Here is a 70,660-nt window from a genome sequence, read left to right as displayed (position 1 = left end):
TCCTAGAAAGACAGAAGAGGATCTTCAGCTTGCTTGTTCGAAAGAGTTCTAAAATGAAGGTAAAAAGCACTTCCAAGAGTCAAATAACAATAAACAACTCAAAAACCAGTTCCAAAAAACTGAATGAGCGATAATAGTTTAACAAAAGGCCTGAATAATCAAACTATAGATCAAAATATCCACTGAATCTCAGGGTCTGAAGAAAAAGTTCCATCACTGTAACTCTCCAAATTTTCACCAGAATCCCAGAAACTTGAACTTCTTCAAGACATCACCATCACACCCTTTAAAGTCCACATCAAGGCATCTCTTTGCTGAGCATTCATGGAGCAACTCTTCATCATCATCCTTAGTTAATGGCTATTACAATGACAACCAAAATGAAATTATTGTAACCAAACAAAATACAAACAGGAAGAAAGATTGTACTACTAAAGAAGAAACTGATCTTAAGAAAAGTGACAGTAAAATGGAAGTAACAACAAATTAAAGGTTAGAAATTTGGATGCATTTAGGAAAATGGTATATGCAAGAGATAAAAATGGTAATTTAACTTGAATAAATATGTACATTCAGAAACAGGAAGTAAGAAAGTAGCAAAGAAAGGGAAGAATAATACTATAGAGAGATGGAGAAGGATATATAGAAAACTCATTGCTGGGGAGTGAAAAATTTGGAAAGAAACAGAACTAAATCTTGGTGAGTGATAGTGAAAGGGTTGGGCAGGGTATTTATAAGGGAAAAGAATGGTGAGCATACTATTTTAAAAACCAATGCAAGTTCCAAAAAAAAACACTCTAATTAGAAAGATGTTCAATATAACAATTACTAACAGATCAAATTTAGATCAGATAGATAAATAATATTTACACTAAATAAAAATTTATAATTGCTTTGTAAAATGTAGTACTCCATATCATAAAATTAGAAAGCAATATTAATGAATGATAAAAATTCCAAATGATATTGGTGGATTTGGGGCCCATTTAAACTCATAATTTTATAACCATATAACTTCACCTAAGGCCCATTTAATTTTTTTCTATTATTAGCTTATTAGTGTACTATATATACATATGGGCATGGCTGATGGCTCTATAGGTGAAATAAAAGTAAAGTAAACCCTAGAAAAATCACAGCCACCTTTCTCTATGCGGAAAAAGGAGAGAGAAGAAGCCCTAGAAAGTGGAAAGTAAATTCACACCCGCCTCTCTCTGCAGAAAAAGGAGATATAAGAAGCCCTAGAAATTGGAAATGCCAGGCGTGTGGGAGGCTATGTCCATCTCGATATTCAGCAAGGAGTAGGAGGAAATAAGAAGAACATAGAAAAAAGGTAAATATATAAATGTCTTAATAATCCATGTCAGTCTACTGTTACTTATCTTACCTATAAATAGTCACATAATCCATGTCTGCATTTCTGTAGAAAGTTAAAGTCCAAATCCTGTAATTACTTGTATTTAAATGAGACTCGCATAATATTAGATCTTGAATCTGATTAGTAGAGTCAACTAGATTACATTTAGTAATCTCTAAGTCAAGAATTAATCACTTTGCAATTCCTAATTCAATAATCCTTTCATGAGTCTGATGTAGATTGAGAAAATCAGATTAAGATTAAGAAACATTAAACATTTGTGATTTAATTACTTTGCTGATAAGTACTCCTTAATACTTTGCAGGAATTCAAATCAGATTAACGTTAAATATGGGATTTCAAATCAGATTAACATTTTAGAAGATTTCAAAATTTTCCCTTTTTCTCTCTTTGTTTTCAGTCAGAAATATTGACTCAAATTTATGTTTACGAATACTAACTTGGTGAACTTTCATTTGCACAGGCACACACACTGAATAAATGGATTTATTGTGTGTTTAATAATCATAGATTATTCACAATGTGTCACACACAGCCATATGTAATTTTATTATATATTTACAAAGTGAGATTCATTTTCAGGTATAAGGAAATAGCTTTGGGAACATGGAATATTTCTTGATGGCAGTGTATTCACACATTCACGCAGACACTGCCAATCAGCATTCCATTCGTAGACTGTTGTACTTGTATCTGTTATGTGCACTATTTAAACTCTAAACAGTGTTAGTATTAAAAAATATAAACAAAAATATTAAGAAAATATAATTAAATACACAGCCAGCCATCACTTTTCCACCAAAAAGGGCAAAACTGACATTACATTTTTTTTTTCCCAAAAACTGCCTCTTTATATATTGATAGATTAAAACCATAATTTACAATGAAAACACTTGTTTTGTTTATAAATTGAAAGTCAGCTTTTGATGATATTTTTACCATTGGGTGTGGGTAAAATGTACTCCCTCCGTCCCGTGGTAGTCACTGGCGGTGCCTTTGGGCCCTCACCCATTTGTATTTTACGTATGTATATATGTATACGTCAACTAGGATTTGATGCTACCGCCCAGCTGGCCTAGAAAGTGGACTAGCAACCAAATGATTTCAAGATCAATTCCCAGTCCTTGTTTTTAATGTTTTATTTTTCTATGCCTCCTTGGATATTCTATTAAATTTCATTTATGCTCTATTTGGATTTTCTAATTATTTATTTTCTCTAGTTATAGCTAATAATTTTGTATAAAGAATTATATTTTGTACTTTTTCATAATTTAAAAAAAGAAATGACTATTTCTTTAATCTCATAAACATGTAAATGTGTTAAATAATATTATTTACAAATCTAGAATAGAAAATAATTCTTTATTCATATAAATAAATAAAGATACTAATATTAGCAATAACAGTTTCAATAGTATGCTATTTATTATATAAAATTCAGTCTTAATTATTTTGATGTCAATGTTGTCATTGTATCTCTAGTTTTGACTACTTGACCTCTAATTATTTATCTCATTATCCGCTTTTAGATGCAACTCTATAGTACTTATGTTCGAGTTTTTTTGGTGTCTTTGACACTAAAAACACTCAACAAATTAAACACTACTAGTAATTTGGGCCCCCCCCCCGATTAAAATCCTGGCTCCGCCCTGACGGTAGTTGAGTCATTTTATTTTCTGCCCTCGTTTTGGAAAAATGATAATAATTAGTTAAAGTGAAGAAAAAATAAATGAAGAGAGAGAATAATGTAGATAAGACTCTTCTCTTCATTATTTTCTTTCTTAATTTACTTTTTCTTCACTTTAACAATTTATTATCATTTTTCCAAAATGAGTGCAGAAAATGAAATAATTCAACTACAGCGGAATGGAGAGAGTATAGTAATTTTTTTTATCCTTTTCTCTTTTAAAAATATCTCTTACCCAGTTTATTCTCGGAGTGGATCCCCTACTCCACTAATCCTACTCCACCTACTCACAACAAAATAAAATAATATTATAATTATGAGCAATTTTAATAAGTGATGGTGAATTATTTTGTTGTGAGTGTGGAGTAGGAGTGGAGTAGGATTAGTATATTAGGGGATCTGCTCCGGTTTATTCTACTCCTTCATTCATTCTTATTCTTGTTCTTTCGGTTCACCCATGACAACAAATATTTAGTCTTCCTCTTCATATTCTTTCGGTGTCAACATAATAGTATTGTTCCAAACAATTAGCTAGTCATTTGAAAGCTGGACAGTTCTCAGTCCCTTCCCATTACATGTTCAAATGAACGTCCACTCGGCCTTTCGAGGGATCAATGTTGGCAACTACGACATCGAGGAGGCACAACCAAATTGACCAATCCCTCCAAGGAAAAGGTTAAGAAGATTTCTTACACTCCAAGTGAAGGAAAAGAAAAAATATGTATTCATTGGATGAGATGAAAGTTTTGACATGTATCTATGTCGACGTCTCCAAAGACCCATTGATAGCAACGGGCAAATGATCTAAGTTCTTGGGAAAAAGATTGCAAACAAAACAAATACCAAGGTCAAGTCCACAAAGAACGTTTATAAATTCACCCGCTAGGTGGCTACATATCCTCCTATTTACAGAAGATTTGGCTGAGTGACGCAAACTTTGATAATATTCGAAATGATACTTAAATGGCCTTCTATAACGATACGAAAGAAGAAAATTTTAAGTACAAGTGGATAATTGTTCAAACCACCCAAAGTCACAAAAGAATGACGTTCTCTGCGTACGATCAATACTCAACGAACGGGGACACTAATGCCATCGATTGAATTCCGATGCCACAAAGCATGGATGATGGATCACAAAGCCACAACAGATTAAACTATAGAGTCCAAATTTAATTATGGCCTTTCATTTATTGAGCGAGCGAGCGTCTTTAATTTGAGATGCCCTTCCTAACTGAGGTCCAATTTATCTTATAAGCCCATCACGGCCCAACAAGATCATCTACCTAAAACCTTATCAATGTCACTCAAATGATAAACCCACCTACTAAAATCCCCATTTCCAAAACCCTAATTGAACAATCGCCATGAGACCTCTCGACGAGAATGAGACGACCGCCGTCTTCAACAAGCTCCACAAATTCGTCGGCAACAACCTGAAGAACATCGTCCTCGAATCTCAGGCCCACGAGGGACCCGAGCCGAACCCCGGCCGCTACTGCTTCCGAATGCAGAAGAATCGCGTCTACTACGTCTCCGAATCGCTCGTGAAGCGCGCCACCAACATCAAGCGCGACAAGCTCGTCTCGCTGGGGACGCAGATCGGCAAATTCACCAAGGGCGGGAAGTTCCACCTCACGGTCCAGTGCCTGAACCTGCTGGCCGCTAACGCCAAGCACAAGGTATGGCTCAAGCCGACGGCGGAGATGAGCTTCCTGTACGGGAACAGCGTGTTGAAGGGAGGAGTCGGGAGGATTACGGAGAGCATTCAAGTTAATGACGGGGTGGTCGTTTTCTCAATGTCAGATGTGCCGCTGGGATTTGGGGATGCGGCTAAGAGCACCGTCGATTGCCGGAAGATGGACCCCAATGGGATTGTTGTGCATCGCCACGCCGATATTGGAGAGTATTTGAGGATGGAGGATGACCTTTAGTTCGGATTGAATGGAATATCATGGTGAATTATATGATATAATTTTGGGTAATCTAGTTTTTGTTGGTTGATATTTATCAGAGTGTTACCGATTGAAAATGTGTTGTATTTTCATTTTCTGATACCATTTCCTCTGATTTGTTTGATGCAGATTATGAATGCTAATCGCTTCGTTGTATGCTGCTGTCTGACAGAAGTTGTGGTGGTTATGTTTCCATCTTGATTACCGATTGTTTTGGTTATGAAATTTTGTCCCTTTTATATTTTATTTGTCTCAATTTGTTAGGATTGTGATGATAAATGAGTTTAATCGTTACCTTATTATGATACTACACAGTAGTATGAATTTTGTTTGTTAATTTGAGTTTGGTGTTTGAAAAATAGTAGTGTGAATGCAGCTGGCCGAGGTGATTGGCACAAGTAATGCCTCTCACCAAGTTAACAGCTGCACATATTAGAAATTTTTTGATGGTACAACAACCAGCTCTTGCCTCCCAGAGTTCCTGTGGCAAGATAGAGAGTGCCATACATATCTCCTTTTCTTTATTTTCTTTTTTGGGTTTCTTACTTTACATTTTCATAGGCTGGTAAGTTTGATTCTTATACCATATCCAATTTTTAATGCACTGTTTTATCTCCCTTTTAAGTCATTTCTAAAGGAAACAAAAGGAAAGGAAAGATGTATAGTTTAGATGCTTCATAGTTTAGTGCATCAGTGAATTCATAAGCATAATTTGGATTTGTTTTTTGTTGGTGGCGGTTGTGTTTTAAATTGTTTGATTTTAGTTTAGGTCCTTGAAGAAAAAATTGAGTTGACAATTTAGCTAACCAGCTTATTGGGATGTGTTATCTTCAGTTGGAAATTTTGCCTTTGGCTGGGCTAAATAAATCATAATTGAAGTGAGTAAAAAGACTTGCCTTGGAAATAAATCATCATCGCTGGAAAAATGATCTACTCTACAAAAATGAGGTGTTAAAGAGTGCAAAATATCTATTAATTCTTTTTCTATCAAAGGGGTACACAACCTCATCCTATAAATTTGGTGTTTATGAGGTGTGAAGAGAAAGACGTATTGATGATTGCTTAATTGTTGAAGGCTGCGTGTTATTTCATCGGTGTGTTCTGAAAATGAATTAAGTTTGAGATTGTCTGAATTTAGTCAAATTTTGGCCTTGAATCGTGAAAATCCAACAGAGCAGCAGCTAGATTGTACGTATTAGGTTCATTCGTTTAACGGTTGCAATACAATCACCAATTCATTGTTGACTCAATTTGGTTTGTGCTCGACTTTAACTGAGTCTATATTGTTTACAAAATTTAAAATGGATCACAAATTTGGATTGTCATATTTCTTGGATCGTAAAATAGTTTTATGCATAATATAATAGGACTGCTTTATTTTGGGCCGGTAACTGATTTATATATATATTTATAAAATAAAAATACAATGCGCCATCCAGATGCGCTTCACATGCGGTGTGATTCATTTCATTGCAGCAAGATCTGCCCTTCCGTTGCCAACTGCGCTACGCCCCTGCGGGCCTGTGTGATTCATTTCATTTTATTTAATAACTAACACCATGACACATCAAAATCCTTGTATGCCAGAATTGATTTGTTTTCAACTTGTTCTAGACTTCTGGCTACAATTACTGCTTCACGAGTCAAAACTCGTAGATCATCCAACTAATTAAAGACTTTCCATTGATGGAGTTTGATGCAAGACTAAATCAAAATCTGACCTATACTAGAAGAATTAAAATTACAACGTAGTATTTGTTACTTTTGATACCAAGAAATTAAATTAGTTGGCAGACGTTCCAATAATCACGCATGTCCTCTAATTATTTGAAGATATCATAATCTAAAAATTATTTGTAGGCTTTGAACTTATACCAACTAATAAGATCGCAAATTTTTTTTTTTATTTATGAAAAGGGAGGAGTAATTAATTTTTTATCCCCCTAATTTAATTCGCGTCTTTAAATGACATAAAATATGGAGTACTACATGATAAGCCCTAAGAGGATTTAATAAGATTTTAATTATGAAATTTATTTTGATTCCAGAACTTGTTTTGTTGAATTTAAAAAGTAGTAATTCTTGACATGATCGACTTTGGCGCTAAAGTTAATTAATTCCCCAATAAAAAAGATATAAGATATAGTAACATATTAATGACGTAAAGAATGATGCTAAACTTCACATTAAGACAAGGAATAAAGCTATGATTCTTCAAAATTGCGTATTCAAATTCTTATCGTATACTATTTGATACAAAAAAATAATACATCGATGAAAGTCATTATCTACGGATTAGGAGATAATTTCAAGAAATTACTATAATTATAAATATTATTTGTTGTGAAAAAATGGAATAAATCCGTAATTCCAAAGGTTTACCTTTATTCTCTTGTTCGACGATATTGATCTAAACCCATATTCAAGGTATGGCATAACCCTAATATGTAATGACATCTTTTTGGCTTTGATATTCCGTTAATACCCAAATTATAGATACTTTCTTTAATCGCCTTAATTAAATTAATGCATTTTAGAGGTGCTCACTTTTTGCATCCCAATTAGATTTTGGGAGCAAGTATTGGAGAATCCATTCAATTCAAGTGAGGATTTTTAAAGTAAGAAATGACATGTAATTCTCATCATTTTATAGATCTTTATTTCTACTTTGTGAGAGAATTAGTTCGATTCGATTAGTTAAATGATATTGTCGTGATAATCGACTACTTATAGTTAATCTCTTTAATATCTAGATCAAGAAAGACTAGTATTATTCTCCACTCGTGGTTAATATTAATGTATTTATGTATTGTATTATAATATATACATGCCGTCACCAACGATAGAACGAGAGCCGTGTTTATTTTGTTTGTTCTAAAGGAGACTAACAAAAAAAAAATAAACTTGAATCTTTTTTTATTTAGCAACAAAATCATAATTTTCCTCTTAATATTCTTAATTATCAGACATGTTTAAACGAGTCATTTTTAATGCTCAGAATCTAATCGAAGCGAGCGACACGCACAAACGTAATAGTAACATTACTCACTTTTCAATCACCATCGGTTATTTTTTTCGTGTTACATTTTTTACTAGATATATATTTCTCCACGCTTCATCTATTTTTGCCCACGATTAATACGAAAATACTATAGTTTTGAATCATATACAATGTACGACACGTTATTATATTATTTATACCCGTAATATTCTTCTATAAATTTGATCGAGACATATCAATGATTTTCTCTTGAAAAAAGTTCGAACTCGTACAATTTAAAGAAATGACGATATGTTTCATTGTATGATTTGTCTTTTTCATTGATTAACAAGTTTTGTGTGATCATGTTGATTTGTGCTAAAATGCATAGTATAAATGTATAGGCAATAGCTAGCCCATTGGTTGAATAATTGAAAATGAACAGGCTTGTTCTTATAAAACTAAAGATTTTTATTTTATTATATAGCCTTAATATTTAATACTCACCTCGTTCATATTTTTGGGACTACATATCTCTTAATATGAAATCGGTAAATTAAGAAAGAAAAAGAAAAAAAAATTAATAAAATAATATTAGTAGAAAATAACATCCATATATTAGTGAGTTGTGAAAAAGTTTCTAAAAATAAATGTTGACTATTTTTATTGGACGAACAAAAATGACAAGTTTTGAGAACAAAAATATTTAGTTCAAAAGTTTCTATTCTAAAAAAAAACTGCATTCATTAAGTAAGAGATTCGTACCAACTATAGATTTTCACGAACTCGCCACACACACATACATAATGTGACAAATAAATTAAAATGAATTGAACCCAATATCTCTAATTAAAAATACTCCATTGTAGTGCTCAACTTTGCCACTTAAAAAGTGAAGTCATTAGCCATAAATTGTTGAGTAAATTATTCTTCGTTCTTTCTTTGTAACATCTTCATTGTTGCATAAATTGTTCTTCGTTCTTTCTTAGTAACATCTTCACATTAACCTAAACCAATCTAGAGGGACTCCCTCTGTGGTGTGTGTGAGAGAGAGAAAGAGAGAGTAGTCCATGAGATTCGGATAGATGGGAAAAAAAACAAAATCTTTATGTTGAAAAGGGCAGTGTTTGGTGTTGGTCGGCTAAGTTCTGGTCATTGCAATTGGACCATTTCTCCACGAGATAGACATTTTCCCAATTTGCTTCTACAACTAAATGCCCTTCAAACTTTTCTTTTTCATTTTTTGGCTGAATAAAAGGCCAATGGGGAATATGAAATTCCAAGTTTTGTATCGCACGCCAAACACTATTTAGCTACCAAGTGGGATTTAAATTGTACAATTTGTTGACTTCACACATAATGAGTAGTATACGAAAGGGCTCTTTTATATTTCTTTTATTTTTATTAAAAAATAAAAGATAAAAAAACAATTATTTTCTTTGAATTTAAACAACAGTCTAAGATGAGAGTTATTGATATGGGCCTCATCTACTATAAACTATAGTTTAATTATCTAAGGAATTACAATATCTTTCTCATATATACCCCTCCGTCCCACGAAAGATGTCACACTAGTAGAATAACACGAGATTTTAGGAAGTTTTGTTTAGTGTGTTAAGTGATTTGAGAAAATATAATTTTTATATTAATATGAAAGAGAACTTTTTCCGAACATGGAATTGTGATATTTTTTATGGGACAAACTAAAAGAGAAAGTATGACATCTTTTTTATGGGCCGAAGGGAGTACTATTTACCATATTCTCGTAGGATATTTTATGATAGTGAGTCTTCCATAATCATTATGTTACGCACTCAATTCCCACATCGGTTATGAGAACAACAGATGTGGGGTACATAGACTTAATGAGCTCTCTCTCCTAATAGGCTAATCTTTTGTGATGAGTTCTCCTGTTTGGTTTGTATCAATTGGTGCTTTCATTGAGAGTCCAAATGGCTCAGAGTGGTGGCCGGGCAACAAACTCGCCGTGACCAATGAGTACGTTTGGGGCCGACTCAGAGTGGTGGTCGGGCAAGGAATCCGCCGTGACCAACGAAAACTCAGAGTGGTGGCCTGGCAAAGAACCAGCCGTGACCAACGAGGACGTTGGCCCTTAAAGGAGGGTCGAATGTTACAGACTCAATTCTCACATCGGTTGTGAGAACAACAGATGTGGGGTATATAGACTAAATGAACTCTCTCTCCTAACAGGCTAGTCTTTTAGGATGAGTTCTCATGTTTGGTCTATATCACATTGACTAATCAGATGTACAAATATCTTTTCTTTACTTCCGTTCTTTTTATTTCTCATGCGAAAAAAAACTAATTCACGCTGCCTATTTATGCTCGACGGAAAAATCCCACGACGGAACTCCCTGTTATCATCGATCGTCGAACCCCGATCACCCGATAGGATTAGCTCACTATCATATGGTGCTTTCGTCTCGAGAACAAGTTGATACGAGTCTCTTATTCTAAAACCTCTAGTTTAGTTATATTAAGATTTACCATATCTTCCTCGCATATGCTTAGAATATTTTTATACTATTTGTTTTACCTTATTCTCGAATTTTTTTATCTCATCTACTCTTTTGTCTCATATTTTACTCTCTTTCCACTTAACTCTAAAATATCAATTTCATAAATTTAGTGTCTACAAGAAGTGTCACGTCAATGCACATTTCCATTGATTATAAGTTTCTTAAAATAAATTAAAACTCTTCTATGGAGGTAGAAGAGTCAATATGAAGAGCTTGGGTCCAATCTATTACTAAGTATAAAGGTAAGTTAACGTAGCTTCTCAATCAGCATCAAGAATCTCCCTTTGTTTCTGGTCCAAAAGAGCCAGACCATCCATCCTAAAGTTTTTGAAATTTTTTCATTTTTAGTGGACAAAAGTTACTGCTCCATATTTCAATCTCTTGTGTGAAAAGACCTATTTTCCCCGATAAAACTTTTACATAGCTAACAAGATTCTCGAAAATTTTATGCAATTGCTTGGTTCAATGGTTCTATCAATGTACTATACAAATATAAGAAAAAATATAGTTACAATTACATTTAGGAATAAGTTAACTATGTATAAAAATTCCTAGAATTATGTATATGGATGGACATTAATCGTAAATTGTACTAAATGATAGAACATGTTGACACGCGACAATATAGGGAGTATGATTTTATGTTGGGATTATTTTTTTTTATAATAGCCTTGAGGATATCTATATATGGTGATCATACAATTGTTTCACGAGTACTAAGTCGTCTTATTTATATTTCACTGCCTCAATACTAAGGGGAATATATTGTGTAAATATATTTACTTACTTGAAGTGTGATCTTGGTTATTAGTGTTACATATATACTAACATACATACATATCATATGCTAATATTTTCTAAATATTAATGCAACTCAGATTTTGATTCCTTCAATTAATATTGTTAGATTCCTATAGTCCTCCCTTGAAAGCAATACTATGATCATTTGTTTTGTAGCAAGATTTTGTGATGGCAGCCAGCTAAGACAAAAGTGGATATCGTTTCGTGACAAAATCTCTTTAATTTGTTAAGTTACCTGATACGAGACATATCTTCCATATCTCGCATATATTAGTAATTAATATCTTTACAGGTTGGTTAAGATTAGATTAGATTTATTTGTTTGAGTATTCCACATTATAAATATGTGGGAATATTTCATAATTGGGAATCATTCACGAAATAAACTATTTTTTACTTTTTCTTCTTCAACAACTCAAAACCCTAGTTCTTATCGTTGTTGATCGTCGGGCAAAGATTCCTGCGACTTCAAGGAGGAATTGATCCTAGTTCTTGTCGTGTGCGATCGACGGGCAAACGTTCCCGCAACCTCACGGAGGAATTTGTGCGAGGTTAAGGAGTACATCCTTAACAGTACCACTTTGAAATACAACTACTATATAGTTATTGTCAATTACTACTTTTTTTATACTACATGATATCATAAATTAAAATTTTTTGTGGGGATGAAGATTTCTAGAATTTGCAAAATATTCTCCCATATGGGGTGGGGTTGTGCATGGAGAGAATCGCATAAAGTCAGGATTCTACTCAATCCGAACGCATGCTTCATTTGAACAAATACAATGTTTTAGAAAATTCTCTAATTAAGTACTACTATACGAATGTTTAAATTGATCAATTACATTTGTCTAAAAAAATTTGATAATACACACTAAATATATATGTTACTTTTTAGTCCTAAACAATACGTTTTTGTTCGTATTTAATGGCTCCGTTAAAAAATTAACGGTCAACCGTGCATTGACCTAATTCATAAGTTAAATATAGACCAAAATATATTATCTAAGACCAAAAGCCCACCCATTTAAAATGTGTAAGATCAAATAGGTGTTTTTTTTACAAATGTACAAAATCAAATTTGGAATTTCAATCCTAGCTAGTCGCACCCTAAATCCTGTACTCCAGATTATATAAGAGAGCGGTTGACTACATGCGGATCATATTAAATCGTCATCTTAGATAATAACCAAGAACTAATATAAGATATGACAATCAAATATAAATAATTAGACATGACAATGTTATCAAAATGATTCTATTTAAAGTGACATTTTATTCATTTCACCCCTAACTACTTTTAATCATTTGATAACAAAGATGAGATATAAGAAGATTTGCAAAGTAAAATAAGAAATGCGGGTTTTGTGTCAAGATAAGCTCAGATGAGGATTTTTTTGTTGTTGTTTGGTAGACAAAAATGAGGTAGAAATGTTATCCGACCAAATTTGTGAGATATATATATCTTTGTATTTTGAGGAGAAAAATGCGGGCTTAGATGGGCCATAGAAGATAACACATGATTACATGATAGGTTAACTATGATATCAAACACTTGAAAATAGTCATATAAGTATTTATATCTAGGCATTACCAACTTATCAAACAGGTAGTTTTTTTTATCGTACAGTATAATATCATATCATTGTAAAAATTACTTTCTCTTTTCAGAAAATAACTCAAAATTTTAAATTGCACACCTCTCTTACTTTAAATTATTTTTTGAAAACACAATAATTTTATTTGAATTATAGCAAACTCATACTTACACTTGTTTATGTAAAAAGATATTTGTATGATCATTTAAAAACATTTTTCGCTAAGAATTATGATGGTACTTATTAACTACTATTATAATAATATTATACAACTAGTGTAATACCATTATATACTAGTATGATAATATTGTATAAATAAGTATATATAACTGATGGGATGATATTGTAACAAGTATGATAAATTGTGTGAAGACAATATATAATGAATATGACGGCATTGTGCCAACGATAACTTTGCAAATATATTAATTGACAAAAAAAATTATATATTTTTATTTTGAATATGTATATTGATATTGTGTATGAATGAAAATGATATTGTGTATGATCGTAATTATGTATATTGATATTGTGTATGAATGAAAATGATATTGTAGGAAAGAAATTGATACTATACATGCATAATACTGATATATTGATGCATATCGTTATACTGATATATAAAATTTATGGCGTGTATTTATATTGTGTGCGAAAGAAATTGATATCCACTTTTATGGCATGTCCTAAACATTTGTGTCCAAAACTCCTGTGTCATAGAAATTTGCTATGGCATGTCCTAAAAATGGAAAGTTACTCACTTTTTTTCTTTTCCTCTTATTTTATCAACACTTTTGATTTTTCTTTTCAATTTTACCTACTTTATCAAATTAGTTTGTTTTCATATTTGATCAATTTTGCATTAAAATCAGTATTGTCCATCAATAAGACTATTTTTGGTGACAGAGGGAATGAGTAATTTGGGCCGAGTTGCCCACATGATTTTAGCATTTAAAACATGAAAAAAGAAGAAAACTGGAAATTCCGGTAAAGATATGTGGAATATTTTATCCAAAATTTGCAAATATGACACTCGATAAAAATTCTAGCGGTCTACCGATCGATTTGTCGTTTGTCTTATGCTACACTTGCAACTTTTGAAATATGACAATTCTTTTTTATATTAAAAAAATGTGCTAGTCGGCCTAGAGGTAGCAATTCTAATTCTCACATATACTAATATTTTTCTCAATTTAGATGATAAAATTTTAGCATATATGGGATCTACAAGGTATCTATATCGACTTGACATACACCGTCCCATAATTGTTCTAAAAAACAAATAGTACTCCTATATTAAATAAATAAAAAAAGTGGCTATACACACCCACGTGAACAAGATACATGCATGAAACATTAATTTGATTTATGATATTATGCTTTGCTTTGCTAAATCTTAATCTTATTCTTGCAAATCAAATTATTACTCCACGTGTCTCAAACTAATTAATCAAGTCTTTCAACTATTCACGTATACTATAGTTGTCTAATGACAGCTGTTATTTTTACTCCTCTCTAACTCACTGGATCAAACTAGGAGATAAGATACTAAGGAATTAATTATGGAAATATAATTTTAATATCGAAAGGAAAATATACCCAGGTTTGATTAATTATTGATTGTTATGGCTATTTCCTTGGGTCTGGATTCGCCCTGTGTTGCCAATGTTTAGGCGTTTTCTTGGGCTTGCCTCCATTGACATAGGATGTCTGGCCATACTTAATCAATAAGAAATCAGTAAAATTCCTTTTGGTATATTTCTCCTTCCCTTATTAGGATGATAATTCTATAATTATGGCATCCCCCTCTTACGATCCTCAAGGTTCACAAACCTTGAAAGATGGTATCAGAGCCATGTGATTTCTTGGTATCTTATTAACTAGATTGTCCAATACTTATTTTATCCATGTCCTTTACGGCCGATAATATTGTGAAAAACAGAATTGAGGAAGAATATGAGGTTCCTCAAGACATTGAATTATTAAATAAGTGGACTATTCCTAGGATTAATCCTAGAACTGTTTATAGATACGGGTTTTTTGATAATATCAAATTAACCCAGGTTGTCCAAACCACAGAGGAAACCATATCTCTAAATAAAGAGGATATGGAAATAAAACTTTTAAATAGTAAGAGTCTTGAAATTTATAAGAAAACTCATAAATTTTTACATATAGGTTTAGTTCAAATTGCCTTTAAACCTTTAACTTTAGAAGGTTTACCAGAAAGTTTTATAGCAGCCCTGAGAGATGCTAGAAATCTTGATTATAATTCTTCATTAATGGGTATTATACAGTCAAGTTTAGCTCATGGTCCTGTATACTTTAATGTTTATCCTAATCTACAACTTTCATTATCAGATATTAATATATATGAGGCTTTAACATTAAATGTTAAAACTCATGGCTATAATTATACTTCAGGATCTGAGGTTATATGTGTCTGTAGCAGGATATATTATAAACCTCTACATACTTTAAACCCAAGATGTAGAATCAAGGATAAATCCATAAATGAAACTGTTTTAATAGAAACTAATTTTAAAAAATCTGAGATCACTACTAGAAGATCTATTAAATGGGAAGAAATTGAATTTCCTAAAAGCTGGATCATAGAGAACGCTGTCCCACGAGTTCCTCGGACTCAAAACAGGCCTTTAAGTATTACGCAAACGCCTGATGGGCAAGTTCAAATCGAATTTGAAAATCACAGAAGATCTAGTGACAGCTTATGCTCTAGATCTGATAAAGAAAATTATTTTTATATAGCCCCTAATTATAAGGTTGAATATCCCGAGTCCTCTAGAGCCTCCACCTCCAGAATAAGAGAGACAGGAGTTAGGGAAGATAAAGTTGAAGGAATTAAAATAAAAGAAGATAATATTGCTAGAGGAATATATACTGTTGATCCAAACGCGACAGTATCAGAATTTAATTTCTCTGATTAAAATGGATAAAAGAAAAATTGATTTTAGTCAAGGATCCCCTGCTAGACTTAAAATACAGGAGGATTATAAAAAACCCATTTGGAAAGATTTTAGAGATTGGTTTGATACCAGCTTCTCTTTTCAAGAAAAGAAAGATTTTGCTGAAAAATTTTATAAGGAACTGGCTGAAATTAATCTAGAAATTTCGTTTGTTCCTTGGTTTATAAATACTTATGTAAAAAATTACATCTCTACTATTGAAAGAAATTATACTCTTTCCCAAACAGGAGAAATTATTAAATCTAGTTTTCCTCCTCATAAATCTTTTCAAATAGAAGAAGACAATGAAATTAGATATTTTAAAGCTTTTCATAAATTGATTGATAACGAATCCTTTATTAATACCATGGGTTATATTAACGAGATTATTAAACAAAGAAATTTTACAAATCTTTATCTTATAAGATTGGGAGAAAATATTAATTGTATAACAGGTAAGATTGAAAAAATAACTTCTGAATTAAAGAGTATTAAAGAACACTTTTATATTGAAAAAGAAGTTAAACAGGTTGTTTGTACTCCTAGTATACAACCTCCTCCTATCATAAAAGATTTTAAAATAAAAGCTAAGGATAACATTGAAGAAGTTATAATTAAACAATTCAATAAGTTTAAGATCAATACTCTCAATAAAGGAATAGAGGAAACTGATAGTGATAGCCAAAATATAGAAGAAATTTATAAACTGGAAAAATTTAAATTTGCTGATAGACCAACCCAAAGGATGTATTATTATAATAGACCAACTCCCCAGGATGTCCTTATTGAGGAACAGGAGTATACTATAAATAATTCTTATAATGGGAAAAATATTTATGAATGGAATATTGATGGTTATAACGATAGACACATTCAAAATATTATCCATAGAATGCTCATGTATAGTACTGTAGCAAAAAACCTTGGTAATACTGATAGCCAAATTGCAAAAATGATAACAGCAGGCTTTACAGGTCAGTTAAAAGGTTGGTGGGATAATTACCTCACCACAGAAAATAGAAATGTTATTCTTACATCAATAAAAACTGAAGACAATAATGTTATAGAAAATTCGGTTTATACTCTTGTCATAAATATTATGGAACACTTTACAGGAAGATGGTCTGATAATAGTGAGACTATTAGAACTCTACTTCAAAATTTAAGATGCAAAACTCTTACTAATTTTAGATGGTACAAAGATACTTTTTTAAGTAGGGTTATGGAACTCCCAGAGAGTAATAGTGCTCATTGGAAGTCTAAATTCATAGATGGGTTACCTTATCTCTTTGCTGAAAGAGTAAGAACCCAATTAAGACAAGGAAATATTAATATCAATTATGATAATTTTACTTATGGAAAATTAATAGGATTCTGTATCCAAGAAGGATTATCTCTTTGCAATGAGATAAAACTTGATAGACAAATTAAGAAAAATAATCTTAATGAGAAAAAACAATTAGGGCAATTTTGTAACCAATTTGGTGTTGAAAATATCCCTGTTACAAAAGAAAAAACTAAAAAATATGATAAAAGAAAAGATTATAATGTCCCCACTAGAAAAACTCATAAAAGAAGGGAAAAAAGAGAAAAAAGGGAAACTTATAGAAGGAAGAAAAATATCCCTGTTATATGTGATTTTTGTAAAAAACCAGGTCACTATGCTAGTAATTGTTGGGTAAAAAATAAGAAAAATATAAGAAGAAAAATTAACAATCTTGAGATAGATAAAGATCTCAAAGATTCTATTATAGAAATTTTAGAACAAAAAGAAGAATTTAGTGATCATAATTCCGATGAGGATATGGCTTGTGAAGAAACAGAAAATAGTTCTGTTTCAGATTCCAGTAATGATTCCTGTAATGATTCTTGTAAATGTGATAATCTTTACGAAATCATAGCCCAGTTTCAGGATGAAGCTGAAAGTAGTAGTATAAATGTTATAACTAATAATGATATAACAGAACTTTTAAAAACAATAAAAGATGAGAAATTAAGACTTGAGATCTTTGATCAATTAAAAAATAAAGGTTTAATTGAGAAAGATAACGATGATTATGAACCTTATAAAAGTAAAAATAAATAGACTCGCCAATACTATAGTAGATACAAAAATAAAATAGAAAATTGAAATAGACATATATGCCTTGTAGTATTACATCACGAAGCATCTAATACAGCTGCCCCTATATAAACTCATGCAAATTAACCATTTTCCCACATCGAAACAAAATCCTCACTTTCACTTACATATTAATTTTATTCCAATGTCCGGCGTTTGGGTGTTCAAGAATGGGGTGGTCCGGCTGGTGGAGAACGGCGGCGACTGCCCTCGTCGGAAAGTGATGGTCCACGTGGCATCGGGAGAGGCCATCACATCGTACTCGGTTCTTGAGAGAATCTTGTTTTCGCTAGGGTGGGAGAGGTACTATGATGATCCGGAGCTGCTGCAGTTCCACAAGAGATCTACGGTGCACCTCATCTCCCTCCCCCGAGACTTCAACAAGTTCAAATCCATTCACATGTACGACATCGTTGTCAAGAATCGGAACGAGTTCGAAGTTAGAGACACGTGATGTTGATCCTTCTTAATTACTTATATATTGTCTAGTATACATATTATGATTTGTGTGTGTATTAGTATATCGTTAATTGCGTTGTTGAAGTTTGTTATGAATTGGTTTGGTTGTGTGAGATGATCATTTATGTATGGTATTCAATTTTAACAAAATGGCTTTGACCATTTGATGTCACATTTATTCCAACAATAATATAATTTATATGGGAACTAGTTTAAGTTTATCATTTATTGCACACCCCATTAACTTAGAGGTTGGATTAGCAAGTTAGAATAATCCGATCCAAGTATGATATATATAGATAAAGCGAGTATGATAATCAAGAAGTTGATCAATGCTCCAAGTCTTTTCGAAGACACAAATGAGATTTTTTTGTGTGTGTAAAAAAAGAGGTCTTGACTTAATCTCTTCGAGGAAAACATATAGAATGGGAGTAACTGATCATTGAAGATTGAGTTACAAAGCAATCTTGAATTAATTATTTTTATTTCCAATAAGTATTTCTCGTTGGAGCTAGCTAGCTAGGGATAAATGCCAAAAATAGAAACTTGTCCTTAATTAGAAGTAAATATTCCAACTAATTACGCGTACATTTTGGGTACGAGCAATCTTAGCCTCTAAAATCTCAGCATCTGTCTTTTGTTGTTCAAGCTACTCTTGTTGCATAAGATTAGTGGAGAGAGAGAGAGACAGAGAGATAGAGAACAACCAATAAGCAAAAGACCAAAATTTCTGCTTATGTTTTTGGTTTCAAGAAGATTCTGTTGATTCTTGATAATTCCAATTCATAATGCAAATCCATATCCATCATGGGTAGAAGATTCAAATGAAAAAAATTAGTCTTGTTAAGATTTCTTCTATAGCTATATTTGAGAAGTACAAATTTGAAACAGGGTAAAGTTGAGGGTCCAAATGAAGCTGCTTCCATATCTATAGCCAACCCTAGAAAAGTCCTATGAATTCAACCAAAAAAAAGTGCTTCAAAGGCTGCATAAAACATATCTCCATAACTTCAACTAGATTCCCAGATTCTGCCCAAAATTATATTCCAAATTCTAGTGCAAAAATGTCATATTAATTCAAACAATGTATACTATGGATTAAGCCATAGTACCACTAATATAGATTTACTTAGACAGTAAGCCCTTTTCAAAAAAGCCCACTCCTTTCCTGAATGGGCTTCTATGACATTTCACTCTCCTTCTAGCAATCATTTGTAGAGATAAAAAAGTGGAGTACTTGACTTTAATAGAGCAATAAATACTAGTATATGTTGTACTGCACTATTTTTAAGATATCTGTATATATATATATTGTTTTGTGGATATTTGTGTCTTATCCTATCCATGAGGTATGGGGCAAGAGAGTTCTGTATTTACCCCCTCCTCTCTTGAGCTTGATTTTGACTGCTAACAGCTTTTGTCACACTCATGCCATGCATACATATTTCCATTTGCATGAAACTTATTTCAATTATTTATTTCCTAGCTACTGCAATATTTATTGTCTTTTCATGCATGACTGGAAGCATTGATAATTCACCCACTAGTTCTGGTACTCAGATTCCATCTCTACCCCCATCATCCAATTTATCTTTCTATAAAGACAGAGTGAGTACCCACAAACAAGAATCCCTAATTAAAGTGTTTATGTGAGAGAGAGAGAGAGAGAGAGATGCATTAGAATAAGATGGGCTCTCATGTCCTTTGCTCAAAATTCAATCTTGTTGCAAATGCTTAGTAAGGATATAGTAATATTTAATCCATAAGTTGGTGTTCTCATTCAGAATTTGTCATATGTAGATCCTTCTCCTATACATGTATTATATGTGAGCACTTTCTTGGGAGAATATGATGAGGGAAGGTTCTTGAGAACCCAATAAGACAAAGATCAAATATATTATAATTTGTGTAGGATTTATTTATTCACTATGGCAATGCCCAAACCCCAAAGAAAATATCATGCTTGCAACTTTTAGTTATTCAATAAAAGAAAGAACCTAGTTCTAATTAACACATACACAAAAGAAAAAAGCAACAATTAAATTCCATATATAGCTTATTCCCTAGCTTAAATACACAGAGTTTCTCCACCTATTTACACTCATCTTTTCCCAAAACAAAAAAAAATTCCACAATACATACATAATTAAACCTAAAAGCCCTATATATATATATATATCCCCACATTCAACAAATTCACCATCTTCTTCAATTGATTATCATATTATTTAGTACTACAAGAATGTCTGGCGTTTGGGTTTTCAAGAACGGAGTGGTTCGACTGGTGGAGAATGCCGGAGAGTGCCACAGCAAGAAGATGCTAATACATGTGGCCTCAAATGAGGTGATGGCATCATATGCGGTGTTGGAGAGGAAATTGTTGCAGCTTGGATGGGAAAGGTACTATGATGATCCTGATCTGCTCCAATATCACAAGAGATCAACAGTCCACCTCATCTCCCTCCCCAAAGATTTCAACAAGTTCAAATCCATGCACATGTACGACATCGTTGTCAAGAATCGAAATGAGTTTGAAGTTAGAGATCTTTAGTTGATCAACTAAGTTTAATTTCTAGTGTTTGTTTTTGTGCCGTGTGTTTGATCGTCTTTTTATTTTGGTGTGAAAAAATGGATGCAAATTTGGTATTGTATTATATGATCTTCTTGATTTGGGGTTATGTGTTGTAAGAGAAATGGAATAAAGGGTTTGGAGATTGTAGGAATTTAAAGTAGTGTACTTACAAGATTATCTAGTTTGGAATTTTCATGGGGTCTTTTTTTAATTATCCTTGAACTTCATATTGTATTTTTTTTCTTTGTTTTTGAATTTTATTGACATTATATGTTTATACGTCTGTTTTCAATGTGGTCTATAGTAACAAAATTACTGTCAACCACGTTCTAAAGTCCTAAATTGATGTGTATATTTGCAAAAAACATATTTGGTCCTACGCATTTATGTTAGGTTGTGATCTATACAATATGTATTTAACTTATGAATAAGGTCAAAATATGGCCAATCATTAATAAAAGAACCATACTACTATTATATATGACCAAAACATATTGTTTAGGATCATAACTAACATACTTGTGTAAAATAAATAAAAAAAATTAGATAAATGTATTGAAACCAATTTTAAGAATTAATCTTTCATTTAATACACAAAAATACTTATTACAAAAAATGTTATTGGAAATCGATTAACTTTTTTAATAAAACAAAAAATCTCAACCACATGAGTGGTGAGGAAGAGTATAACATAGTAACGATCCAATAACAATAAAAAAGAAACACAAACACAAACGACATCATAACAACCATAGAGCTGACAAGAAAAGAAGACAACGAGAGTCAAAGCCAGAGGAAAACAAGTCAAACACTAACCAGTAACACCAACGCAACTAGCACCCAAAAACTACTCGATACCAAAGCAAACACCAAACTAAGAGAAGAAACAAGCACTCCCCAAATAAAATAGTATCAATTGACTTTTTCACTTGTAATTTTTTTGGTATTTGTTGTAATCAGTGTAGTTATGTGATTGACTCAGATTGACCATCTCACATGGTAGTTGGCAAAAAATGTTGTAAACCTTGCAGATCTGATACTTAAAATCCTAACAACCAAAACTATATCCCACTATTATACAAATACTACAATATTTTTCGATGATCATGTGACATTGTCACTTAAGAGCATCCACAATAGTGGACGAGCTGGTGGACGAGCGACCGGCGAGCCGCTCGTCCACTATTGAGACCGGCGTCCCGCTCACGAACGAGCCAGATGGACGACCCCTCGTCCGTCGGTTTTGCGCTCATCCGTCGCGGTGTCCATCGTCTCGTCCGCTATTGTGGGCGCCCGACGGACGACTGCACGGAAGAGAGCAATTATTTTTATTTTTTAAAAACTCTATATATACGGCTCGTTTCGGTTCATTTTCATTTGCACCACTTGTATTAACGAGTTTCTATCTCTCTACTCTCATTTCTATTCAAGATAAATGAAGCATCACGACAGCGACTCCCCAGCCACTAGCGAAACACAAACACCCTCGTTCCCGGTTGGAAGTGGAACGGGCGTCCAGATGCCGGGGATGATGCCCCATATGTCGGGGGTGATGCCGCCACAGTACTATAACATGTATGCTTGGCCCTAGATGGCAGGGATGATGCCCCAAATGGCGGGCATGAGTGTCGGCACGGCCCAAATGAGCGGGATGATGCCCCAGATGAGCGGGGTGATGCAGGGGCAGCCGGCCAATGCTGGGTCGCCCGGGGACAATGTCTATAGCCCCACTATTGATTTCTTTACAGGGGCATCCCAGACACGTACTCCACTAGAATCTCAGTACACTTCTGCTGAGACTTTCTCACTAGAGGAGTTGGGTCTATCTCCAGTTAGGGTGCCTCCCACTGAGAGTCTGCAGGCCGTCGGGGTGGTTCGAAGAAAGGCAAGGGTAGAGGCAGGGGTCGCGACAAGGGCAAGGGGGTGGCGGGTGAGTCCTCGCAGTCGAGGGCTGGGGCGGAGGAGGTGGGGGGCTGAGGCGGATGACGACTACGAGGAGACACGGCGAACCGTGTGGAGTGAAGAGGAGTGTGTGGCTTTGTCAAAAGCCTGGATCAATGTCTGCGATGATCCCATTCGCTCGAGCAACCAGAGGATCGACAACATGTGGAAATGCATCTCCCAAGCCTACTGTTCGTTTAAACCGGCAGATGGAAGGTATCACACGGCTAAAGAATGCCAGAAGACATGGGACCGACAGAAGACTGTTGTCTCTCGATTTGCCGGCCTATACGAGAACAACGGCCGCATGCTTACCAGTGGCCAGACCATGGAGGATGCGAAGCGGATGGCGATGGCGGAGTTCCTCGAGCGCTGCAAGCACGACACATTTAACCACTGGGACTCCTATGTGGTGCTGATGGAGTCGGCAAAGTTTCGAGCTGGTGTCGCTGCTAGCTGGCCGAAGCGGCAGAAGATCAACTCCAGCGGCGACTACAGCAGTAGCGCCGGCCCCACCGACCTCCCTGACGATGCCAAAGATATCCCGAGTCCTCCCTCGTTTAACCGCCGCCGTCGCCGCCCGATTGGGCAAAAGACGGCGATGCGGGTCCCAGGAGGTCCAATCGGTAGCCCCTGCAGCATTCCAGCCGACCCCTGAGTTCTCCCGTATTTCCCATATCCAACATCATACGAACATGATAAAAACCATCAAGGAGTGGAGAGCGACCGATGACCCCATACACAAGGAGATGCTGCAGGGGGTCATCGACTTGATGAGGCGTGATGCTGGGCTCCCACCCATCAGCGGTGGGAGAGCATCTGGGGACTCCGGCGCGGCCACGACTGGCCTAGGGGACGACGAGGAGTGAGAGGGGGGCCGCATGTGTCAAAGCTTGGGGATGGTTTTTTTATTTTCTCTTTGAACTATGTATTTTTTTTATTTATATAAAACGTTCGCATTTTCTCCGTATTCGTGTCGAAATTTTAATTCCGTATTTAAATTTTGTATATAAAATGTGAAATTGTGTTGTTGGGATGTCTTAGTGCTTGTCCCAGTGCTAGTCCACTATTGTGCAGTGGGAAGTCCTAGTAATGTGGCAGTGGGGTGGAAAGTCTTTATAACGTAGCAGAAGGTATTTTTGGGAAGTCCTAATGCTAGTCCGTGGGTAAGTCCTTGCTATTGTGGATATTCTAATAAAATGGTAGTACTACTTAACTTGTTTTGGCAGATTCCTACTTTAAAACCTCCCTTTTTGACAAAGATGCTTCCGAGAGGGTTGTTGGTTTCCCATCCCCGAAAGACAATTTAAACATCCAAGCAAATTCTAAAACTAAAGAAAGGCAAAAGAAATACATATTCCCCCTAACCTAATGATTCAGAATATAATGTGGAAGACAGCCCTATTTTTCTAAGCGACAATATTTTTATAGACAGGTAAGAACAACTTTTGTTCTGTCTCGAAGAATTCCATAAAAAAAGAATGGTCTATGATATTTCGTTATGTTTGAAGAGAATTTGAAGCCCACCATATTTTCTGTAATTAGGACTAATTATTTGCCCCATCTAGTATTCCTAGTTCCTACTCCTACATATTATAGGAAATTTTACAAGTTCCATAAGTTAAGCAAATTATGTCTCCTTTTGTCACTCCAAAACAAAAGAAAAGAACTGCAACCTCAGACAGAATTAATTTTTGGTATGATAGAATGGATCAGAACGTAAATCCTACTTTCATTCTATTCATTTGCTTAGTATAATGAAATGCCTAATCTGGACTCGTTTGGTAGCTATGTCATGTTTCGACTAGATATGATACTATTATGATAGTTATCATAGTTTTGATTAGTTAATTTATATATATATTGCGTGTTTGGTAGATTAAGATAATTGTGAGTTATCTTATTGTAGTTGTGAAATATTGTGGACTTCAATTTGGGCTTGTTATTAATCAGTTGGGCTGATTTAATTGGTTGGCCCTTCTATATTGGTGACCCAATTTGGGTTGGCCCAATACTTAAATGGGACGCTCCGATGGCTGCCACGTGGCCATCTCACGCGGATCGTGGGCGTGGACCGTTGGATCTAGGGTGTGTTTGTTGGGAGAGTTAAACACTCCATATCCCTTCTCGATGCCTTAGTCTGTTCATTTTATGCTCTCTCTCTCTCTGTGCATGCTTCGTCTCCGGCTTCTTTCTAGAACTTTCTCTCTCTCTCTCTCTCTTAGAAATGTCCTCCGATCTTCTTCTCCGGTGACTCTCTTCTCTGTTTTAGTGAGAACTGAGTGTTCATCTCTCAACTCCTGTGTTGATTCGGAGATTTCTTTTGGTTTCGAACAGTTGAGTTCGAATCTGTTTGTTTGGCTGAAGATCTTCGGTTGATTTCTTAAATCCGTGAGATTCTGGTGTTCTTGAAGCCTTGTGGCTGTGGTTGTGAGACATTTGACGTTTGAGGTAGCTACTGTGTTGTAGTAATCGGAGTGTCCCTAGGGTTTGAGGTCCGATTGTTTCATTGTGCTCCCTTGAGATTTGTTGGTTAAGATTGATGAGGTCCTTGGCCCTGTGCAGTCGTGTGTGCGACCTGAGTCATATCCTAAATCTTTTGTCTCTTTTGTTCTTGTATTCTTTTCGATTAGATCCGAAAGGATCTTTTGTCTTGTGTTACTAATTTGTGTACTTAAGTGTGCAGGAGGTTTTCACGGAGTGTAGCTTGCCATATCTGATTGGTTCCAGATCTAATATAGGCTAGGGTTTCTATGTAATCTTGTACTCAGTCACAAATTGTTCTAAGCTATAACACATCTCTTGTAATTGGCTTGTTCCTTGCTGAGATTAGTCATCTCAGTGTTGATCCCATAACAAAGAGGTCCCGGTAATTAGTGAATCCCGAGTGATCTGATCCCTACAGTAGTGTTTGGTACAATAAGTCACAAGCAAGGATTAAAATTATGATTGCCCAAATTATCCTCATTAATTTAAGTTAATTACTAAACTAACCTCCTTACAAAAATTAGCATCTTTTCAAGCTAAACTCCTTACAAAAGGTAGCATATTTTCAGGCTAAACTCCTTACTTATCAAAAAATATATATTTATTCTAAAAAAAACGTATTTTATTTTGGTATTCTATTTTTGTAAGCATTGATTATTTTGGACAAATTCTATATGAAAATATTTTATCTAAGTGCCAAATTTAGTACGTTCAAATTTTTTGAAGTTTAAAGTGTTTGTGGATTGAACAAAATCATATATTTTTGTTTTAAAAAAAGCAATTGCCTTCAAGTATTACGTAATTATAATTAGAATATAATATAATGAAAATAAAGTGAGAACAACAAATTGACATCAACAAAAAATCATAACATGATTTAATAGGAAAATGATGTCTTTCAATACAACAACAAAGTAAAATCAACACATATTTTGGTTTAGGGTTAGAAATTTTGATGGGTAAAATTGTATTTTGCTAAAATTAACTAGGCTTCCATGATAAATAACATAGGATTTTGGGTAGTTACAAATATGAGTGAAACATAGAATTTTCAGTAGGCTTTGTGCGGGTCGGATATAAAACACGGGCTATTAAGTTTGGTAACATAACTACCAAACACACAAATAAACCCAGATTAATCTCTTATCTAGGCGTAACATAGCAACCAAACGGCCCTAAGTGTACAAGTACAACCCTCACTTCATATAAGTCGAACAAATCAATTGAATTGGCATCTTACAAAGTTTGAATAAATTAACTAAAGGCTCAAACCACCCAAAGCCCTTGATGATTTATAGTATGATTTGAACTAACTTGTTTTTATACTTATTTTATTTCGAAATAAAATTAAAATCACTCTAGCATTAAAAATAATAAATCATATACACATGATCATATCAACTGTAGTTCACCAATGTAGGATTGAACAAGTATAACTTTAACTTCTTAACCCATCATATCAAACGTAGAATTGTTATCGTTTATTTGGGTCGATTAAATATTCACAATTCGAATAATTGAAAGAATAAAAATCGAAAATTGAAAGAATAAAAATCGAAACATTGAATTCATGCAGTTTATGTTTATTTAATTTTTGTATTTATTTTTTGGTTCGAGATTAACGAAATCAAAATTCAAAGTATCCAGTTTGCTTTGGCATTTCCCAGTTTCAAAATCCAACAATGTTTAAGCATATCAGTTTGGAAAAAAGATAAAAAAAAAAACATATTGGCTTTTCGGGCTTTTCAAGTTTTCCTGATTTTTGGCAACTCTGTTTAGATTTTCAAAGTTCAGATAATTGGATTTGATTTTTTTAGACAAAAATCGAAAGCTTAGATAAAAACAAAATGTACAAATTCAGTTCAGTTTTACGGTTATTTTTACCGGCAGATTGAGGGTATCTTTAGTTCAGTCGAAGAAAGTCCTTGAGATCTAAATTTTTCATCAATAAAATTATCTATATCATTGATTCATTTCTTTTGTAAAACTGGAAAAAAAAATGTTGTCTATTTTACATGGAAAAAACAGTTGAAGCAATAATATGGGAATCAAACAACATGGGCTCAAGAGGGAAGAGTTGTTAGCTGTTGAGGCATGGAGAAACCTCTTTAACCACTAATCGAGACGAGACGAGTGAAGACGGAGGCCGAGAATACTAACAGTTGAAACCCCCGCAGATAGAGAGGATGATAATGAGGACTAGGAAGAGGATAATTCCGAGCACAACCAACTTTATTTTCATGTTTTGGTACCACAACTTTCGCCGGAGTTGTGTCCCTCCTGTCTTGAACACTTGAGCCTGCAGTGACAACAAAATGGGCTCAGTTCTGTTTCAATCCATACAAACCCTTTTTCATGCGCTAGGATTGAAAAAAGTTATTTGGAAGAATAATAGCTCTCAACTCACCGACTCGCGCAAGTCTTGAGCCTTGTCATTGAGATCCGTTAGGTTTTGGCCTCTTTCTATAGTCTGCAAGAAGCACGGAGGAGAGTATGAACAAGAACAATATAACAGATGAAAAATCAGTCCAAATGCACATGTTGAGATCACATAGATATGACACGTGTAATGGATTGTTACTTGAAACGAAGAACGAGTTCAAAGCACTTGAAATGCAGAATTATATAAGATGGAAAGATACACACACTGTTAAAAAGAACTCTTACTGTTATCGTTAAAGTTAAACCTCAATCAATATTCAAGAAAAAGTTAATGTTAGAAATTCAGTATAGTAATTGAACTATAAGAGCAACCAAAAATCATACAGAAATTATGATCAAAAGCAAGATATTTAGCCTACGTAGTACACACTAAAAAGAGCAAGGTAGAAGAATTAAGGCTGCATTTAGTGAAAGCAGGAACGTAACCAGCAGCAAATAAGAGCATAGTATATTTTTCGAGTGCAGTCCATTTAGCCTACCTTGTCTATATTCTCCAGCATAATACTTTTGACTTCGGAAACTTGGGCTTTAACTTTCAATAGTTTCTCGATCTCATCAGCGTGATCAATGATATATTGCATGTGTTCTTTCATTTGAGGCCTGCATGATTCTTCGAATTATACATATTTATCCAACGTTCATGTCAAAATACTAACATAAATCACATTTTGTCATTTGGAAATGAGAAATTTACCCAAATTCTTTGTTGAGACTTTTTGCAACTGCTGTATCGGCTTTACCACCACCATATCTTTTCCTGAAATCAGCTTTAATGCGTTCCAAAAGTGCGATTGAGATCTGTTTTCCAACAGATTCTTTGGCAACGACACAGTAAGCTGCATGGGAGGTAAGCATCGCATCAAGCACTCATTAAAAGGATAAAGCAAGCAAGAGACACTCGAGATAATTTCAGAAAACACACTTCAAGAGAAGTTTCAATTTTCAAAGCTCAGTACAAAATTCTTTAACATCTATCTCTTGAATTTTAATACTATGTGCATATTTTTCCTCATTTATATCATTCGAAGAAGAGGGAAATGAAACCAGCAAATAGCTTTTGAACACACAGCACCATGTAGGGAGATTGTGATATCACGTTAGTTGGCCTATATATTATAGAATCTGATCAGCAGATGATATTTCCTCACAAAAGTTCAATACTCTTGAACTCCACTGACATCTTTAGATGCTGGAGAAAACAAGCCGATGTTTAAGGCCAAAAATCAGGCATTGATTAGGGAACCAACAAAACTCACAAAAACTTTCAAATTTCACTTGCATATAAATTACACCACCACATTATTGTGCATATGCCCAAATTAATAAAACGTCAAGAACTTAATGATAACAGACACCAGACACATCAGTGTTCTGCAAATTATCGTATATGAACTCACTCCAACTGTTTATGAACTTTTCTTATTCAACATTTACAGCTTCATATAGTAGTTTCCCAAATAAAGTTTAAGAGCTTTGATGTGATTGAGTAATGAGCAGAAAGCAAGTAGTAATACAAGAACCAACAACGCAGAACCTGACTATGTTAGAAGTCTGTAAGATTCAGTCAAAACGAGTTTCGGTTGAGCCATCACGACACTACTACTAACAGTTCAGATCATCCAAAATCCTATAAAGCGACTCGAATTAGCTTTATTATCAGTCATTAATGGCTGAAACACATGTCTAGATTGAAGTATATTAGAGTGGGAGGCAAATCAAGAATCAAGATATATGCTATTCATTCAACAATCAATGCATTCCCAAAAGATCATTTTATTTATACAAACAACTGCAGCCACGGCATACATACCAATCACTTCCTCCTTATCTATACAAATTTAACTCCAATATGATCAAGCACAAATGATCTTTTGGTATTGCTCGAACTTGTCTCATCACCAATTTAAATTTTGATATGAATCGAAACTGAAACGATTCTACATCTATAAAATCACAACTTAAGCAGTTCAAGCAATTAAAAAGAAAAAAGAAAAGCAAATGAAAAAAATCAAGAAAGCACACCTGTCCAAAATCAAAACCTAAAACAGATCCAATACCCAATTCTCAAAAACCTGAAAAGGGTAGAAAAAAATTCCAAAAATGGCAAACTACCGAAATTTCATGAAACTGTAACTTCTAGCTAAAAAACAAGAAGCGAAAACTAAAGATTCCAGCTTCCCACCACAGATCCAAGAAAAATCAGGTCAAATTCAACTCTCATTCCTCTAAATTATATCCCAAATCAACAAAAACAATTACAGCATAACAGAATCAGACAACCCAAATCATGCTAAAGCAAAACAAGTTTTTTACCGTATCCATCCTCAACTAAAAAGTTAAAAATGTGGTGATCACAGTTGTAGGTGAACTTGTTGTTGGTCGAAGACAGACGCTGCAAGCACTGAGCTGCGATCGCCGGAAAATTGCCGGTGAACTCGGTGTACTCCGCCAGCACCATCGTGCCACGTGCCACGAAGCTGTATATGAACGATTCTTGGCCCATGGATGAGACGATTCACCGATTTCCGCAGCGGAATTGAATTGAGCAGCGATTTCGCGAGCCCCCACCGCCGCGGCAGTCGAAAGTTTCTTTCTTTAACGTTAAACCGCCGCTTTTTGGTGGTGGGCTGTTTCCGATTGGCAGCTTCTATTTTTGATCACTTTCTTGCTTTCTTTTAATCTACTGTATTGCTTGTATTTATTTAACTTTCTATTTAATATAATCAATTGAACCACGAATTTGGTATTATAAGTATGATTTGAAATAACTAATTTTACTAACTTTTTTTGAATCACCGAGTTAACACATTTGAAAGTTTATGAAATAAGGATAACCAAGTCTTATTTCTAGAATGTTCTTGAAAACATTTTTCTATTGCATTTCCATTTGTTTTGATACGTTTGCTTCGAGATTGAGGAAAACGTGTGGCATTTATCAAGTTGCATTTTTTCATTTTATTTTGTATATTTATTTATTAAAATGAGAGTCCATGCAAGTAATTGTTTATTAATAAATTTTAGTCTCGCGAATCAACTTTAATCAAAATTTAAGCTCAAACAAATTCGGACAGATTATTGATGCAAAAATGTTTGTAGTCGTCAACTTCATATTAAATTTAGAATAATTTGGTTGGAATATATGCTATTTATGAAAAATAGGACTTCTTTTGCTTTGCAATTAAGGTAGCTTATTGAAATTTATTCTTTAATTGGATGGGGAGTAGTGGAGAAATAATCAATACTCGGCCAATTAAGATTTTCGTCAATTAAAATTGCAGCAGGATTTTTGTTGACTAGGAATTTGAGACATAGATTTTCTCATGACCATGAATCCTAAGTCTGACCGTTGTTTTATAGATGGGGACAGCGATATGCGTCTAAATAGTCAACTCTTCAGTCATACACTCTACTTATTTGTTTTAGTCAGATCCATAATTTTTTGTTTAAATTTGTTCAACGTATTTTGATACTAGTATAAATGTGTTGCCACTATATATGTACCATGATACTAACTAGGAGTACTAAGAATAACAATGAATATTGTGATCTGATGAATCCGCGAATTTCTGATGTTTGTAAATGCTGGTAGAAGATAAAGACTACGACACAAAGAATTTACGTGGTTCGATTTACTGAAGTAAATCTACGTCCACGGGAAGAAGGGAGGGCAAGATTGTATTGCTTGATCTGGGATTACAGCTTACAACACAGACTTGCTATATGATCTTTTATCTCTAGACTTAGTAAATCCTGGTCTATCAGATCTAAGTTCTATTTATATATTGAACTGAGATCGTGGCTTGCATCACCACCCTAAGTCGTGGAGGTCATGGAGGTCATGAGATCCTGCATGGCCACTAACTAGGCAGTGGCTTACATCATCAGTAATTATGTCGTGGATGTCGTGGAGGTCGTGAGAGCCTGCATGGGTCCACCACTAGATAGATCGTGTAGTGGAGGTCGTGGCTCCCAGTTCGGTATTGCCGAGCAGCTTTTGCCGATGCTGAGACCGAACTGCTGAACTATTGCCGAGCAGCTTTGTAGAGCTTGATTGGTCGGCTTTTACCGAGCTATAGGCTGGGGCCGAACTCTTTGGTAACGCCGAACTGATACTCTTTCTTGGGCTTTAGGCTGATGGGCTTTACTGCTGTTGGGCTTGTTTAGTACATACTCCATCACTACCCCCCCCCCGAAAAGCGAAGTGAACCACTTCGGCGAAGCGAGTCACTTCAGCATTCTGGATAAAGGTACGGGGTAAGTTGATGTTTGTCCTCGGTCTTATGAAGTAAACTCTTCTTTGACCGGACTTGGTTTGTGTCCTAATTTGGCGAGTTTTATCGCGTGGATCGGACTTTCCCTTGTCCTAATTCAGGCAAGTTTTATCGCGTGAATCGGACTTTTGTTGCAGTTCGTTTCAGACGAAGTGCTTGATTCTTAAGCTGAATTGTGGTCTTGTATCCTCTTTAGAAGCTTGGACTTCACAATCGTTGGCTTATTGCAGTTCATTTCAGACGAACTGCTTGTTTAAGCTGAATTGTGGTCTTGTATCCTCTTTAGAAGCTTTGACTCACAATCGTTAGCTTATATATGTTCTAAAAAGGGGATCAGCCTTCGAAGAACAAGATACCTCAGCAACATTTGTAAGAGACGACACGCACATAGACAAAACGCACATAGACAAAAAGACCAAGCAAACCAAAGAAAGCACATTGACCGAACAGGACTCAAGACTGACTGACTGACCGGACTGTCTCTTACAAATGGAACTTCTTGAGGTTGGAAATGTGCCATGTTCGGGGTACCTGTTCTCCTGACATGTGAGCCAATTTGTAAGACCCTTTGCCGAGGACTTCTGACACCCGATACGGACCTTCCCATGTGGGTTCGAGTTTGCCCAGCTTTTCTGCTCGGCTTACTTCGTTGTTTCTCAAGACGAGATCTCCCACTTGAAATTGCAGCTTTTTCACCCTTTGGTTATAATACCGGGCTACTTGCTCCTTGTACTTGGCTGCTTTTATGCATGCCAATTCTCTTCTTTCTTCGGCAAGATCTAGCTCGGCTCTCAGTCCGTCGTCATTCATTTCTGCTGAGAAATTTAGAGTTCGGGGACTGGGTATGCCGATCTCCACCGGAATCACGGCTTCAGTGCCGTACACAAGACTGTACGGAGTTTCACCGTTGGAGGTTGTGGGTGTAGTTCGGTAGGACCATAGGACTTGAGGGAGATTTTCTACCCATTGTCCTTTGGCTTGTTCTAACCGAGCTTTTAACCCTTTCACCAGGATACGATTTGTTACCTCCGTTTGTCCGTTTGCTTGTGGATGAGAGACCGAAGTGAACCGCTGTTGAATATTCAGCTCTTGGCACCAATTCTTGAACGTCTTGTCGGTGAATTGAGTCCCGTTATCCGAGATGAGGATGTGGGGTATGCCAAATCGGCACACTATGTTCTTCCAGACGAAATCCAATGCCTTCGAGCTCGTTATCGTAGCTAATGGTTCAGCTTCCACCCACTTCGTAAAGTAGTCCACGGCAACGATTAGGAATTTTATTTGCCGAGGAGCTTGTGGTAGTGGTCCTACTATGTCTATACCCCATTGCATAAAAGGCCAAGGGCTTTGCATAGTGGATAAATCGGTCTGCGGCATCCTTGGGATATTTGCATGGACTTGGCACTTCGGGCATGTCTTGACGAGCTGCACTGCTTCTTGTACCAAGGTTGGCCAATAATATCCCCATCTTAGAACTTTTTTAGCTAAAGCTCTAGCTCCGATGTGGCTGCCGCACGATCCTTCATGAACTTCTCTGAGGATGTAGTCCGTCTCTTCTGGCCCTATACATCGTAATAACGGCTGAAGGTAGGACTTTCTGTATAAGACTCCTCCATGAAGTTCGTACCGAAGTGCTCGGCATGTGATTTTCCGAGCTTCTCTCTTATCCTCGGGCAGTTGTCCTTGATCTAGATACTGTAAGATCGGCGTCATCCAGTTCGGCGAGCTGGTTACTGAATGTACCTCAGCTTCATCAATGCTTCGATGCATCAATTCCTCCACCTTTGAGCTTGGACATGCGGCTAACTTACTTAAAGTATCTGCTCGGCTGTTTTCTGCTCTGGGAATGCGGATTATCCGAAAATAAGAGAAACTTCGGCTAATGCTTTGCGCTTTGTCTAAATATTTCCTCATCCTCTCATCACGGGCTTCACTTGTACCCAACATGTGATTCACTATGACTTGTGAATCACAATGGATTTTGAGAGACTTGATACATAGACTTTGCGCTAGCTGGAGTCCGGCAAGGAGGGCTTCGTATTCGGCTTCGTTATTAGTGGTTGGGAATGAGAACCGAAGTGAATAGGTTACCTCGTGTCCATCGGGAGCGATAAGCAGAATACCAGCTCCACTTCCCGTTTTATTCGAAGCTCCATCTACGAACCCGCTCCAGCAGTCCGGCGGCTCTTCTTCGGATTCCAAGGGCTGTGCTAGTTCGGCATTGGCAGAATTTTTCTGTTCGGCAATGACAGGGATTGCTTGATCGAACTTGGCCTCTGCAAGAAAATCTGCCAAGGCTTGTCCCTTGATGGCTTTCCGAGGTAGGTACTCGATTGAGTGTTCTCCCAGCTCTATGGCCCATTTGGCGATTCTGCCTGATGCTTCTGGCTTGGTCAAAACTTGCCGAAGAGGCAGATCGGTTAAGACGCATACCTTGTGAGCATAGAAGTATGGCCGCAGTCTCCTTGCTGCATTTACTAACGCCAGAGCAATTTTTTCCAGAGGTTGATACCTTGTTTCTGGACCTCTTAATGCTCGGCTTGTAAAGTAGATGGGAAACTGCTTTAGGCCTTCTTCTCGTACAAGCACCGCGCTAATGGTTTGATCGGATGCCGCTAAGTATAAGAAAATCACTTCGGCATCTGTTGGAGCAGAGAGAATTGGAAGCTCGGCTAAATAACTTTTGAGCTCGTCAAAAGCCTTTTTCTGCTCGGCTCCCCACTCAAACTTTGGTGCCTTTTTTAACACTTTGAAGAACGGCAGTTGCTTTTCGGCTGCTTGGGAAAGGAATCTATTCAATGCGGCTAGACATCCAGTTAGTCTTTGCACATCGTGTATGGACTTCGGCATCGCCATGTTCTGAATAACCTGAACTTTTGAGGGATTTGCCTTGAGTCCGTCCTTTGAAACCCAACAACCCAGAAATTTTCCCGAATCTACCAAAAAGGTACATTTTTGGGGGTTGAGTTTGAGGTTGGCTTTTCGGAGCACGTCGAGAGTGGATTTGAGGTTGTCTTCGTACTCCGAAGTGCTTTTGCTTTTGACAACTATGTCGTCGACATACACTTCAACCTGTTTTCCGATTAGGTGCCGAAAAAGCTTGTCTACCATCCTTTGATAAGTGGCTCCGGCATTCTTTAAACCGAATGGCATCTTTTTATAAGCGAAAATGCCGAAATCGGTAATGAAAGCTGTTTTCGGAGCGTCACTCTCATCCATCAACACTTGGTGATATCCTTTGCATAAATCAAGAAAACAGAAAATTTCGAAGCCGATCAAAGCTTCTACTTTTTTATCTATATTCGGAAGGGGATAGCAATCTTTAGGACAGTGCTTGTTTAGATCGGTAAAATCTATGCACATCCGCCATCCTCCTCCTTTTTTCTTGATCATCACAGGATTGGCCACCCAAGAAGGATATTTCACCTCGAATAGTACATCCGCTTTTAGTAATTGGCGGACTTCGTCATGGATGACTTGGCTTCTTTCTGCCGCAAAGAGTCTTTGCTTCTGTTTTACTGGCCGGATTGAAGGATCAATATTTAACCGATGAGTGATTACCTCGGGGGGCACTCCGGTCATGTCCAACGAAGACCATGCAAAGACATCTTTGTACTCCTTGAGGAGCTGAATGGTCTTTTCCCGGAGTAGAGGCGTTCCTGTGAAGCCGATCTTGACCGTTCTGGATGGATCATCTTCGTATAACTGAACGGTCATTGAGTTCGGCTCTGAAGTGACTTCGGTCATCTCGCTTGCCTCTGACTCCGGTTGCTGTGATTGCTATGCTTGATGGTGCCGAACTGATTGCTCGGCACTTTTAAGCGCAATCTGCAGACATTCTTTTGCTCTCTTTTGATCACCTCGGATGACCGCTATCCCACCTTTAGTGGGGATCTTGATGGTGAGGTGATAAGTAGAGCAAACGGCCCGAACTGTGTTGAGCCAGTCTCTCCCCAGGATGATGTTGTACGGGGACCGAGCTTTCACCACAAAGAACTCGATCATCGTATTGGAGCTTGTAGGCGCTTTTCCCACCGTGATCGGAAGGCTGATAATACCTTCAGGGCGGGTGTCCTCCTGGGCGAAACTTTTCAGAGGAAGTGGAGCCGGACTGAGCCGAGCTGGATCCACTTCCATTTTATCGAAACATTCTTTAAAAAGAACGCTGACTGACGCTCCTGTATCCACAAATACTCTGTGGATCAGTTTGTTTGCCACTCCGGCTTGAATGACAATAGCGTCTTGGTGAGGAGAGATGGCTGGGACGGGATCGGCATCTGAAAATGTAATCACTTCGTCTTTCTTCAGCCTTTTATGTGTCGGCTCCTCTTGATTGGAACCTCTGCGTTCTGCTTTTAGGGACGACTTAGTCTTCCCGGCAGAGAGAGCATCAATAGTCTGGATTACTCCATCATATTGCGGCTCGTCGTCGTCTTCGGGATCTTCATGCCTTTTCGGATCCTGAGGATTGCAGTTCGCACCTCTCTGCTTTTTGTTCTTTTTCGGCTGCTTGCTTTGGTATTTTTTTTAACGTTCCTGTTTTCACAAGAACATCAATACCTGCAGCCAAGTTTCGGCACTCCTCGGTATCGTGACCGTGGGCTTGATGGAAGGAGCAATATTGATCCTGAGGTCGCCGCGCGGCTGATTTCGTCATCCGCTTTGGTTTTTCGAACATATCGGAATGTAGTTCGAAAATTTCCGTTCTTGACTTGTTTAATGGTACGAACTGAGCGGGCGGCTTCTCAGGATTGAGACGTGGCCCCAATCTGCCTTGTACCGGTGCCCTTTGAATTCTTTCAAAAGGAGTTCGGCGAGGAAGCACCTGGCCGCTTTGATCGGGCTTCTTTTTCTCTTCTCGGGATGAGCTGTCTAAAGACCGTTTTCGACGGTCTGCCTCATCCGCACGGGAAAACTGGTCCGCAATGTCCCACATTTCTTGAGCTGTTTGCGGACCGCACTCCACGAGCTTTCTGTAGAGAGCTCCGGGCAAGATTCCATTTTGGAATGCCGAAATGACAAGTAGATCATTGAGATTATCTACTTGTAGGCATTCCTTATGGAATCTCGTCAGGAAGTCGCTGATCTTTTCGTCGCGACCTTGACGTATAGAAAGCAGCTGAGCCGAAGTAATTCGGGCTTCCGCTTTCTGAAAGAACCTCCTATGGAAAGCATCCATTAGATCTCGGTAGGATCTAATGCTGCCTTGAGGAAGGCTGTCGAACCACCTTCTGGCGTTCCCGATGAGCAGCTCGGGGAACAGCTTGCACATATGGACCTCATTGAGACCCTGGTTCGCCATATTATATTGATAGCATCCCAAGAAGTCATGAGGATCCACTAGCCCGTCATAAGTCATTGACGGTGTCCGGTAGTTCCGCGGCAAAGGAGTTCGGGTGATATCGTCCGAGAACGGAGTCTTTAATGCTCCGTACATGGCGAACCCGACATCTCTTCGGTACGGAGGAGATGGAGTTCTCCTGTGGTTCCGGTACCGAGGAGGAACAGGAACATGTCGGGGTTGAGGATTCTTTCTCCTGGAAGACACGTCACTACTGCGGTAGTGACTTTCATGTCTGGATGAGGAGGGAGAATCCGCCGTTGTCTTCTCCGGCTGTTGGCTCTTCTGCAGGAAGGTTAAGAACTCCTCCTGCTTCTCGGCCAAGAACAGCTTGACAGCTTCATTTAAATCGGGCTGCTGGGAAGACTCGGTGCGATCTCTCTTGGAGTGGCTTGTTCCTTCTTCGTGAGAACTGGAGACAGATTTCTCACGAGGCTGCTTTCCAGGCCTATGGGCTGCTGGATTAGCTTCCTCATGGTTATCACGGACGGAGGCACGGGTGTTATGTGATCTGGTATGCATTTTTTTTTTTTTTTTTTTTTTTTAGTGGTGGAAAAAGGATCAAAAATTCGCTTTATCACAGATTTGGTTCTCTGGTTTCCCACAGACGGCGCCAGTGATGAATCCGCGAATTTCTGATGTTTGTAAATGCTGGTAGAAGATAAAGACTACGACACAAAGAATTTACGTGGTTCGATTTACTGAAGTAAATCTACGTCCACGGGAAGAAGGGAGGGCAAGATTGTATTGCTTGATCTGGGATTACAGCTTACAACACAGACTTGCTATATGATCTTTTATCTCTAGAGTTAGTAAATCCTGGTCTATCAGATCTAAGTTCTATTTATATATTGAACTGAGATCGTGGCTTGCATCACCACCCTAAGTCGTGGAGGTCATGGAGGTCATGAGATCCTGCATGACCACTAACTAGGCAGTGGCTTACATCATCAGTAATTATGTCGTGGATGTCGTGGAGGTCGTGAGAGCCTGCATGGGTCCACCACTAGATAGATCGTGTAGTGGAGGTCGTGGCTCCCAGTTCGGTATTGCCGAGCAGCTTTTGCCGATGCTGAGACCGAACTGCTGAACTATTGCCGAGCAGCTTTGTAGAGCTTGATTGGTCGGCTTTTACCGAGCTATAGGCTGGGGCCGAACTCTTTGGTAACGCCGAACTGATACTCTTTCTTGGGCTTTAGGCTGATGGGCTTTACTGCTGTTGGGCTTGTTTAGTACATACTCCATCATGATCGATACAGATTTGTGGATCTACATCCATTTCATAGAATCATAGTCCTCTTAAAATAGGATCGATCAAATCTGAACGGGATCTGGATTATTTTTTATGACCCAATTCTGAATCGGATTTGGACCAAAGCAAAAAACTTTGAAAATGAAAATCTATGGATCTTGCAAATAACACTATTTTGAATTGTCGTGAGACTTTGATTGTGTAATCTACATAAATAATCGACACCAAGACAAGCTATAGCCCTCACTCATCAAAACGGATAAATCATTTCAAGTATAGTATGTTATACTCAAGTAGAAGAAGTGTGCAGATTACAAGCACGGGTATTATGAACTTTATAATACTTCTTCCCTCCCATAAAAACACGGCAATTTGTATTTATAGAAAGTTGTCAAAAATATAATACTCGTATGTATCAATTTATTTACTCTTTATTCCATTATTATTCACCCTTACAACTTACTAAATAAATTAATAATGTTAGTCTTGCTATCCATAAACACTATATTAACTACCCTTTAGCCTCCTCTCTCATACTTTATCAATTATGTAGTATTAATTCCCGTGTCATTTTAATTCTCAATATGTATTAATATATTGTTGAAAGCTTATAGCAAACACGCAAGTCATATGAATCCACAGTGGTGGATAGACGAAATTGTTTTAATAAATTCTATTTTAATTAATTACGTATTTAGTTTAATAAGAATATATTATAAATATCTTAAATAAGAAATGAATTAAAGAATAGAAGATGGGATTCATATATAATGTAAAACAATAGATGGATAATGAAAATAGTAGTAAGTGTCAATGAATGAACCGGTTAAAATATTATCTATGAGAAGATAACCTTGTCCTACAATTTGATTAAATATACTACTTTACTGATACGATCATCCTCTACATATTATTAGGGAATATTTATGGGATATTATTCTATTTAGTTAATTGTGCTTAACCATATTTTTCTCATTGTTTAGATATTATTAGATTTGATTTACTCTATTTCCGTAGGATATGATTGTATCTCCACATATTATAAATATGTGGAGTATTTGCATCAGTGGCGGATCCAGGTGGGGTCGAGCGGGGTCGGCCCCAACCGAACTCCATTTAGTTCCGCCCTTTGAAGTCACCGTCAACCCCACGGTGCGCCGGAGCGGGAAAGAGAGTTGTCACTGTTCTTATATAGTAGGAAGTTTGAATAAATGAGAGGAAGAATTTGAAAAAACTTAAATGCAGAGAATGAAAATAGAGTTTCAGGCGAGAAGAGGGAAAGAAGAAGATGAAACCGAAAAGGAAAAAATGACTCCTTGTGGGACCCACACATTTGGTTATTTGAATCACTTTTATATCTTTTGATTGCGTATTTTAATTTTCAATTTTGATAACTCATTTAATTAACTTTTAAGATCACTAATAAATGAATACTTCTACTAATTAAAGTAATTAATTAACTGTAATGGCTACTAATACTAAATTAATACCTATGAAATTTAATACTGTAAGTATTTTTTTCAAAAATAATGGATTGGTAACTATATATACATATCTATCTTATTTTAATAAAAAGTAATTAAAATAGATAATTTCAAAATATAAAAAGTTGTGCTAAATAATTTCATAACTTTTTAATTAATTATTAGACCATCAGGAGTAGTATTTTTTTTTATCTAATTTTAATTAATTGTCAAATATCTATTTTCAATAACGAAATATTTATCCATTTTATTGTTTTTTGTCTAAAAGGATGAATATTGTTTAAGGCGAATTGTGATTTCTAAGCTACTTATTTAGACAACATATTCAAGCATGAAAATGTATTTACGACGACAATGATATTTACAACACGTTGTTTGATTACTTTAGTAGGGTTTATGAGGACGACGGCGAAGGCGAAGGAGGAAGCAACGAAAAGACGCCATAAAATTGGAAATAATAAAATATTATTTACTATGTTCGACCCCCCGAATTCCAGTTTCTGGATCCGCCATTGTTTGCATATGATCCAATCAATTAATGAAATCATTAACTTTTGCCCATTTGTGGAGTATCAAGACTCCATAACTATCTATAGCAGCCGACGAGATTCATTCTCGCGCCCAACTCTATCTCCGGAGATCACCGCCGACCCAGACTTGGGCACCGGACTAATCAACAGATCTAAACTGTCAACGCTGCTGACGGAGACTCCTCTGCGCCAGCCCTATCGTTTGTCCGCCGACCCTTAATGAGGGCGCCGGAAATTGTGGTGTTACAGTTGTGAATTTGGACGGAGTTTTCACGTTAGAAGTAGGAGCTCTTACCAACTGGTGCTTTCATTGAGAAGATAAGCTTGTTCTATAATTTGATTAAATATAATGCGAATAATTGCATGGATATCATGTTATACCGACATGTCAATGATGCCATGTCTTTTATTTTTCTAATGTAGCTTATTATGAGATTTTGCAAATGCTCAACAATTTTCCTTAACTGCAGGATGATGTAGGAGAAGCGAAGCAGGTCGGAGACAGAGAAAATTAATAGCAAGATTTTAGATCAAGATCCACATAATTGAATAGATTGAAGTTTCTTCATTGTGTGTGCACTTATGCTAAAATATGTCCTCCATCTATCTACATTTTTAATTTCATTTGCCATTTTCTCTAATCAATTGAAATTAGGTGGGGGTACCTTTCAAGTTAGTATGTTCTTCTTGGCCTTTTTCTGATGTTTATTTATCACAGTTGCCAATACATGAAAATGGAATGGCTCTGTATGGCAATATCCTCATTATTGCTATTCGGAATTCCCTTTAATTTTGCGTTGTGAATTGTAAACATATCATTTCATTTCATTTCATTTATTAGCTCTAGACCCCCTTTTTTCACACATTTCCAAGACTATCAATTTTCAATTTTTGGTAGAGGGGGAGGGGCCGTGTCTTTACCTGCCTTGTCTCCCGCTAATCTTGCATTAATACAAATTTGATGATTTAGTAGGTGGCCTTGGAATAAGAGGCACAAGTTATTTCTAAAGCTACATAATTTGATTTGTTGAATAGAAATACTAGAATTTATTTTATAAACCAAGCTTACTATAGAAATTATACTCATCATCAAAGGTGTATGTTAAAGTAATAACTAATAACTAAATATCAATTTTGTATGTTAAAAAACATAAATTTATCAATCTTTCTTGTATTGATAAATTATATCTTTGTATTGATATTTAAATTTACATATTTTATTGATATAATTATGTCTTTGTGTTGATAATTTTAATACACAAATTGAAAGTTATTAGTTATTACTGTAAATTAGTTAGCACACTAACACAACCTCACATCAAATATCGAATATCGGCACAAAGCTTGTGTACAGTGGGCTTTGTTGGTGGAACTGATTTTTCATATGACCGTGGTGATTGTAAGTTGTAACCTCAACTATTATAGTTGAAATGAAAGTGTTACGGAGTACTATTAACTAAGCTGCTTTATATTGTCAGCAATGTAAATTTATCAAAGAATGATCGAGAAGAAATCTAAGTTCTTCTCTCTTATATTTTCAGTGTGCAATAGTAATAGCGTTTTAAGTTAGTAGGTGGCGTCGTTTGCCACAACCGTGACACTATTGGATTTGAATGCGTACGGGCAACTAAAATTGGATAATTGAGTGTATGCGATCATTTATTTATTATGGTCATAAAGTGCGAATGGAAAGGTTGAAATTGCGTAGTAGTACTACGCTAGTATCATTAATGAATTTGAAAGAGCACCTACAAACTTAAATACTGTTTTTTAGAACCCAAAAGAGAGAGAAAAAAAAATCAATATTCACATAGTCCACTTTGATTTTCCAAATGGTATAGGTTAATGTTGAAAAAAAAAACAAATCATACAAGTAATTAACTTTTTAATGTGCTTCGGCATCTCTATGATATGTTTCATACTCCACTTCACCAATTAATACACATTATAATATGTAAACGATTTGTAATAAAGAAATTAAGAGTAGTATATTTGAACTATAAAGCGAACAACTTCCTTCCCATAAGAATGATATCCCATCTAGTAATTAAATATTATTAATAATATTAAGTTGATGAGTATGGATTAATAAGAGAAAATGTGGTGTGGGGGCAGTCTCGTCATTTAAAAAAATACTCCGTGCAGTAACTCTCTCTAGTCTACTATCTTCTCTTGTATTCCCATTTCCCACACTCTCCATCTTTCAGTTCATGGCGTCTGGACAAGCAGATCAAGAACCCCCACAACCTCCCTCTCTTCAGTACCAGGTACCAAACAATTTATAACAACACTTGATTACTATATTATAGCATGAGTTCTAAGACATATCTCTCTCTCTCTCTCTCTTGATTTTCAGACATGGGTTCTAAAAGTTTCCATCCACTGTCAAGGCTGCAAAAGGAAAGTAAAAAAAGTGCTCCAAAGCATCGAAGGTAACACTAATGTTTTTGCATGTTTCAAACAGAGGTTTAATTAAGGGATATGCCAGCTTAATCTCCGTTTAATCACTGTTTAGGTGTTTACACAATAAATATCGAAGCGCAGCAGCAAAAAGTCACCGTTACCGGCAACGTGGACGCGCAGACCCTCATCAAGAAGCTGGTCAAGACAGGCAAACATGCAGAGCTCTGGCCAGAGAATCCCAAGCCCAAGGACAAGAAAGGAAACGACAAAGAAACCGACCCTAAAAGCTCCGAAAACACCGAAGATGAAGACGACGACCCGCCGCCTGATAACGGCAACGTCAAGATCAGCTCCCCGCGCCTCGCCGGCGGAAACGGCGGACCTACCGTCAAGTTCATGCTCGACCAGCCGCCGGAAAATGCCTCCGCCGGGGACAAGCCACCGCCGCCTGAGAATAAAAGCGGCGGCGGCGGTGGAGGTAAAAAGAAGAAAAGGCGGGGGCGAAAAGGGAATAACAGTAGTGGAGGAAATAAAAATAGTGGTGGGAATAGTGCGGGAGCACCGGGTAATGGTGCGGCGTCTAGCACAGGATTGGAGATTCCGAGGGTGGGAATCACGCAAGCCGTTGATCAGATCAATGTGAGCCCTCCACCGCTGAGTGCGGCGTATCCTAGCGTGCCAGGTGCGCCGCAGCAAGCGTATGTCATGAGCTACAATGCGGCGTATCCTAGCGTGCCAGGTGCGCCGGGGTACTACGTGGCGCCGTCGCCGTATGCTTACGCGTATGGGCTGCCGGAGGAGTACGTGGCACAAGCGCAGCCGTTGGATTCGTTCGAGGTGTTGAGCGATGAGAATCCTAATGCATGTTGCCTCATATGATAATTATGTTTTGGTTTTTTTTTGCGAATGTATATATCGAATTTTGAATATGGTAGTGACTAATGTCTAATGTTGCATTAAAACGTTTTAATGCTCATTTTGCTCTGGAATTTCAGATTTAGTATTTGATTTATTGCCAAACTAAGGTTTATTAAACTCTAACCTAGGTCACATAAGAAAGGTATTTTCCGTGAATTTTGAAAATGATGAACAATACTCTGAAATGAGTTGATTTGGGAAATATGATTATAATTGTAGCTAGAGTTAGTGCTGATGATGTGGCTGGGTTACGCGTAATACGTCCGGTGAGCCATGTCACTTAAACTTAGCTTGAAATCTTGGCTAGAAAATTTATTTCATGAGAAATCCATATATCAATTGAAGTTCATGTATTTTTTACTATTTTTAAAATTTGTGGAAAATACTAGATTTTAGGAAAAGTTGGTGATTTTTTTCCCACATTGGTGGCGGGAATAATTAGAAGGTTGAACATTTTGGTATATATAATTCATTATGATAATAGTATTTATTCTAGCTTTGATTGTTAGTATATGATACGCGAGTTAAATCATCTATGACCAGTGCTTTTCTCATGTTTTCTGGCTCTCAAAATTTTCACATGTTTCATTTGATTGAAATTTACTAGGAGTATTTTTGCACAATTATAATTTCAATTTAAATACAAACTACATAAGACATAAATTATCTTTTTAATTTAAGACATCACTCATGTAAGCTCATTCACATAAATTGAATAACTTATTTTATTAATTAACAAACATGGCAAATCTCAACTAAATGGAGTACTAAAGAACCTTACTGTTCTTTTTTATGAACATAATCTATTGGCAAATATTCGTGTATACTTATGATAAAATGACATCCCAATTTATTATATTCGTGCTGTTCCTCCCAACATGCCTTCTTCCTCTTCTTCTGGTCGTATTCTTTTATATATCCAACTCCACAAATAGGTTGGCTCACTTATCACATGTAGTGCAGCAAATAAATTGGAGATAGAAAATTATTCATATATGTATAGAAAGTGAGGGAAACTTTTGTAGACACATGATGATGATGGGTGAGGAACAATTCAGCCTCACCAATCAATACCGAATATTCACAAACACCTCTACCCAATATTTCACCTAACATATTATACACCACTTGTTTTTGAACAACCTTAAAATAAAATCACTAACATGACAATTGGTTGGCAAATGCTCATTCAACAAAGCCTTCTTTTTTTCTTTACCCATATATGGTTTTCATTGCACAAAATATATACCAATTTTCATTTTATAAAAAAAAATCAAATTTGTCATTTTTGAGCTTCCCAATATACTTTTACCAATTTTGATAAATGATTTTCACTCTGGTATACTTATTCTACTACACACTATTTAAAACCAATGTTGAAGTCAAAGTGGGACTTTTTTAAGGAGGATGTTTAAGAGTAACCACTATGGGTAGGACGCGGCTAAGCCGCGTCTGGGGGCGGTGGGCGGGCGGCTATAGTGGGGAAGGTGGGCGGACAACTTTTGGGGGCTATTGGGGCGGCGGACGTGGGATAGCCGCGTTCAGGGCGAGGACGCGGCTATGAAAATGTAGAATTTTGTATTTGGAATTTGGGGGCTATTGGAGGTGTCCACTATAGTGACGGAAATAGAATTTTGGGACTGTGGACAACAAAATTGGGGCTATAGACAAAAATTGAGGCGGGGCTATTGGGCGTGTCCGCCTTATAGTGGATACCCTAAAGCCAAGTAGCATGAGATCATGAACTATTATGCCGTACAAAAAAGTGTTGAGATATCTCTCATTGAATGATCCAATGAAACCCAAAGGGTATACAAAGCATATAATAAAAGAGTGGTCTCTAATCTCTATTCCGCTCTCACCAATGCCTCATAGGTCGAGAAGTCGCACCAAAGAGAATCTTAGCATTGCTTTAACACAACCACCATTCTGCAAACGTCCTTTTTATCCATAATAAATATTCCACAAATTCAATATTCTTCATCATCAAGCTTCTTGACTCATAAGAAGATATATTCCTTCCACATACATAAAATCAATGTGCAAGCAAATACACGGTTTTTGCAATGAACAACACATTTTAAAGAAGATATATGTACGAACCGAGTTTATTTCAAACCTTTCATCTAAGGACGGAATCTAAAGCTAGGAAGCTGCAAAAAGTTTGACCTGATCGGTCTGTTTCACAGACACAGCGTTGATGCCTTCGAAGTCCGTTTGTTCGTCCCCAAGACGATCACCATGACTGTGACGTCGTCGTGATATTTCCGCCTTCTGCCAGCAGGGATGCTCATCAGCTCTTCCATGCTAAAACCTGTAGCGTAATAATATAATACTCCATATTTAACGCGATATTTTCAGAAAAGTCATGCAACTCATAAGAGACTTATTCAAGATTTTTTTTCTAGTTCAATTATTGTTTGAAGTAGATGATTAAATATTAAACTATACAATAAATCATAGGAGAGTATGCAAGTTTCAAAGATGATTATTTAATCTGGCCTACCATATAATATTGGTGTTGTAGATCATTACAATATAATTTAGAAGCAGGAAGTCAATACTCGAAAAAGGAAGTGACGATGTCGTTATACAGGAGGCAACAACCTAGGTGACATAACTGAATCAAGTAGATCGACTTAAAAAATATTAGCAGAAGATTATATTTTTATGATGATTGCAAGCACCGAATTATTAAATACAGCATCATCGTCTGCAATCACATCAAAACAAAATATAGAAAATAGAAGTGGTGATCACATACCTGCTGAGTCTGCTGCTCTTGCAGCGAGCTGCTCGACTAGGAACTTTGCTGGATCGCCTGTAGGGTTCCTTAGCATGTACAAATGCACGAGGTTCACTACTTCATCATTGGTGAAAAAGTCAAACAAGCCATCGCTCCCAAGCACAACAAAGTGATCAGAGTCCGATACTTCATGTGCAATAAGAGATGGTTCCATAGATACATAAGGAGGACTTATGAGATTACGGACACTAAGAATACCCATCAAAGCATCATTCATGTCTTTCTGCGGAAAACAAGAGTTAAATGATAAGATATATCAAGGAGCACGAGTTGACTCTACATAGAATAAACCATTAAACGAACAAACTAGGTTGTCCAAGGATGTACCCTTTTCAAGTAACCAACTCCAAAAGCCCTCGTAACCTTAAGCTTTCCTTTCACTTTTCCAGCCACGAGTGTAGAAGGGTCGTCGGGATGTTCATTCAGAACTCTGATTCTCTCGTCTTCATTGTCGACAGTATGACTATCAGTAAGCTGGACGGCTCGCAGCCCTTTGCTGCCCCCCGTGCTATTCCCTTTATCATAGGTAGCCAAGACTGCTCGGCTATCACCAAGATTGAGCAAGTACAAGTTTTTTCCATGGAGTAGAGTGAGCAACACGCAAGATCCAATAGATACTAGATCAGGACGGTCATCCATTTCCTGTTCGACCATGTGAAGAAACTCACTTTCCACTTGATTGAGCGCGTGTTGAAGGCTGCTAAGCACGCTCTGCTGGAAAAATCTATTCCTATTTTGCATGTACAAACAGTCAGTGCCTTTTGACAAATCCTGATCCATATCCCAGTCTAGCAAGTTGAGGTGAGAGGTGATTGTCTCGTACAATGTTCCGGCCAGAAAATCAGCTGCGTCTCTTCCATTAAAGCCGTCGTAGATGCCACAGAAAAGCCAACCGTTCTCTTCAGAGCAAACAGCTTGAACTCTGTCTTCACCAGCTGCCCCTCCGGCAATTTGCAGCTCCATTGCGTTGAGAAAGCTTTCGCTTCTCGAAGGAGCGCTCATGGACTTCAGTGAAAACGAATCATTATCAAGTGTCTCACTTGGTGAGGACGGGCTGAGGCTCAAGATCGTCATGTTGCTCTGGAAAGAAGATGACAGCAGGTCCATTTTCGTTAGAGATGGAATCCTCCGGAATGAATTAGGAGAGTCCAGAGTCGGGAGTATCTCAGAGGCAATCAGCCCATTGCAAATATTTGTGTTAGCTAACGTAGCATTAGCACTCAATGCAGCACCAGAGAGGCAAGAGAAAGAACTATTGGCTCTTCGGAGTCCACCAGAAGACGGGATGTCAATATAATTAGGCCTATCCCAAGAACTATCATTCTTACCGTTGCAATGATAACCAAAACTGACTTTAATCTCTCCTTCAGAATTGCTTATGGTTTCACCATGTATCATCATGGCTGATATGAAAAAAACACAACGATCTATCAATAGATTACGTGTACATATATTACAACTATACGATAGGTCACAGAAGAAGAGGAAATTGTTACAGAAAATACATGGCAAATAACACACTTCTAGAAGACTTCAGCTGAATATGCAGATCCAGGAACTTAACGAGCAATGAGTTCATTATTGCTACAATCGAAAGAAATTGATCTTTACGACCAGTACTGAACAGTCAATGGAGAATACATCAAGAACTATTGGGATATCAAATCTTGCTATTTCTCCAAATAGTCTAATCCTATAAAAGGATTATGTTACATGAATGCAAAACTGTCAAACTAAAAACTTCATCAATATATTTGGGGATTTGCAGAGCATTGATCATCAGTATCTTACTGCTAGATTGCAACATACAATCAAGAAACAGGAATTTTCAGGTATGTGCTAATATTTTTGTCAAAATTTATTGAAAATTCTCCAGAGGACACAAGATCTAATTTTTGAGGTTATAGCAACTGAAACCACACTATGTTCATATTTATATATATTAATCAAATGAAAATTCAAACAATTTAAATTACTCCCTAAATAAGAACACCAAAAGGGCAAAACACAAAACACGAAAAACAGCAAATCAATCACTATATAAACACCACATCATCACTCCAGGCAACAAAAAGAACTCAAACTTTACACATACTGTAATACAAAACTCACCTTCTTGATTGTACCCAAAACCTTGAAACCTCGGAATGCCAACTCTCTCTCCCAATTAACAAAAGGGATGCGGTTGGTGAAGATGCAAAACTGTGAGTAGCACCAACAGACACTGTGTAGGAAAAGTGTAATAAAAGCACAAAGGCAAATATTATTTGGAAGTATTAGGCTATACACGAGAAGAGCAATGGGAGGGAGAGAGGGGAAACGGAGAGGAGGGAGTGTGCTAAATATAAAGGAATTTTGAAGGGCGGTGCTTCTGGCTATAGAGAGGTCTAAATGTGCTATGATTCATCAACAGAGGTATCAAGAATCAGTCTTTTGTGGGTATTAGGGAAATTTGCTGAATCCCTTGTGAAAAAATTTCCCCCCTTCTTTCTTTGCAAATAAACTTCTTTTTCCAGATGCTGATCAATTCTCTGCAATCCACTCTTTTTCCTCCCTATCTCCACTTTCTCTCGCCTCTCTCCTTTTGTCGAGGGTGATTTATTTTGATCGGCAGTCATTCATTAAATAAATAGTTATATAATCGCCATAAAAATTCATTCTTGATTATGCAAGTAAAAAATATTAAAAATAAAAAAAGTCATCTTTAATTTCTTATTGGGCATTAAGTAACAATTAAAATCTAAACAATCATTAGCGTTAATTAGATTTACGAAGATCTGGATATGCATTAAAATATTGCGTTTGTATGTGTGCAAGTGGAGTTTATTGGTACGTCACTAGAAGACAAATCTTTCTTGTTTAATTTCATTTAAGCACTAACATAATAATTCAGTTTTTGTTTTACCCTATTGTTTCAATGAAAACATTTGGCTTGTAGAAACTGCAAGTTTTGTTTTCGACAATTCATTCAAGGAGTGATTTTCCACTGTGTAATTAGTCTATAAACAAGATAACATCTAGTCTAATTTCATCAAATGAGAAAAGGAAAAGAATAGACATGATAATCATATTTTGTGTCTCAATTTTCTAAAATATGACTACTTTTTTCAGCTTCTTAAATCAGAGTCACAAATAACAGTAGGAAATAATACTAGTAGGGACAGAATATGATGGTATTCTGTGAAATTGAAGACCCAAATTAAATGTAGAATGCATGTCCATTTGTGGCCCATGTTTAATCATTTTCAAAGTAACCATCACAAGTATGGACTAGGATAACAAAATCAAGTCCACAAACTATTATTCTTTTTATCGACAAAGAAATCACATCAAAAATTCAAAATTGACCGACTACTCGGGGACGTGCATTGAATGTAACAACATTCAGCCTAAAATTATAGAAATGTGTGTATAGATAGCCATGAATTTTGTGTGGTTTGAGTTCTCCATCTCAAAAAACAATGTATTTAGATCTATTATGAGTAAAAAGTATCCGACTTTTCAAAGGCCCATCAGCTTGATTCTACACTACGTCTCCACTAATACATGATAATTATGCAATCTGTCCATATTTGTAAAATGTCATCACGCATTACGTCACACAAAAACAGAAATGGCTGGCCTACTAATTTCAAACTTTGGCAAGAAAATCAGTTAGGTTTAACATGGTTAAAAATTGTCCCACATACCTAATTTGGATAAAAGTCGTTATTTATGTAGCTGATGGAAAATCAAATATGGACAAATCCCGCTTATACCCTAAACCTTATCTCTCTCGTTTAGCAATAGGCGGGGGCGGGGACGGGGACGGGGACGGAGCTAGTGTATGCTGAGAAGGGGCAAATGCCCCCCACCTCAATTTTTTATAGCTATTACTATCTCCGTCTGCGAATAGGAGTCTCATTTTTCCATTTTAGTCCGTCCGTGAATAGGAGTTTTGGTTTACTTTTATCATAAATGGTAATAGGGTCACACATTCCACTAACTCATTCTACTCACATTTCATTTAAATCTAATATATACAAGTGAGACTGCTATTCCACTAACTTTTTCCATCAACTTTTTTTAACATTTCTTAAAACTCGTGTCATCAACAAATGAGACTCATAATGTAAGACTGTCAAAGAAAAAATATCGACGCACAAAGAAAAATATATATAAAAAACCATATTAAAGCACTCCATGAATTATTGCCGTTGAATTCACCACTCATTAAATATGAGAAATATTAAGTTGTCGTCATCACAAGAGCATCCACTACGCGTCCCGTGACGGGCGCGCGTTTCGTTCCGGAGGGACGGAACCGCCGTGGGACGCGTTGCAGCGACGCGTTCCGTCCCTAGCCCGTCTCCATGCCGTCCCGTAGCCCGCGACAACGCGACGCGGGACGCGACGTCGCGCCACGCACCGAGGCGACGTGGCGAGCTCCCGATGCATGCGTGACGCCCACTCGCTGACCCGCGAGTGGGCGTCGTCACGATGACGCAATAATTCAATTTTTTTTTTAAAATTCGAATTTTAAAAAAATTCAAACGGTAATGTTACCGTTTTTTTGCCATTTTTCAATTTTGTTTAATTTTTTTTATTTCTTTACTCTATAAATACTCATATTTCATACTCATTTCACACACAAACACACATCTATTCCTCTCAAATCCTCTCTATATCCACTCCAATTTCCATCTCAAATCAACTCAAACTAATGAATCATTTTGAGCAAATGCGTCAAATAATGGAACAATCACTTGAAGATGATCGACGCCGGGAGGCGGAGGAAGCGACGCCGGGAGGCGGTGGAACCCGCGCCGCCCCCACGACGCTCCCGGACGTACATCCACCGTAACCGGGAGGAAGCCGCCGCAAGGTTAGTACGCGACTACTTTGGCGATAACCCGATTTGGGGAGATACCTACTTCCGTCGCCGTTTCTGCATGAGGAAACCGCTATTTCTCCACATCGCGAATACTTTGGCGGCCCGGGAAGAGTTCTTCCGAGAAGGGTTCGACGCGGTCGGCCGTCCCAACCACACGACGCTGCAGAAATGTACTGCACCAATCCGTCAGCTTGCAGCTGGACAAACGACCGACATGTTCGACGAATACCTCCCCATCGGAGACACCACTGGGCGCACGTGATTGCTCAAATTCTGCAAAGGCGTCCGGGCAGCCTTCACCGACGAATTTCTCCGGAGGCCAAGCACGACCGATTGTCAGTTCCTCCTCAACCTGGACGAACAAGTGCACGGATTCCCCAGGATGCTTGGTAGTGTCGATTGCATGCACTGGCAATGGAAGAATTGCCCGGTGGCGTGGAGGGGGTCCTACACGAGCGGCCACAAAGGCACCCACCCAACCGTTGTACTCGAGGCCATTGCCGATTGCCGACTACCGACTTTGGATCTGGCATGCGTACTTCGGGGTCCCTGGCTCGAACAACGACGTAAACGTGCTCCACCAGTCTGACCTCTTTACCGAAGTTTTGGATGGTAAAGCGCCGGCCATCAACTTCATCGCCAACAACCGGCTGTATAAAATGGGGTACTATCTCGCCGACGGCATCTACCCGAAGTGGCCGACCTTCGTGAAGACGTGCAGCAGGCCTGGGAACCCAAAGCAGACTCTTTTTGCGCAGAAGCAGGAGGCTGTTCGCAAGGATGTGGAGAGGGCGTTCGGGGTTCTCCAAGCGCGCTTTAACATCATCAAAGCCCCGGCTCGTTTGTGGTTCATGGAGAGCATGGTCGACATCATGTATACGCGCATAATCTTGAACAACATGATTGTCCAAGATGAAGGACACGAGGCGGGAAATTGGTTCGACCCCGAATCCCCCGGAAGCTCAACCGCAAGTAGTCCTCCGCGAAGTGGAGCGCATCCGTCTATACAAGAACGGTTGTCTATTCGGGCAATGACACGCGACTCTAGCTCCCACGCCCAACTCCAAGAGGATCTAATTGAGCATATTTGGGAAAACTTTGGCGGAGAAAATTAAATTATGTCATTTTTATTTTTTTAGGATTTTAATTATGTCTTTTTTCTATTTTTTTGAATTTTAAGTTGTAATGTTGTTTTAATTTTAATGAAGTGTGTTTTTTTAATTGAATTTGTGGGGGAAAAAAAAAAAAAAATGAAATTGAATGAATAGTAATTTAAGGGACTGTTAAGAGATGGTTAAGGGACGGAGCGTTGCAGGTTCCGTCCATTAGTTAAGGGATGGAGTAAAAAAGTACAGTGGCGTCCTTAAATAGTAGTTTAAGGGACGGTTAAAGGATGGTATAGAGACAGCACAGTGGATGACCTAAGGAGATGAAATCAGGTTCCATATTTGAGGGAAGAAAACTAACTACAAAACGTGATGTTTGTGCTTTGCAGTTGCCAACCCACTAAAGAGAAGAGCCCTATAAATATAATATAAAAATGGAGTACAAAATTATGTTAATGTAATTGTGGGTGGACATCTTCCAATATGAATAGTTACGATGCAAATTTTCACCCAATTAGTTACCTTTGCGACTTTGCTTCTTAATTTATTTAACTATCATTTAATTTTTGCAACGTCATTACCTAAAATAAGTTCATGAAAATTTTAGGAAAACATCCCTCTAAATTTCAAACTACCTCTGTAATAGTACTATAAAAAATTTCAATTACAAACATCACAAACTAGAAAAATTGGCAAAAACCGCCCAAAAAAAAAAGAAACAGCATAACGGTATCAGAAGAAATACGAAATTATACACAATAAATAGGCAAGTAATGTTTCTTAAAATAAGGTTGCGCAGCTAATACAAAACCAGCAAGAAAGCTTTGACACAGGAAGACTGCTTTAAATTTTCACATTTACTTGAGAGAGAACCCAACCTCAACAAAATAAGTTATCCAGATAAATAAACATACATGATCTGCTACAAAAGGAATCCAGAAAATGCCATTCTTGTCTCGATGCCTCCTGCTGCAGTTAAGCTTTTCAGTGCAGAACCAATCCATCAGGACAGTCCTTTCCCAACCCAGGCTAGGGCGAAATGTACAAGAATTCCCTTCACAGAAAACATGCAGAAGACTGTACAGTAGTCGGAGCTCGATTGGTGTGTTTGTGTGACTCCATATTCGTGCTCATAGTACCAGCTTGATCATCAGCAGGTACATACAGATTTATGCCAAGTATTTGAACAAGTTGGGGTTGTCCTTGTCCCGTTCAAGGTAGTCACGAGTGATGAGATCTTCAATCCTTTTCTTGATTGCTTTGACATCAGGCTTCACATTGCAAATTTAAATTTGGGTTAAGGGCAGAACATTAAGGAAAACCGAAAAGTAAAGTCAACTACATCAAGAAAATGTACCTTGAACATTCGGCCCAATTGCTCAACACATTCCATAACCAGCTGCTGGTATCCCAAGACCTTCCTACTCTTCATGATACGCACAATTGAGGCATCAATGGCATATCGTCTGTCCTTATCAACATCCTCAATCACCTTCTTCTTCTCATCCACAGGGGGGAGAGGGATCTGCATTCACACGTTAATTAGCTTCATAATTGTAGTGGATCTCTCTCTCTCACACACACGCATGTGTACCTTGATCCTTCTCATTTTGTCAGTGAACTTCGAATTGAATTCAAAGACATCAGTCGGAGAAATTGTTTTGGTGCTAGGCTCCTTAGTCAAAATCTTATACTTAGCACATGAAAGTGAATGAAGCAGTCTGACAACATCATCATCCGATAGATTTAACTGGGTCATGATTTCTTGATAGCTTAATCTATCCGATGCATTGAACAGTAGCAACGCAGCAGCCTGAAGAATGAAAATTAGATTGGTATTACTAAGATCACTTACAGAAAAAAGGAAATATAAGACGACATCTTTCCGGCCAAAGTTACCTGATAAGTAGTCACAATCAGCTCTATTGTTTTTTGTTCAAATTTTCCATTAATGTTGCACGTGCCCAAAGAATATATCCATGTAAGTTTCCTATGCTTCGTTTTTGTTTGATAAAACTCTCTGAACACTTCAACACATTTAACCTAGAACAAAAATCAAAGCACAAAAGGGAAAGAAGGTTAGTGGCAAGAGTGGATTCCACAAAAGAGAAGAGAATTGACACTGCACTTTCTTGGGGGTTTGGGTGGTTGTGTGGGTTGGGAGGGATTCAGTTCTGCAACCATACCATCTCGGCAGGAAGGTTAAGATCGAAGGACTTGTAGCTAGGCCAGAAACCCGTTGTCAGAACAGTCACCGTCAAGTCTATCCCTGGATTTGCATTTGGACTATTGCTGAGATACTCCTCAAAGCTGGCTTGATTTTCTCTAGCTAGGGTCAAATCAGTTACCTGGAATATTAAGAAATGAAAAAATGCTTCTTACAACAGGACTGCCGACTCATACACCATCATAATTCATAAGCAATACTATGAAACTAACCATTCCCTCCATTTTTGAGGTAAATTGGCCACCACATTGCTGCTTCAACTTTGTTAGGATGCTTCTTTCATGCTCGTCATTAGCACTTTTATCAAATAACAGACGCCGGGCGAGCTTTTTCCTGTCAAAAGAGAGCAGGAGACAGAGTACAGAATCTAAGAAACATTATTACCATAACCGAGGGAAACTTACCTATAAAACTCAGCAAATAAATCCTTATCGCTTATGTAAGCGAGCAGTTTTACAACCTGAAAAACACTCAGGACCTCAACACAGTTTTAAATATGCCAATAAATGCAAACAGTAACATCACGAGACACACCTTCTCCAGAGTTTCTTCTATAGCTTCATCACTCAATTTTTCACTTCCACCCTTTTTGAGAATGTTATCACAAAATGTGGCAAGAAGTTCCGCACTAGAACTTCCAGCAACTCCCTTGTTGCAGAAAACTTCAAAGGCCTCCTTGAGAGCCTATGCATTATACAGAAAAATTAACTTCCACATTTATAACCAGAGTAGAGAGAGGATACAATGACGAATGACTTTTACAATTCTAACCTTGTGGAAAAGCGTGTGATTTAGAAAACAATCGTTCACATATGCCATGAATTTGTCATGCAGCTCGATTACTTTTCGCACAAATACCTGCATTACAAGAATGATTTCATTTCAGAATAAGAAACCACAGACGGAAGTAATAATAACGAAATTCAATATAGTTGTACCTGCTCCTGCAATCCAATAACATCTCTCTTTTCTGCCTGTTAAAATAAGAAATTTCTTAGTTTCAGGAACAAAAGTATTCATCATGCATAATGCTAACAAACTTAACATGAAGGGCTAAAATATTATCTTACAGTTCACAGACACAGATTGTGCTTGTTACATCTATCTATTAAATGTAGTGCAGTCACGCAGCAAATAAGATATCTCTTTTCCTTCTTACAGAGAACCTCGAGGATACTTACTCCATACGACATTTTAGTCCACTTTCGTCACTTGCTTGGTTAAGAATGATTTATGACAACAGGTTATTCAACAAAATTTCTTGTGTTCCGTGTTCCCTTATCTAATGAAGTTTAGGGCTTGCAATAATGTAGCATAGCACTAAAATTGTCAACTTGTTCTGAGAGTCAATAGCAGGGTAGGAAAGAATTATAGTATCAATTCATCATATACAAAATCTTTAACAAACAGAGCATCATTAATATTCACTTTTTATGTCACAAGAAAGAGACAAATTGAAACTATAACCACTGGTATAGGAGTGAAATTTTTTTCATATCCAACTTGATTCATTACTAGATCACCGCATCATACAGTATGTGCATGAGACTGACTCTGCAGGTGATTTTCCTACACATTGAAGAGACCTTCAAAACCAAAATAAGAGACATTGAACATTGACTTTTTAGCTTTTACCAGATTAACGTAGCAATACCTACAACAAGTGTTCATAGGCAAAGTAACAAAAAGATTCATTGGAAAAATACTGGTGATTAACCTTTTTGGTACTCGCAGCATCTTCGGCTTGTTTAACCAAAGCTGTGCCTTCAGCAGTAACATGCTGTGAATTTGGGGAACCATCAAGTGTTAGTCCTCAATAATTCAAATACAACTACGATATAATTGAATGCCAATTGACAATAAACAAAAATAACACAAACCTGCTTAAAAATGTGTGCGACGGGCTCTAAACCACGAGGTATTTTTGAAAATAGCCTATACATCCTTGACAAATCATCAACCTAATGGACGGAAATGTAATGATTAGCATCAATAACAGCAAGTCACAAAAACATAAATACGGCAATTGACAGCATAGCCTCAGTAGCAAGTACCTTGTCATCCCTCAATAAAGCATGGCAACCTGAGTGCTCCTTCTCTAGTAGTTGAGTGGCATACACAGATAAGAGCTCATGTTGTACTTTCTGTTGGAATAGAAAAGACATCAAAGATAGCTATAAAGTGAATCTGACAATTAAAAGGACTTCAAATGTGGACCACGCACAGCATACATTCCAAAAGTTGGATGCTAATCTACGAGAAATTTCTACAACAGTCATTAAGGAGAAATACAAACCTCAAGCAACTTTGACTCACTACTTGAATGGAGATAATGAGCAACCCTGTCCTTTTCTCGTTTCAAGCACTCCTCAGCCTGGAATTTTTAGACAGATAGTAAGAAACTAAACAGAAAATAGCTGCAAGCACTACAGAAGCAATATTGACTAATATTTCCATGTTAATGAGCATGTGTGAGACAAGTCTACTTTCAGAGGCCAAAATTGTTTTAGCTAAAAAAAGGAACAATGTTTTTTTTAAAAAAGAACCTTTAACATATAGTCAGGACATGAATCATCTAAGATCCAATTTGAAGCCTTCCGGGAATAATAAGCTGCTGTGTCCTTCAGCATTGCAGCTTCAAAGTCATTCTCATAATAATCCATCTGCCCCATTCCAATCTCAACAAAGATATCCAACACATTCTTTAACAAAGCTCGATCTATTTGCTCTCCTTCTCGCTCTTGATCAATCTATTGAAAATAAATATATTAATACACCAAAAAAAGGGGGCAATTATATGCAAAATGAAGCTGAATAACAATATTACATACCAGAGAAATAACAGCATCCCTAACTTTCCCAGATAACTCCATATATACCTAAACAGAAAGTAGAGAATTGAGTAGAGGGATTGAAAGAAAAACTGCTGGGGAACAAGGACCAAATTTCATCTGAACTTCAGTGGATTAGTTTTTTTCCGAAGCATAAAAAAAAGGGCAACTGATAGTTCGAATTTCAAAAGAATGATTTAGAGGATAAAATGAATTACCAGGTCTCGGAAGCATGTCAGACCAACTTCCTTCAGTGCTGGAAGTGACCTTCTGGCTACGAAGTACCTGTCTAGATAATGGAAGAACCTTGAAAGCCACCGCACCATGATTTTATGATTTGACCATCTTTTTACGAGCTCCCTTAGCATGAACTCATCATGCTTTTCCCTTAAAGAAGGCAAAACCTTTCATGGAAAAATTAAAACAAACTTAATTCATGGAAACTAAACTGATGAATGAGCAAAAATTTGCTTAAATGACCATTTCAGAATACTGGATTACAGCATACGAAATTTTGGTGTAGGAACTTTTGATCCTAGCTCAGACATCAGAAACAAAAATTTCGAAATCATTAATTGAAATACAATAAGCACTTCCAGGTACGTGCAGATGATGAAACTTTTAAGAAATCATCTTAAGTGCTTACTGTTGTTGTAATGTACTCTTCGAAAGACTCTCGATACTTGTCATATAATTGTTGAGAATAATCATGTGGGGGCTTTTGAGTGCACATGTTGTAGATTGTCCTGTAAATTAGAATCAAGTGAGCTCCTAAACACTTGACAACAGCATAAAAATTTATGCAAATTTCAACAATACGTATAAGAATATAGAGTGCTGAATAATACGTGTAGAGCATCATGTAGTCCTCTGAACTGAACTGGGGCTCTGGCAGCCCTTCAAGAATATTTTTCAATTTTGTAATGCCTTTTTGCATAAAATCCCATCCCTGTTCTAAATCAATCGTGTTGCGCTGATTCATAGTCATCTTCTGTGCTAGACAAGATGAATACTGATCACCACTTAAACCAGTTCACAACCTGCCATGATACAGAATTACAGATGAGTAGACGCTCAATTCAGAGCAACTGAAAACTGACAATTCTTAAAGCACAACCAAAGTGGAGCCAGAAACAAATTATTGAGACATTAGGTCCTAAGAATTCAAGTAGTAATTTAGTTGAAGCTACTTGAACCACGCTAACGTTTGTGTATCAGACTACTACAGAAGCTAATCAATCAAAGAATGAATTTTGAAGTTAAAAAAAACAAAGAAAAATAATGGACAGAACACAAGAATATACAGATGGCAGCTCATGTATAAGATACTTCAATAAAAACTATACATTTAACCCACAACAATGCACAACCATCACTTAATCACGATCAATCATAATACTCAATGATAAGGGAAACTTAGTATAGATATCAAATTATCAAAACTTAGTAAATAATCACACCATTTAATTTCAACAGGAGGCCAACAGTATATCCTAGTATATTTTATATTCTGAAAAGTTTCAATAACAGTACAATCATAAAACAGAGGCTCCACAACTAAGGTATTCCAATCAAAAGCCATACGGAGTACTATATATTAAGCAAACAAATAAAAAAAGCTCAGCTCAAAAGAACGGAAATTGGCAAAAAAAACCATGCGTAATCTCCATAAAGATACCACTAACAATACCCCAAGAATTAGAAAACAAAACCCTAAAATAGAAGTATAACCGAGCCAAATAAAAAAAATCTAACCCCCAGAACGTGGAATTCGAATTTGAATCAGCTTGAATCCGAAAAAAAGAGAGTCGTATCAATCCAATATCCACAATCAAGCAGAACAAAAACAAATGAAGACCGATCGCACAAAATAATACGCATACATACAATTTCACCTATCACCGACATAAACTCCAAGCCCTGTTGACGTATATACACTATATATTGGTGTATATATGCAAATATAGAGATTTGGAAGGAAGGCGGGAGGGAGGAAGATCCAAGAGGAGGGGAGAGAGAGTGACTTGGGTAGGATACGAATCCCTCTGGATCTTTTCGTTTTCCCTTCTGCTTTATTTTTTTTATTTTGTGTGTATTACATAATTTTCAAATCGTATACTAAGGTTTCCGATATTGCATATGTGCCCCCTGTACTTTTCCAAATTGATTTCTCTATTAGGGCATTTATAAATGGGGAGTTCCTTCTTCCCTTTGTTTGTCTCAAGCCACAACCCCCACAATAGATGCCCTCTACAGGCAAAAATATTTAACTTATACTATTATTCAATATTTTACTTTTAATATTAGACACGATATGAAAGTATTTAATTAAAAAATTACAAATACTTAAAATTAAATAATATATATATGCATGAATTAATCATTAACTGAAGAAACTATTAATTAAGGAAACTAGTTTTCATTAATCAAATAATTAATTAAATAAACTACTATTAATTAAGGAAACTAATTTTCATTAATTAAGGAAATAATTAAAGTAACTATATTACTTAAAAGAATACATTTTTTAAAAAAATGGGTTGTATGCTTGTAGCACCGTTGACGGCGTGGAGCTGTGATAATATTGAGGTTGCGGGATTGAGTAGGATAAGTAGATTCCACCAAATCTAGATTCGGAACAGCCATGGCCAAATCAAAAAAGAATACAATTTTTGAAATTTAAAAATTAAATCAAGGAAATTCTAAAAAACCCGAATCCAATTCCACACCAATTTTTTCTTTTTTTCTTCTCCCACTTCTTCTTCCCCCAGCTTCTTCTTCTTCCCCTTTTCGGCACAACCTCGCTAGCCACAAAGGGTGTCGCCACCCCTCCCCACACACCTCAATGGAGCGGGACGTGCACCACACCTCCTCGGAGCCGCGTGGCTTTCTAAATGCTCTAAGGTTTTAGATTAGTCCTACTAAAATTATAGATTTGATTTGAATTTATCGAGTTATAAATTTCATAACACAATTTTAAATGATTGAATATTTAAGCTAGTCCAACAACTAATCAGATTAAAAGCTAAAGCTGAAATTAACTTGTGCATTGTTCTACTTTTTTAAGGATCATATATTTATAAAATATAAACATATACAAACATAAAATTGAAGGTTGAAAATATTATTGTAAAAAAATATCCAAAGTTAAGTCACAAAATTAATCAACAAAAGTTTAGCTTCGTAGAATCAAGTGTCTCAAAATTAAATCTAATGTTTAAACCATTGAAAACATCGTTTTTCTACACAGATAATATTTGGAGCTTCAATTTGATTCGACCTCAGAGTCTTCAAACTCTTCACCATCTATTAAATATAGCTTTGATATTAAAATATAAACATTTTGAGTTCGCAGGCATCAGTCTTTTTATCTGTTGAATAATTTAACATATATGAATAAGTTATGATTAGGGATTTCAATCGGATCAAATCATCTTATTATAGATATTTTACTTGGATTGCAGGCTTTCTGGATTAAAAAAATTCAACTTTAATCATAAACATTAAGATTTTGGGCTAACTTTTGAATCAAAGTTAAAAGCTAAAAAAGTATCATTTATACTATTTTTCATTCTTAAAATCCATAAGTAAGATATAGTAAGTCATATGACATTGATATCATAAATGCAAAGTCTAAAATATTTCTAAAAAGGCTTAAAGGGGAAAAAAGTTTAACCATATTTATATATTGTTGAATATTTAAATAAAAGAATTTCACAACTATACTTAAATTTACGTATAATTAAATAGTAATAGTGTAAAATTTTTAAAGCTATGACAGTATTTGATAAATCTTAAGTTGCTGAATGATTTAAAATATTTGAATAGTTTGTGATGAAACATAATTTAAGATTCTTTTCTCACGATCGACATTAAATTCCTGATGGATTTCTTCTTGTAATTCTTCTCATAATTCTTCCCGCAATTCCTCTCGTATTTCCGCTCGCACAGAAGGATCTAAACCGGCTGAGGTACGAGCATTCAATCCTGTAGTTCGTTCTGGCACGAGGCTTTCTGCCAGATTCCCAGTTCCAAACAACCTTTTCTTCTTATCGAGTTTACCTCCTAAAACATCATTGATAAGGATCTGGCTCAAATTGGCTTTATCACCCCGTGTTGCAGCAATCTCTCGCACTCTTGCCTAGTTAATGAGAAAAAATTTATATTAACAAACAAGTAGTACATATTTGTTTAAGGTGATGTTAAATAACTAACTGTACTTACATCAATGTCTGCAGCCATCTTTGATGTATAACTGCCATCCTTGAAAATGGGTGTGTCACGGAACGCCTCATACACACAATCCATCACCGAGACTCCCCTCTCAGCAGCCTATTTATCAAAGTATCAGGAGTTAGCTATTAAGAATTACTATAAAAAAGATGTTTGGTCTGATTGTACCAACATAAATCCTAATTTCCCGAATCATCCTAGTGGCTAAACCAATGGAGAAGAAGGAAAGACACCAACTGTAACATTCGCAACTAAATCTGATTGTATCAACATAAATATGATTTCCAGAATCATCTCAGTTGCTAAACTAATGGAGAAGAAGGTAAAAGACACCGTAACATTCACAAGAATCAACATAAAACTGGTTTTATGTTTTGAACTAGAAATATATAAGATTTATACTACTCCCTCCGTCTCATAAAAATAGGGATATTTTGGGCAGCACGAGAATTAAGGCATAATTGGTAAAGTAAGAAAGAGGAGGAGAAGGGTAGTTAACATAGTGTTAGTGGATAGTGGGGCCTACAATTTTATTAGTGTTTAATGGTGGACCTTAGTGGTATAAGTTGTAAATAATTAATGTATATAGGTAATAATGAGTTGGGGAAAACTTTCCACAAATGGAAATGAGCTAATTTTATGGGATGGAGGGAATACTATATAGTTTTGGATCCAACATGCATGCCTAAATGTAATCTTGTAGATTGTAATGAATCTCACATGCATGCCTCAATGTATAGTGAAACAACTCATAGGCACGCTATTAAAGAAAACTATTCCATTCTCGATCATATAAAAATATATAACACTTACCTTCCGCATAGCTCTCTCCTCGATAGACAACGACCCACCTCGTTGCTTCCTTATTCCAGTGCCAGGACCATCTGGTTCGGACATTCTTGGCTTCTTTGATGCTTCGAACTTCTCAATAACTTTTGGATCTTTCCAGTGGTCTATCAATCCACTCCACATCTCCGGAGGTACGTAAGTTGGCCGGGATTTTCCGTCTATGTACATCTCTTCAAGGAACTAATAAAACCTGAGCATCTTTTAGCAGCTTTATCATCCCACATCTTCCTCACCTCATGTTCCCAATCGGAAGGCCAAGAAAATGCATTCTGTAAAAAATGAAATATTTGGACATTAGTGCAAGTCAAAACAATCTTCTACGTAATAAAAAGTATACTTACCCGAAATTCTTTATAATACTCATCTTTTTGCTTCTGAGATACTAATTTCCAAGTAAAACCAGTGACATTTGGAAGCCGTTGGAAAGAAGAGGTGATCTCCCTTGAGATCCGATAATGTGCGCATATTTTCCTATAAAATCCAAATATTAGAGTTTAATTGATATATAATGCTAAATTAATAATTAGTAACTAACAACAAACCCTGTATTGGGATTCATCTGAAGTGGCGTCCGACCATCAAACATAGCAAGAGGTCCTTCCTCGACACCCTCCCCTCTATCAACATCCTCCCCCTCTATCAACATCCTCCCCCTCTATCAACATCCTCCCCCTATCATCAGAAGATGTGCCATCCGATGTCTGCATTTGAAGCGCTCCCGTGCGAGATATGTTGGTATTCTGTCCACTACCGATACTAATGGCACGACGCACACAGTGATCCATATCTAAGACAAGTAATGAAAAGTTAGTGCAAAATATGTCAATCATTTTCAATATGTGCATTATTAAAATAAATTAATAAACTTACAAAAAATCAACCTTATCATATATCATTATAATCGTCATCATCATTTTTAATATTTTCCTCATCTGAAATTATTATATTTTCATCGTAAGGGTATTTGTCACCATCATTGATGTCTACCAATCCACCATTAGTAGTGTGAAACCTATATCCATTAACAACGTATCCATGATATGTTTTGACCTTTAATAAAGGCCCTTTTGCTAGCTCAGATATATTTGTTCTCGTCAAAGAGGATTTGGCTTCTTCCTTCATTTGAACCAATCAACAAATTATCAGTATATATCTATCTCCTAAATCAGAATCTAATAGCAGTAAACCGTCGCTGTTGTCAGTAATTAGTGAGGGATCACCTTCTATCACTAATGCACTCAGTAATATGTGCTTTGTTTGTAGAGCTCTATTTCGTCCTCGTCGAGTAATCCATTATTTACTCTTCTTCCTTCAGTTGATCTTGGGCCGGCAATAGGCGGTGGTGGGCGGCGCAGCTGGGGTTGATTCTGGGTGAGACTTGAGAGAGAAGAAGAATATTTAGGATTTGCGTTCTAATTTTTTAACTTGAAATCCAGAATGGGAATTTAGATCTGTAAATGCTCTGAGAGTACTAGGAGCCATCACTGGAGGAAAATGAGAACTAATTAGCTCATTTAGCCATGGCAAACGACGTAAAAGGATGTAATCCAAGTTCGGTCATTTATATTACTAACAAATCACACCGAAACTTACAGAACTTTAATGCATTTTCAACTTCTTGAGTGAATTCCAAGTTTGGCTCTTCATTTCCTTGCTGCCAATGTTCCTCTATTTCATCCCTAACGAAAAATCCTTGATTTAATTTTCTTTTCGCATTTGATCTTTGAGTACTGGAAGCCATTACTGCGAATGGAATGATAAGTATGATTTATGAATAAGACAATCACCATGATAGCAATAATAACACTTCTCTACTGCTACTTGTAATACCAAGTAAGCAGTTGACTACTTGTCATTGAAGTTTTGAATAGTACCAATATATACCCATTGATGTTAAATTTCCTAGTTAAGCTACTATTCTATACTTTTAGTTGTAGACAGTGAATAAAATTACCTCGTTGAGTCCTTTGGAAGTCTGGTTGTTTGATACGGTCAACAGCCTCGGTAGATGGAAGGTGTACACCCGCCGCAAAAAGGGGAAAGAGGTTGGAGGCGGCGAGGAAAAGAAGGGAGCCAGCGCAGGGGTTTGAACAGTTCAGCCGTTTCCTACTTTCATGCATTCCTAGTTTTATGCTTTTTAGTTAAGCTGCGTTTAGTATAAATAAATGTAATTAGGGAGTTCAATTCATCTTGGATAGATCATTTGTAATTGGACGACTTAGTCGTAGGCCTCAGCGGACGAGTGTTCTTCATTATTCTTTTTGCAATACAAGTGATCGAATTCCATTCATTACTCGCCTTACGCTTGACATATCGTAATTCCGTGCACATCTTGTGCTCCCTACCCCTCCCCTCGCCTTTCCAATTGATAAGAGTAAAGGCTGGAATTAGAAATGCTCTTTATTGAAGGGAATGAATAGCAAAACAAGAATTATAAATCCTCCGCAGAGGCCTAATCCTCACGAAGGAGGCCTACGAGATAAACTCGTCCTAATAAACTGATCTCTCTAAGATGCTCTCTCTATTAGGAGACTCTCTCTATATATAGGCAATTCTAGTGCTAAAATAAAGGAAACCGAATAACAAATATTTGAAAAGCATAAAAATAGGAATCAGCTCTCTCCCTTAATCTTCTCCAACTACTTCCTCCTTTCTCTCTGCCGGCCCAACCATCTTTCTCTCTCCCCCTCCTCCAATCCGTATCATCTGCCTCACCCTCAAAACAACCTTGTCCTCAAGGCTGAGGTCTAAATCTAGACCCTAAGTACTTCGTCTGGTGGAGGTTCAAACTCATACTTTTGGGTAGTAGCCAGAGCATTGAACCATAGAAGATGGCCAACTATATGAAGGAATAACAGCATGGCCTGATGGGAGAATGGAGCGTCAACAGCTGCATATGGGGGGTCCGGAAGGGAAACTATCGACTGCATAGACTGGTGGGCAGCAGCCAAAACTAAATCACGCAAAGGCTGAAGCTGAATATTAGGGCTGGAGGACAACCGTGGTGTTGACACCATGGTTGTTGTAGGCGGACCAGAAGAAACCAAGAGTTTGGCATGGTCCGCAGCAGCCGCAGGATCACAACGTTGCAACAGAGGCAAGACGGAAGGTTGAAACTGTGGCATAATAGTGCACGAGGACAGCAGCGGTGCTGTCATTGGTGCCAGTGTAGGTGGAGTTGCTGGTGTAGGAGTAGGTGGACTATAGGGCAGCAATGGGGCTGTCACCGTGGGTAGGGTAGCCGCAGTATTATTGCTGGGTGTGGGAGAGGTCCTCAGATGTGCAGCAAGGGAAGCTCGAAACTCCCGTCTGAGTTCGTCTAACGTAGTCCTCAAATCCTCGAATTGATATGTCCTCCTTTGGGACCGCCACTTCAACTCTGCTACAGCCTTCTCCAATCCGTCCACTCGCGTATCCGTCCTCGAATTCATCCACGTTCACCGCACCAAATTGTTAGGAGTGAAAGGCGAGGGGAGGGGTAGGGAGCACAAGATGTGCACGGAATTACGATATGTCAAGCGTAAGGCGAGTAATGAATGGAATTCGATCACTTGTATTGCAAAAAGAATAATGAAGAACACTACTCCGCAGAGGCCTACGACTAAGTCGTCCAATTACAAATGATCTATCCAAGATGAATTGAACTCCCTAATTACATTTATTTATACTAAACGCAGCTTAACTAAAAAGCATAAAACTAGGAATGCATGAAAGTAGGAAACGGCTGAACTGCTTGCCGAGGTGGCTGACTTCTTCAAACCCCTGCGGCTCCCTTCTTTTCCTCGCTGCCTCCAACCTCTTTCCCCTTTTTGCGGCGGGTGTACACCTTCCATCCACCGAGGCTGTTGACCGTATCAATTGCTCCGCCCGTCGGAACAGCCTTGTCCTCAAGGCTGAAGAAAGGAAACTGTCCGCGGATGTCCGCCTCGTCCATCCAAGTTGCCTCGTCATCCCCCAGGCCGACCCAACTAATGAGGACCTGGTCGCGGCGGTAAGACACACCGGGTCGCTGGCGGAATTTGTGACGGCCTTTGAGGCGCGCCTTGCACAGGTACCGGACATCTCGTGCCAGCAATACCTGGGTTTTTTCATGGCTGCCCTCCGACCCGAGGTGCGGCTGCAAATGAAGGCCGCCAAAATCACGACCTATGAGGATGCGGTCGAAATGGCCCTAGACCTCGACATCATGGCATCGGCCCAACCTCAGCGGCCGACCCCCTCCCAAACCACGGTCCAAACGCACTCTTACCAGGTCCACTCAAATCGGTCAGCCACGAAAGGGTATTCTCCGAACCCCTCGTACTCGACAGCCTCGTCGAAGCCAGTCTCCAAACGCTTTCGGAATGCGTCTCCGGAGGAATATAGGCGGCATATTGCAGCAGGGACCTGTGTCAAGTGCGGCTTAAAGTTTTGGCCAGCCCACCGATGCCCACCCAGGACTCTCAACGTCATGATTTGCGAAGAACATGAGGACTCGGCCGCGGACTCCGACCCCGACTAAGAGGAAGTGATGAAACCCGGGGCGGAGCCGCAACTGTCGGTGTTGTCCCTGAACGGTCTGGACACGGCAAACACGATGAAGCTCTTTGGAGGAATCGCCTCTCATCCGGTTAAGGTGATGATCGATAGCGGGGCGAATTACTGCTTCATCTCCGAGCAGTGCGCCCAGCGGCTCGCGCTGCCGGTCACACCGACCTCGCCGTACTCGGTGGTTCTTGGAGACGGTTCCACCCGACAGGCTGCAGGGATGTGTAGACATGTGTCTCTAGTATTGGAAAGCGAGGAGTTTGTAGTATCGTGCTATGTATTTCCCCTCCGGAACATTGACGTCATTTTGGGGGTCGCATGGCTCGCGTCCCTCGGCTATGTCATGGCGAATTGGCAGCGTTCGACCATGGACTTCCGAGTACACGGCCGGCCCGTCTCACTTAAGGGCGACCCGTCCATCATGCGCCGGGCTTGTTCCACTCGCGACCTCCGCGGCCTCGAGGAGGGTGACTGCTGTTGGGTCCTTCGGGCAATGGAAAAGGGGGCGGCGGCAGAACCTTTCGGCCTCAATTCGGCCTTATCCGCGGCGGCCAGATCGCAAATCCTGGGATTGATCGGGGAGTTTCCAGACACCACACGGGAATCCGCCGGCTTGCCTCCGCATCGCCGCACCGATCATAGGATCCCGCTCGTCCCAGACACCAACCCGGTTTCCGTACGCCCCTACCGGTACAATCACCTGCAGAAGGACGAGATGGAGAAGCTCGTGGCCGAGATGTTGGCCTCCGGAGTCATCCAACCTAGCACCAGCCCATTCTCGAGCCCGGTTCTCCTCGTGCGCAAGAAAGATAGTTCGTGGCGTTTTTGCGTGGACTACAGGGAACTCAATAAGCGTACTGTGCCGGAAAAATACCCTATTCCAGTGATACATGAACTCCTGGACGAGCTACACAGGGCCAAGTGGTTTAGCAAAATCGATCTCAAAGGCGGGATACCACCAGATTCGGGTGGCAGCGGCCGACATCCCGAAAACGGCTTTTCGCACCCACTCCGGCCACTACGAGTTCCTCGTGATGCCCTTCGGCCTCACCAACGCTCCGGCCACCTTCCAGAGCCTGATGAACGACATTTTCCGACCTGCCCTGCGGAAATTCGTCTTAGTTTTCTTTGACGACATCCTTGTCTACAGCGCCACATGGGCGGAACACATGCGCCACCTCCGCAAGGTCTTCGAGGTGCTCAACACGCACTCCCTCGTCGTCAACGCAAAAAAATGCCTTTTGGGCCGGACTAGCGTCGAGTACCTCGGCCACATTGTGTCTTTCGACGGGGTGCGGATGGACCCGGCCAAGATCTCGGCTGTCCTCCGCTGGCCGACGCCGAAATCCCTGAAGTGTGTGCGCGGGTTCCTGGGCATAACAGGGTACTACCGCCGGTTTATCAAGGACTACGGCAAGATCGCCGCCCCGCTAACAGAACTCCTAAAGAAACCGCCAACACCCCGTTCCAAGCCGGCCTGGGCTTGGTCTGAAACGGCGGCGTCCGCTTTCGAAGCCCTCAAAGCAGCGTTAACATCGGCCCCGCTGCTCAGGATGCCGGATTTCTCGAAGGAATTCATAATAGAATGCGATGCGTCGGGCCGTGGCCTCGGGGCCGTGCTCATGCAGGACCGCCAACCGGTGGCGTACTTCAGCAAGACGCTATCTTCACGTTGGCTAACCAAATCGGCATACGAGAAGGAACTCATGGCCCTCGTCCTCGCAATCCAGCATTGGCGCCCCTACTTACTGGGCCGTCGTTTCGTCGTCTACACGGAACAGCGTAGCCTACGCCAGCTACTAGCCCACCCTCTAGCTACCCCGGCACAACAAAACTGGGCCGCCAAACTATTGGGCTACGACTTCACCATCATCTACAAGGAGGGAAAGCTGAATCGGGCAGCAGACGCCCTATCCCGCCGCGATGACGACACGCTGGAACTATCGGCGATTTCGATCCCTTCGTGGCCCGAGTGGTCCTCGGTCCAGTCGACTCTCACCTCCGACCCGGCACTCGCAAAGATCAAGGCCGCGCTGGAGGCCGGCCAGCCAAGCTCCCCTCACTACGAGCTGATCCACGGAACCCTGTTCTACAAGGGCAGGATAGTCGTCCCACCCGGCTCGCCGTGGATCCCGCGGCTGCTCGGCGAATTCCATGTCACGCCCACAGGCGGCCACTCAGGAGCCTACCGCACGTATCGCCGCATCGCCTCGAATGTTTACTGGCACGGGATGGTGAAATAGGTCACTAATTTCGTCGCGGCATGCGCGACGTGCCAGCGACACAAGTCTGAAACCAAGTCCCCGGCCGGACTGCTCCAGCCATTACCGATTCCGGATCGAATCTGGGAAGACATTAGTATGGACTTCGTGTCGGGGCTGCCTAGGGCGGGGGGTCTGGACTGCATTTTCGTCATCGTCGACCGCCTCTCCAAGTATGCTCATTTCATCGGCCTCCGACACCCTTTTACGGCCCACCAAGTCGCGGAGTTATTCACGCACGAGGTGGTTCGCCTCCACGGCATTCCTCGGTCTATCGTTTCAGATCGCGACCCCATCTTCCTCAGCTCATTCTGGAAGGAGTTGTTTCGGGCCACAGGAACCACGCTTAAGATGAGCTCCGCCCGCCTACCACCCCGAGACCGATGGCCAAACGGAGGTACTCAACCGTTGTCTGCAAACATATTTGCATTGTTTCTCCTCTGATCGGCCCAAACAACGGAACAAATGGCTGGGCTGGGCTGAATACTGCTACAACACGAGCACGCACTCGGCTTCGGGCATGACACCATTCGAGGCGGTGTACGGCCGACCCCCGCCCACGCTGCACGCCTTTCTGCCCGGGGAGATTCGGGCACAATCTGTGCTAGATACTCTTCGCTCTCGCGACGAGATGCTCAAGCTGCTGCGCCGTCACTTGGGGCGAGCCCAGGACCGCATGACGACGGCCGCGAACAAACGGCGTCGGGACGTCGAGTTCGGCATGGGGGATATGGTCTACTTGAAATTTCGGCCGCACCGTCACTCTTCCCTGTTCAGTGGCAGCAACAGGAAGTTAGCACCCCGGTTCTTTGGCCCCTTT

At 38.1% G+C, this 70,660-nt stretch overlaps 8 protein-coding genes across 11 annotated transcripts; 4 read left to right on the top strand and 4 right to left on the bottom strand.

The window, feature by feature from the left end:
- The first annotated feature begins 4,372 nt into the window (after positions 1-4,372).
- LOC121797844 (60S ribosome subunit biogenesis protein NIP7 homolog) lies at positions 4,373-5,357 on the top strand. 2 transcript variants are annotated; one of them, XM_042196593.1, is made up of 2 exons: positions 4,373-5,022; positions 5,150-5,357. In XM_042196593.1, exon 1 carries the CDS (start codon positions 4,433-4,435, stop codon positions 4,997-4,999), a length of 567 nt encoding a protein of 188 aa, XP_042052527.1. In that variant the 5' UTR covers positions 4,373-4,432; the 3' UTR covers positions 5,000-5,022; positions 5,150-5,357. The 2 variants fall into 2 exon arrangements, with proteins under 2 accessions (XP_042052527.1, XP_042052526.1); XM_042196592.1 differs by having other exon boundaries at positions 4,374-5,046.
- A 12,815-nt stretch (positions 5,358-18,172) lies between these two features.
- LOC121801053 (flowering-promoting factor 1-like protein 3) lies at positions 18,173-18,481 on the top strand. The gene has a single exon (XM_042200524.1). It carries the CDS (start codon positions 18,173-18,175, stop codon positions 18,479-18,481), a length of 309 nt encoding a protein of 102 aa, XP_042056458.1.
- A 2,082-nt stretch (positions 18,482-20,563) lies between these two features.
- Positions 20,564-21,247, top strand: LOC121799539 (flowering-promoting factor 1-like protein 3). The gene has a single exon (XM_042198941.1). It carries the CDS (start codon positions 20,729-20,731, stop codon positions 21,035-21,037), a length of 309 nt encoding a protein of 102 aa, XP_042054875.1. The 5' UTR covers positions 20,564-20,728; the 3' UTR covers positions 21,038-21,247.
- A 6,176-nt stretch (positions 21,248-27,423) lies between these two features.
- On the bottom strand, positions 27,424-30,757 carry LOC121799654 (vesicle-associated membrane protein 724-like). Its single transcript, XM_042199085.1, has 5 exons — positions 30,242-30,757; positions 28,623-28,764; positions 28,408-28,528; positions 27,894-27,956; positions 27,424-27,785 (listed from the first exon to the last, which is right to left on the bottom strand). Exons 1-5 carry the CDS (start codon positions 30,429-30,431, stop codon positions 27,642-27,644), a joined length of 660 nt encoding a protein of 219 aa, XP_042055019.1. The 5' UTR covers positions 30,432-30,757; the 3' UTR covers positions 27,424-27,641.
- Positions 30,758-42,915: 12,158 nt separating this feature from the next.
- Positions 42,916-44,185, top strand: LOC121799072 (heavy metal-associated isoprenylated plant protein 36-like). Of its 2 annotated transcripts, XM_042198399.1 has the most exons (4): positions 42,916-43,073; positions 43,163-43,238; positions 43,322-43,891; positions 43,949-44,185. In XM_042198399.1, exons 1-4 carry the CDS (start codon positions 43,017-43,019, stop codon positions 44,086-44,088), a joined length of 843 nt encoding a protein of 280 aa, XP_042054333.1. In that variant the 5' UTR covers positions 42,916-43,016; the 3' UTR covers positions 44,089-44,185. The 2 variants fall into 2 exon arrangements, with proteins under 2 accessions (XP_042054333.1, XP_042054332.1); XM_042198398.1 differs by having other exon boundaries at positions 43,322-44,185.
- A 1,937-nt stretch (positions 44,186-46,122) lies between these two features.
- LOC121799653 (probable protein phosphatase 2C 40) lies at positions 46,123-49,548 on the bottom strand. Its single transcript, XM_042199083.1, has 4 exons — positions 49,046-49,548; positions 47,261-48,336; positions 46,892-47,156; positions 46,123-46,441 (listed from the first exon to the last, which is right to left on the bottom strand). The coding sequence occupies exons 2-4, from the start codon at positions 48,332-48,334 to the stop codon at positions 46,311-46,313; spliced, it is 1,470 nt and encodes a 489-aa protein (XP_042055017.1). The 5' UTR covers positions 48,335-48,336; positions 49,046-49,548; the 3' UTR covers positions 46,123-46,310.
- Positions 49,549-53,644: 4,096 nt separating this feature from the next.
- On the bottom strand, positions 53,645-60,035 carry LOC121799652 (cullin-1). Of its 2 annotated transcripts, none has more exons than XM_042199081.1 (20): positions 59,858-60,035; positions 58,819-59,010; positions 58,617-58,716; positions 58,189-58,374; positions 57,971-58,018; positions 57,686-57,889; positions 57,436-57,513; positions 57,194-57,283; positions 57,020-57,100; positions 56,857-56,919; positions 56,078-56,113; positions 55,911-55,997; positions 55,674-55,823; positions 55,544-55,599; positions 55,352-55,472; positions 55,099-55,260; positions 54,812-54,955; positions 54,507-54,725; positions 54,270-54,437; positions 53,645-54,183 (listed from the first exon to the last, which is right to left on the bottom strand). In XM_042199081.1, the coding sequence occupies exons 2-20, from the start codon at positions 58,956-58,958 to the stop codon at positions 54,082-54,084; spliced, it is 2,235 nt and encodes a 744-aa protein (XP_042055015.1). In that variant the 5' UTR covers positions 58,959-59,010; positions 59,858-60,035; the 3' UTR covers positions 53,645-54,081. The 2 variants fall into 2 exon arrangements, with proteins under 2 accessions (XP_042055015.1, XP_042055016.1); XM_042199082.1 differs by lacking the exon at positions 59,858-60,035 and adding an exon at positions 59,726-59,742.
- A 5,770-nt stretch (positions 60,036-65,805) lies between these two features.
- LOC121801052 (max-binding protein MNT-like) lies at positions 65,806-66,483 on the bottom strand. The gene has a single exon (XM_042200523.1). It carries the CDS (start codon positions 66,481-66,483, stop codon positions 65,806-65,808), a length of 678 nt encoding a protein of 225 aa, XP_042056457.1.
- Between the last annotated feature and the right edge of the window lie 4,177 nt (positions 66,484-70,660).

Source organism: Salvia splendens, chromosome 4 (genome assembly GCF_004379255.2).
Source record: "Salvia splendens isolate huo1 chromosome 4, SspV2, whole genome shotgun sequence".
Taxonomy (NCBI): Eukaryota; Viridiplantae; Streptophyta; class Magnoliopsida; order Lamiales; family Lamiaceae; genus Salvia; species Salvia splendens.
The sequence above is the reverse complement of the archived record's forward strand: the minus strand, read 5'-3'. Positions and strand labels throughout refer to the sequence as shown.

What these genes read in the sequence shown, in the direction of transcription:
- LOC121799072 (XM_042198398.1), top strand. Translation starts at nt 43,017, where the DNA reads ATGGCGTCTGGACAAGCAGATCAAGAACCCCCACAACCTCCCTCTCTT. An exon ending in CTCCCTCTCTTCAGTACCAG is followed by an intron (nt 43,074 to 43,162) that starts GTACCAAACAAT and finishes CTTGATTTTCAG; the next exon opens with ACATGGGTTCTAAAAGTTTC. An exon ending in AGTGCTCCAAAGCATCGAAG is followed by an intron (nt 43,239 to 43,321) that starts GTAACACTAATG and finishes ATCACTGTTTAG; the next exon opens with GTGTTTACACAATAAATATC.
- LOC121799654 (XM_042199085.1), bottom strand. Translation starts at nt 30,431, where the DNA reads ATGGGCCAAGAATCGTTCATATACAGCTTCGTGGCACGTGGCACGATG. An exon ending in TTTAGTTGAGGATGGATACG is followed by an intron (nt 28,765 to 30,241) that starts GTAAAAAACTTG and finishes CCTCCCATGCAG; the next exon opens with CTTACTGTGTCGTTGCCAAA. An exon ending in TGCTGGAGAATATAGACAAG is followed by an intron (nt 27,957 to 28,407) that starts GTAGGCTAAATG and finishes TGCTTCTTGCAG; the next exon opens with ACTATAGAAAGAGGCCAAAA.
- LOC121799539 (XM_042198941.1), top strand. Translation starts at nt 20,729, where the DNA reads ATGTCTGGCGTTTGGGTTTTCAAGAACGGAGTGGTTCGACTGGTGGAG.
- LOC121799652 (XM_042199081.1), bottom strand. Translation starts at nt 58,958, where the DNA reads ATGACTATGAATCAGCGCAACACGATTGATTTAGAACAGGGATGGGAT. An exon ending in TGACATGCTTCCGAGACCTG is followed by an intron (nt 58,019 to 58,188) that starts GTAATTCATTTT and finishes CTTTCTGTTTAG; the next exon opens with GTATATATGGAGTTATCTGG. An exon ending in AATTGGGCCGAATGTTCAAG is followed by an intron (nt 54,184 to 54,269) that starts GTACATTTTCTT and finishes TGCAATGTGAAG; the next exon opens with CCTGATGTCAAAGCAATCAA.
- LOC121801052 (XM_042200523.1), bottom strand. Translation starts at nt 66,483, where the DNA reads ATGAATTCGAGGACGGATACGCGAGTGGACGGATTGGAGAAGGCTGTA.
- LOC121797844 (XM_042196593.1), top strand. Translation starts at nt 4,433, where the DNA reads ATGAGACCTCTCGACGAGAATGAGACGACCGCCGTCTTCAACAAGCTC.
- LOC121799653 (XM_042199083.1), bottom strand. Translation starts at nt 48,334, where the DNA reads ATGATGATACATGGTGAAACCATAAGCAATTCTGAAGGAGAGATTAAA. An exon ending in GAGTTGGTTACTTGAAAAGG is followed by an intron (nt 47,157 to 47,260) that starts GTACATCCTTGG and finishes TGTTTTCCGCAG; the next exon opens with AAAGACATGAATGATGCTTT. An exon ending in AAGAGCAGCAGACTCAGCAG is followed by an intron (nt 46,442 to 46,891) that starts GTATGTGATCAC and finishes ATTACGCTACAG; the next exon opens with GTTTTAGCATGGAAGAGCTG.
- LOC121801053 (XM_042200524.1), top strand. Translation starts at nt 18,173, where the DNA reads ATGTCCGGCGTTTGGGTGTTCAAGAATGGGGTGGTCCGGCTGGTGGAG.